This window comes from Suncus etruscus, chromosome 2 (genome assembly GCF_024139225.1).
Source record: "Suncus etruscus isolate mSunEtr1 chromosome 2, mSunEtr1.pri.cur, whole genome shotgun sequence".
Taxonomy (NCBI): Eukaryota; Metazoa; Chordata; class Mammalia; order Eulipotyphla; family Soricidae; genus Suncus; species Suncus etruscus.
The window spans coordinates 159,516,455-159,588,543 of NC_064849.1; the positions used below are offsets into that span (position 1 = coordinate 159,516,455).

At 35.5% G+C, this 72,089-nt stretch overlaps 1 protein-coding gene and 1 pseudogene across 1 annotated transcript; one reads left to right on the forward strand and one right to left on the reverse strand.

Moving 5' to 3' along the window:
• Positions 1–17,132: 17,132 nt before the first annotated feature.
• Positions 17,133–35,763, reverse strand: NUDT12 (nudix hydrolase 12). Its single transcript, XM_049769181.1, is given in 7 exon segments — positions 17,133–17,425; positions 17,428–17,458; positions 25,670–25,869; positions 28,984–29,097; positions 30,262–30,429; positions 32,997–33,586; positions 35,561–35,763. Coding segments are annotated over 7 exon segments (1,488 nt in total). The 3' UTR covers positions 17,133–17,243.
• A 29,511-nt stretch (positions 35,764–65,274) lies between these two features.
• Positions 65,275–65,424, forward strand: LOC126002745 (uncharacterized; annotated as a pseudogene).
• The last annotated feature ends 6,665 nt before the right edge of the window (positions 65,425–72,089 follow it).

Genomic DNA, 72,089 nt, shown 5'->3' on the forward strand with positions numbered 1-72,089 from the left:
AGTGTTCCTATGTTTTCCTATACTTTGCTTGTAAGAGATGACACAGGTGGCAATTATAAAGATTATAGTAGTGGCAGCATTTGTAAAGTAAATGCTTGTCAAGTTGAAAAAGTACATAGACCTTTCTCTGCTTATTTATAATGGTATATACATTAGATTATCTCTAAGAAGTACTGTATTTTTGCTGATTTTTTTTAACCAAGCACTTCTAGTAAGAATATCTTCTTGGGATTGAACTAGCCTCTTGCATGCTTCAAATTTATCATGATGAGCCTGTGCTGAACTGTGTTAGATCAAATTAATTATTTTGATAGAGAAAAGGTATATATATCAAGAAATACCTTAGATTATCCCAGTCTTATATAGAATCACCTAAAATAAGGACCAAAATATAGACTGTACCAAAGCAAAGATCCTCTTGTCCTCTTTTTTGATATGTTCTTATTATATATATGTGGAAAGAAACATATGTTAGACAGATGAAGGAAGAAATACAACTGGTTCTGTTTTTCCCAATTTCTTTTCTTTTGCTTTTTGGGCCACACCCAGTGACGCTTAGGGATTACTACTGGCTATGTGCTCAGAAAACGCTCCTGGTTTGGGGGACCATACGGGGTGCCAGGGGATTGCACCGCTGCTCCAACCCATTTCTTCCCAATTTCTGTCATTTGTTTTTTTATTCCTATAAAATATCTGCGCTTTTATTTACTTGATTACTTTGATTCATTAAATCTTTTGATTTAGATTAGCATAAATATGTAAAACTGTGTATTGAAACAAAATGCATCCAAACAAAACCAAATGACTAATAAATCATATTGCTCTACCAAGACCATCTTCTCATATCAGCAGCAGAGTCTCTCACGAAAAGAGAAAGCCAAACTCTGATAAACTTGAAATCCCTGAAGAATCTGTTTTTCACTTTTAGAATGACTATTAGAGTGCAAGATTCATTAGTCTTTTTTTTATGCAAGGTGATGAATGAACTAAATAACACTTTATGAAGAGAAATCACCCTACTCAACTGCAATTAGAGCTCCAGGAACTCTAATTTGTTTCCAGTTACTAAGTCTAAGAAAGCTGCAATTATGATTTTCCTGTACATGACCTTGACCGGTACAGAGTCTTTCAGAAACTATCCTGGGAAACGCATTTCCATTTCTATACCCAAATGTTTTTTTTTTTCCTTTTATTCATTCCTCTTTGACCAGCTATACAGTTTGTAACAAGAAAGTTGATGATGGCTTCATTTTAATGTGTATATTTCAGATTAAAGTTTATAAGCAAGATATATATTTTTTCTCATTAGGATGAAAAAGAAAAATAATACATATACTTGCACTTAAACATGCCACTAGATATACCTTGTAAAATTTAGCAAAAATAAAATGTTACTAAAAGCTGATTGAATGGATCTCAGGTACTATATATATTTTGACTTGACTTTCCATATGTGTTAATTAAATGAGGAAAGCCTTTGAGTTTTCTGAGGAGAAATATTGTCTAGTTTTTCACTCATTGCAGTGGTGCTCTACTCTTTCATTAACTATGTTAAGAAGAGCTATGCTTTTTGGGGGCCAAAGCTATAGCACAGTGGTAGGGCATTTGCCTTGCATGCAGCTGCCCAGGATGGACCTGGTTCCATCCCTAGCATCCCATATGGTCCCTCGAGCCAGGAGTGATTTCTGAGTGCATAGCCAGGAGTAACCCCTGAGCATCACTGGGTGTGGCCCAAAGGCTATGCTTTTATGAAGACAGTAATTGCTAAATTGCCAGCTCTTGATGGGTTTGAATGACACTTCCTTAATTTTGAAGCATTCTTTAATCACAGTTTGAAATAGTAATTAAAAATCCTTTCTCAATATTCAATAAAATACATAAAATATTTTAAATATACATGACATATGAAACAAAATATGAAAGGCATATTATATAGCTTTAACTATTGTGCTGTATTTTGAATTGTCTCACACAGAAAAGTGCAATTGGACAATGATGAGAAAATAAAATTATATTTAGAATTAATCTAGAAGGTTACTTTAATTATATCATGATTGGATTGAATTGGACAGATGATCAGCATTAACATTCTATCCCATCTCTCATATGCACTGGGAAAGTCTTAAGAAGTAAGAATAATATATGTGTGAGGCCAGAGTACAATGGGTAGGACGTTTGTCTAGCAACAGGCTGACCTAGCATCCAATATGGTAACCCCCAAGGATCATTGAATATGGTCCCCAAACCAGAAATAAACAAAAGCACAACCAAATTAAACCTTAAAATAATATAGATGCATTTTTTATAATAGTGAATATTGTTGCAATTCAAATCACACTTAAAATTTTTACTCAAAATGAAAACAATAAAGCACATGGAAGACAACAGAGATAAAAACAACCCATAATATGATTGTTAAGAGTTGTCTCACCTCAAGAGTGAGAAATGAGTATCAAGATAACTATAATGTTCTGATAATTATTGTATATTAAATTTAAGAAGTTTTATACAGTAAAAGAAAGTAGAAGCAGAACCAAAAGACTGTTTAAATACCTAAAATACTGAATGGGAGAAATATTTGCACATCAGACATCTGATAACAGGTTAATATTCAAGATATATAAAGAATTCATACTACTTAACAACAAAGAACAATGAAAACTTGGGCCAAAGATTTAAATAAACACTTCTTCAAAGAGGATATAAAAAGTTGCAATCATTTATGATCAGAGAAGTGTATATTAAAAGCATAAGTATAACAGTGATTTTCCACTTCCGTGAGAACAGAGTCTACTCAAAGGCACCTATAATAAGTCTTTTAGAAGGTGGGGAGTAAAATGATCACTTGTTCACTGTGGTAACTTGTTTGGAAAATGGTAAGAAGTTTCTTCAAAAAGTTCAAGGGTCAGGGATGAGGTCCAGTGCTAGTGGTATGCCTTTTGAATGTTTAAGAATTGAACTTCCATATGACTTAACAATTTCACTCTTGACATCTACCCCAAAGGGCCCAAAATCACTACTGCAAATGACATTGCACTTCTATTTTCATTGCAGCACTGTTCACAACAGCCAAAAACCAGTGGATATTAGCAATAGAACATAAGTTATCTCCGGAGAAGAAGGGAAAGGATGGAAGCATGATGAGAGGATGCTGAAAACAATTTATACCAGTTATGAGTATGCATAACAAAAATTTATATGTCTACCTATATTTTGATAACTTACATTAATTACTATTTGTGCATCTGAGAGTTTCTTTATAAATATGCCACTATTTCAATCATCAGTATCTTGTATAAAGTTTAAGAATAATGGATAATTAGTTTTCTAATCATTACTCAGTAAAACAAATTTATATGGCAAATGTGTCTATTTTATTTTCTCAAAATGAGAAACTTAACTGGGAGTCAAGAATCATAGATGATTCTGATAATTGAAAATATGGTACAGGAGTTACAGCACTAGCCTTGTACTTCACCAACTCTGGTTTGATTTCTGAGTATCAAACATAGTCTCAAGATCAGCAGGTGCTCAGTCTTGAGCAGAAAGTACTTCCTGAATACTATCAGGTGTGTCAATCCTGCCTCACTTCCCAAAAATGATCCATCACTGCTAGATTCCTGGTGTGTCATTTCAAAGACATTTGAAAAATGATTTTCCCTCTAAAGAGAAGATACCAGGATTATGTCATGAGTCACTTATTGTAATTTCATCACATGGTTACTTGAGAACTTAAATAATTTCACATTCAAAATATTAAAGTGAAGTGCTAAAAACTGAGGAAATATATGTTTAAAAGCATCCAATTAATATTAATTTTAGTTTAGTTTCCAAGAAGAGGATTTGAGGGTACTTATTCAATAACATCATAATCTAATGAAAGAATTAAAGAAATGACTGAAACTCAACTACAATCATATTTGTAATCAAGGTGTTTAAATAAATATATTAATACAAAAAGAAATAGTAATATGAGTTTATATAGTTATCAATGAAGGGGTTCAGAGATAACAAACTGTTATCTCAAACAGATTGTGTATGTAAAAAATAAAAAAATAAATAATATTTAAATTCTGAGAAGAAAAATATTAAAAAATCAAACTATTCTTAGTGAGAGTGAGAAAGTTTATAGCTGACTTCATTCCTATACATTATATATGAGTGGAAATACATATTACCACTTCTAAATAATATTTCAAGATTTTGGTGGAAATATGTATTGATAATCAGTAAATATGTTTTTGGTAATCAAATCTTACAAGGTAGTATTTGAAATCTTACTGAAATAAAATCTGTCACAAAATTAGATATAAGATAATTTAAACAAAATACTTTCCCTATGAAATTGGTCTAAATCACAAAGTAATCAAAATTGTTTATTACAGATAAATTTTAATTTAATTTTTAGATCAAATCACTAATATCAAGCATGTTTCTTCTCAAAAAATAAAATACATTTATATGGATATAATTAATGATGAAAGTATCTACAAACTCATCCATATGAGAAAAGCAGTTATGCGATTAGTAAATTTAATGCTACAATGAAAACAAACAGAATATAGGAGTTTAAAATGAAGACTGCTAGTTTGAAATGAAACGGACCTTCCTTGAATTAATAATAAATTTCAATTATGTTTAGACTCCTAGTTCAACAATTGTATTTTCCTTGCTTACAAAATGAATGTTATTACTTCAAATAACCAAGTTAGTACATGAATTATGACTATTCAAATATGCACATGATGTCTCTCTTTGCATGAATAAAAGAGGACTAAAACACACTGATTATTGTATGTATCCATCCTTTCTATTTTAGCAAAGCAAGGTACAAACAGATGCTTGTTTCTTTTGTGATTAAAAATATGTTGCTAAATTGCCTCCTTATCTTACATATTACATGCAAATAATCTTCTTTGCTATTATACTTTGCCAGGGAACCAAATTAAGACAATCGGGATTAAAGTAGAATTTAAAATTAAAATTTTAATTCAAAGTGGCAAAAATTAAGAAAAAAGAATATGCACTCAGCTCACCTAGGTAAAGCCTTCATAAGTTTCTCCACTCTGATGGAAACAAATGAATAGAGAAAACACTATTTTGAGAGTTAAGACAGGGAAGATTAAACTCTGTTGTCTTGTCCTACTTGGGATATATCTGGTTGCCTAATTCTGAAATATGATTAGCATATTTTATCTAATGCAGTGTCAGAAATACTATTAATAATAGTGTTTATTAATATCTCTCTTTACCATTCACAATAGCCTGTTTACTTTCAGATTGCTTTGGGTGAACAATGATGTAGTCTGCTTTGCTGGCTTAGGAACTTGGTTAGGGCACATGTTAAACAGTGCCTTATTGTTCTACTGAGCTGATAAAGAAATCTAAACAAAAACTCAAATCACCCTAGTTAAGACCTTTTTCAAATGGGGTTGACATATAACTTGCTAAGCATGAACAGGAAACTGCTATGGTAGGAGTGTTAGAGATTATATGTAGTCTCCGATTACAAAGGCTTAGATCGAATCTACTTATTTGCATATCTTGTGTTGACATTGGGGAAGACAGGTCATCTACCAGAGACTAAAAGTGTTCATTGTGAAATTGGGATAAAATACATGGGCACTGATTTATAAATTTTGATATATAATGAAATATAACAGAGAAAACCTATTTTATAAATATTGTTTAGCACCTTTAAACAAATAAAAATTTTACTTTAACTACAAGGTTTATATTGGTCACAATTATTTAGGTAATCCTTAATTAATATTATTAATGTTTAACAAAATCTTCCAATGTGGGTTTTTGTTTTTCTTTGCATGAATATAAGTATATATATGTATATATGTATATATATATATATATATATATATATATAGAGAGAGAGAGAGAGAGAGAGAGAAGAGAGCACAGTGATGAAATTAGGAATTAACCAAGTAAAATGGGCTTTATCTTTTGTTTATTGAGGCAACTTTTTGAAGAGTTTTAGTAAAGAAAAGATAGATAATTTGTTCTTAGAAAACTAATCCTGGCTATAGTATGAATATGGATTGGGAGCAAAAAGGTAGGAAGACTAAACATTTTTGGAAGTTTATATAGCAGGAGAGTAACTGTGGTGGAGGTGCAGATAATACTAGATGTAGGTAGATATGTAGATAGATAGATAGATAGATAGATAGATAGATAGATAGATAGATAGATAGTAGTAGTAGTAGGAGGAGGAGGAATAGGAGTAGGAGTAGTAGATAGTAGGATATGAGAGGGTCTATTGGGAGTGGGGAGAGAGATTTTCAAAATGTTTAAATATTATGCCACACTAGCCCTCCCCATTTTTCTTCTTTCCCTTTCTTTTTCTTGTTTTCTTCTTATTGTTGTTTTGTTGTTTTTTTTCTCGTTGTTGTGTATTATGCCATTGCTGGTTGTTTTTCTGTTTTGTTTTGTTTTCCAACAGAAACAAAGAACTTGAATCCTCTTGTTTTACCTCATAAATTGAGGGGTGAAAAGGTAGATGATACCAGAAGCAAGCAGTTGCTTGAAACTTGAGTGGAAATAAAAAATGATCAGACCTAAATACCAAACTCAAAGTCAATGACAACAGAATCAAGACCCCCAATCTATAACAAGGTATACACAAAGGGGACATGTTACACTAGCATTCCAGAGGACAAAGCAGGGAGGTATCAGATGCATATTTGGAACAGGGTTGGAGGGAGGACAACACTGGTGATGGGAATGGCCCTGATTCACTGACACTATGTACTTTAAATAGAATGTGAAAGACTTGCAGTTCACATTGGTCACATTAAAAATTATAAAGAAAAATTCAAATTTCAAACAAAAAAAGACAGGGCAGGAGAGATAGCATGGAGGTGAGATGTTTGTCTTTCATGCAGAAGGTCATTGGTTCAAATCTCAGCATTCCATATGGTCCCTGGAGCGATTTCTGAGTGTGGAGCCAGGAGTAACCCCTGAGCGCTGCCGGGTGTGACCCAAAATCAAAAAAAAAGAAAAAAAAAGAAAAAAGAAAATGAAAAATAGCAATATCTGGCTTGATATTGGGAAAATTGTATAATTTTTGAAATAAGTATTCAGAAGCAAGAATGTAATTGTTAGAGAAATAATCAAATTTTTACATTTATTTGTAAGGCTCTGAGATATTTAATAAGAATGCCTAATAGAGATATTTCGAATTAGGAATCTAGGAACCAAGAAGGTCCTACAACAAATGTGCAGAGAAATGAAATAAAAGACTCAACCTGGACATGATTCTGATGGAAGGGACTGAAAGAGGAAGCAGAGATTAAGTGTTTTTGCCAAGCATTGGCTCTCATGTAATATTGTGACTTTGAGAAAGTTAAGCCCCCTGAACTGAATATAAAATAGGGATGGCAATAATAATACACACTTCATAAGGTCAAGGATAAAATAAAATAATCACAATATTCTTTATATAAAGTCCTACACATTATTATTAAAATAATTTTTATTATTATTCTGAGATAAGCTACTCTGTAATGATTTTTCCTAAATTTATTCTAAATAGGAATCCCTAATAATTCTTAATTTTATATTTAATAAAAAAAGCAAAAAATACCTCTTTAAATAGTCTAAATATCTGAATAAAGTTACAATATATTAGTTGTGATGTTATATCAAACAAGAAGATGATATAGATGCATTCCTAATGTAAAACAAAATGCAAAATGTTTATTCTTTGTAAAAGTATGCTAAATGACTAAAATAAAAAATAGTAGGACTCTTCTAATAAATTGTTTTATTTTGTTTGTGGCAGACACACTCAATGATGCTTTGGGATTGGGCTTATACAAAGCATGCACTCCAGTTTTGTAAGCATTTCCCAGGCTCAAATATATTATCTTTTTAAAATAATCATCATTAGATAACTCAACAACTCTAGAAACTTTTGAGGTTCAAATAGACACCTTTATTTTTTCTGATCATTAAGAAGTATGTCACAGAAAACAAGGATATAGCACAGCTTCACATCTCTACTTCATTCCCACTGGAACAAACTATATAGGCCCCAAGGGTGGAAGTGGCATCCATTTTTAAGGTGTCTTTTCTCTGGAGTTTCCAATACTCCAAATTGTTTGGCCACTGGAATATCCAAACTTCTCTCTCAAAGTTTTGTTTTGCTTTGTTACCTTTTGGGGCCACACGCAGTGATGCTCAGGGGTTACTCCTGGCTATGCACTCAGAAATCGCTCCTGGCTTGGGGGACCTATGGGACACTGGGGCATCAAACTGCAGTCCGACCTAGGCTAGCGCAAGGCAAACACTTTACTGCTTCCACCACTGCTCCAGCCCCCTATCAAAGTTAAGTACAGAGAGCAAAAGAGGAAAAGCAATTCTTGCCAGCAAAGTTGTAGAATAAATGGCATTTTAAATTGTATTTATCCCCACCAATAAAGATGACTTCAGTTCACTGCTGTTTGAAAACAGTAATAAATATTTATAAGGTGCTCTACTGAGGTGTTCAAAAACATTGCACTACTTTAAAAGACTACAATTTCAGGATATAGTAAAATGGGCAGGATAAGAAGAAAACACACATGAACTTCAGACTACTTTACAGTTCCACTTTGTCTAAAATAGATACAAGTACCATTTTCAAACTCTACATTTTTCGATGCAACTTTTGCATGACTAAAGATGACACCAACTTTTGTTCATTTTGAAGAAAAAAATGTTGAGGGGAGGGACTGGGGTGATGCTCAGGGCTCTGTACTCAGGGATCACTCCTGGTGGGGTCCAGGACATATGTGGTGCCACAGATTGAACCTGGGTCAGTTGCAAAGTAAATGCCTTATCCACTGTATTATCTCTCCAGTCCCTAGATAAATATCCCTAATGTATCCAAGGTGAAACAATGTGTATAAATGGTTATATTCCCCTGAGTCCCAAGAGTGAAGCTATTTTTATGCTGTTGTTTGCCTGTCTATTACCAGACTTTTAGTTTTAAAAGTATTTCCATTAGCATAAAGGTTTATTTTCAAATTTTCTTTTTTTATGGTGGGGTATGCACCCAACTGTCCTCAGAACATGCTCCTAGTTACGAAAGCTCAGGGATAACTCCTGGTGGTAGTTTGTGGGATAGAATCGTGATTGGTTGATTGCAAGAAAAATGTCTTAGCAATCTCTTATCTCTCTTATTCACCTTATGTGTCAGACTCCTGGGCTTATTTTTTTTAAAACTTACAAAATCTGTTTTGAAAGTCTCCATTATTTTAAAGAGCAGAGGTTAGAGCAGAGATTGAGTAAATCCTTAGAGCAGAGGTTGAGTAAACAAATTTCTGTTGTTCAATGACAGACACTGTCCATTTATCAAAGAGAAACAGGATTGTTAAAGGTATCAAAAAGATTAATCAAGAAAAGGCTACTAAATGTCTACAATTATATGTTTTCTTTTTTTTTAGTGGAATTTTTTAAAAATTTTTATTGTGACCAGAGTGCATTTCAAACCTTTCACTGCATCATTTATGGTACATAGTGACAATGAATGAGGGGCATTCCCACCACCGGTGCTGTCCTCCCCCCGCACCTATTTCCAGCATGCATCCCACATCTCCCTCCTCTACCCCCCTGTATGCCAGTGCAACTGGTCTCCACTTTACAGCTTGTTGTAGATTGAGCATCCATTCCACCATCATTGGAGATAAAAAGGATAAGAAAAAGGGGAGAAAAAAATTGCTGACAACTACCAAAAAAAGAAAGGAGAAAAGAAAAATGGAAGAAAAAAGAAAAAATGTACCCAGCAAATAAAAATAAATCTCTAATAACCACAAGTGTGAAAAAGAAAGAGAAAAGTGGAAGAACAAAGAGAAGGAAAATAAAGTCAAAAAACTAACAAATCAAAACAAGAAAAAGTTATGGGTGCTGAAGTGGTAGCGTTTGGCTGTTCCCCCCACTTTTTTTTTTTTTTTTTTGCATAGGCACAGTAAGCATTCGGGGAAGAAAGGGAATTCCCGTGGCCTAAGAGATTCAGGGTTTCTCCATCCTTGAAGCATACCATCATGGGATCAACTCCTGGCTCCATATATACTCATTACCCCATCCCAAAGGCTTTTTTGTGATGCCAGGAAAGTTTCCTCTTGGTTGTGTGTGAGAAAATCAAGCCACTGAAGCTGGCGATCTTGGTCAGGGTCTAGGATAGAGTCTCTAGGTTCTAGAGGTTCCTATCCATCGTTGTTGTGGTGTTCAGTCTTCTGTAACACTTGCTCCCTGTTTTCGTTCAGTCCCTAAGCCAAAGCCTAGGATATTATGGATCCAAAGGTTCTGCTCAGTCTCTGTTGTCCAAGTTGGACCTCTGCAATAAGACATCTTATTGTTGTTGTTGTTGTTGTTTTTTTATGTGTCCTGGACTACAGCCTAGGGTGGGGTTTTCCTTATTAGTCCCAAAGTAGGCTCTGTTCAGTCACAGTTGTCAAAGTCAGTTTTCTGTTGTTGGTGCTCTTATTTTTCACAGTTCAAAGGACGATAGCTCTTCTGATTTCCATTTAGTGTTAGGTGATGTGATAGGACAGCCTGGTCTTAGGTCAAGTTTACCTTTCCTCATTGTCATATCAAAACTGGCACAAATTGGTGCCAGAGTAGTGTGATAAATCTCCCAATGGAGCTTAGTTCCTGGTGGTGTTGCCCGGAGCTGTATCATTTCTACATCGGGGATCTGGGGTTTCAGATTGGACTAACATGACACATGTTCAGGATGGGAGGCACCCTTCTGCTATAAAAAGTGAGTTGTTATCCCTAGAAGATAAGATCTTGTTTCTGTGTCTATGGTTTCCCCCTTTATTTTTACTGTGCCCGTACAAAAACGTATGGTGTCATACTGTGTTGCTGGTGCTATTCTGGGTAAGGATGACAGGCTGCACACACAGTCTCTGTCATCTGGTTTTGTTCTGAGCTTTTATCCCAGTTAAGGCATTTTGTACCAAGCAGCACCAAAAATGGTAAGGATAGAAAAAAAATGTATATATTAAAATAGAAAAAAAATAAATAAAACTGAGTTTAAAAGAAAAGGTATTCGAATAAAACAAGTGGTGGAGGAGGCTACTTGTATATTTAGGAATACACATCTTAACATGTATTGTTATACAGGTATTGAGCTTTCAATAGGCAATATAAGACTCCCAATCAAGTCTTTTGATATATTCTTGTGGGGAGTAAAAGCCAAGGTACTTTTCGATTCACAGGCCTTGCAATTGAGTTTGAGAGATGCTTTGCTGCATTAGAGACCATATAGTGTCTTTGAGCTGGGAGTTTTGCCGAGGCTGAATCCTGTGCACAATTTAGTGGGGGTGAGAAGGGCCATCAAGCATGAGTCAGCAGGTTTGCTGGTTGTAGTTCTTTGCCGATGCATGAGAACGGGACCCAGAGGGTGTCTTTCACTGAGGTGCTGGAAGGTGGTCTGTTGGGGCAGGAGGTCAATCTTGGTGCCTACTGAGTTAGGAACTGAGGGTAAAGAGGGTTAAATTAGGGAAAGATAAAGGATCAGGATTGAAGAATGAGGGGATAGAGGAGACACAGGAGTAGGGGAGAGGCAATACATGACAGGGGATATATACAATACATATATATGAATTGTTTGTGATTTCGGCTTGGAGTCAGTATAGAAAGTCACGTCCATAAAGACTGACTTTAAAGATCTATTTGAGTATTATCATCCAAATCTTTGGTATTCCGTTTCCTTTCCTAGGAACTGTCTAGAATGAAGAACATTTTTAGATAATGCTCAAAAAGTATATTTGTCGTGCAGGCGCATTTGCAAGGCCAGGTCTGGCATCTGAGCTCTGGGGGGATGGGGAAGAGGCAAACTCCTCTCCTATGCTTTTTCATACTGGAGAAGGAGGCTGCAGCTGGACCCAGAAAATCCCACATGCCAGGATCACTGTTCCTCTCTGACAGGTGTGGCTGGGAATCTGGGCAGACAGCTGGCCAATGGCCTCCTGGGCTGACCAACTAGTCCAGGAGATCGAGATCCCCCCATGCCAAACTGGTCTTCAGGGCCAGGCTGGCAACTGGGCTCTGGGGGGAGGGGGGAGGAGGAAAACTCCAATCCCATGCTTTTTCAAACTGGAGAGGAAGGCTGCAGCTAGACCCAGAAGATCCCACATGCCAGAATTACTGCTCCTCTTCTACTGGCATGGCTGGGAATCTGGACAGACAGCTGGCCAAAGGCCCCCAGGACTGACCAGTTAGTCTTGGGGACCGAGAGCCCCGCACGCCAAGCTGGCCTTCAAGGCCAGGTCTGGCACCTGAGCTCTGGGGGGATGGGGAGGAGGCAAACTCCTCCCCTATGCTTTTTCATACTGGAGAGAGAGGCTGCAGCTGGACCCAGAAAATCCCACATGCCAGGATTCCTGCTCCTCTCCTACAGGTATGGCCGGGAAACTGGGCAGACAGCTGGCCAATGGCCTCCTGGGCTGACCACTTAGTCCAGGAGACCGAGATCCCCCCCATGCCAGACTGGTCTTCAGGGCCAGGTTTGGCAACTGGGCTCTGGGGGGAGGGGGGAGGAGGGAAACTCCAATCCCATGCTTTTTCAAATTGGAGAGGAAGGCTGCAGCTAGACCCAGAAAATCCCACATACCAGGATTACAGCTCCTCTTCTACTGGCATGGCTGGGAATCTGGACAGACAGCTGGCCAAAGGTCCCCAGGACTGACCAGTTAGTCTTGGAGACCGAGAGCCCCCCATGCCAAGCTGGCTTTCAAGGCTAGATCTGGCATCTGAGCTCTGGGGGGATGGGGAAGAGGCAAACTCCTCCCCTTTGCTTTTCCCATATTCATACTGGACCCCCTGCAGCGGTGTCTTTTCGTACTAATACAATTCTATGTTTTCATTCCTCAGTGAATATGGAAGGAAGTTTTCTTAGTAGCCCAATTAACTAGTTGAATTCTTTTTCCTTCTGGGTTCTACTGGCTGACACTGTGCTCTGAGCTCAGTGACCACTTGGTGTGATTCTGGCGGTGACCATATGGAGGGATAGAAGTGGAATCTGGTCGATCATGTAAAAGGCAAACAATACCTGCTGTGCTATCTCTCCAGATAACTTTTTTTGGTGTAAGCAAGAAAATATTTTAGGTTGCTTATTACCCTTTTCTTCTTTATGACTGAAATTACTTTTCTTTTCAACCACGTCTTTGTTGGGAAAATAAACAGAATTATTTGAAGCCTTCTGAATATGAGAAGAAATTGCATTCTCTTACATTCTGAATTCTAGTCTGATGGTCCCAAGTCAGGAGGTGCCAGTGTTGGCATTGCCGAAGGGGTGGGAAGAGACTTCATTTTCAGCTTGGGTTTATTTTCAAACCCCTGCTCTCCAGTTCTAACCATGGAGACACTTTTTTGGACTGATAGGGTTGTGCCATTAGGATCACTGTCTGAGACAGACTCTCATCTCACCCGTTATAGTATCAAAGCTTCCAAGAATTTGGTCCAGTCACAGTCTGCTTTCCAAGGTCAAACTCACATTCCCTCCTTTCCAAAACCCTTTGCATGTGCTGCTGATTTGTCAGGAGAGATCCCTGAACATGCTGGGTATGGTACAAAAACAAAATGAAAAAGTTGATTTTGCTTATTCACAAATGTACACTTTCTCTATTCCATAGTTTCATCTGTTTCCCATTGCTTATTTTCACCCAAATCTCTAACTTTTGGGGAGGAAGGTACACCCGGTGGTTATCGGGAATCATGCTGGGCCCTGCACTCAGGATCATTCTTGGTGGTGCTCCATGGACCGTATGGGGTGCTGGGAATCACAACTGGATCAGTTGTGTGTAAAGCAAGTGCTTAAGTCCCTAACTCTATCTTATACTTAATCACTTCCCCAGCTAAATATATGTGGATTTCTAATTCTTTTAAGTTCTTTTACCAAAAGTAACCAAGTGAAAAATTTAAGATTGTTAATATTATACAAAAGAAATAGACACTAGATTAGTAACATAACTTTAAATGAGAATAAAAATTAACTGGGGTCTGAAGCCATAGCATAGTGAGCAGGGTATTTGCCTTGCATGCAAATGACCTGGATTTGATCCCCAGAATCCTATCTGGTCTCCCAAGTCAGCCAGGAGTGATTTCTGAGCATCGAGCCTGGAATAACTCCTAAATACCACCAGGTGTGGCCCAGAAAGCAAAACAGAAAATAAAAATGAACTATTTTCTATATATTTGTGTGCATGTTTCTGCATAAACATGCATAGACAAATAATCCATATATGTGATACATTATGAAAACTAAAATTTTAAAGGTTAAAACCAAATATTTAAGTTTTTCAAGTATGGCAACATTTAAAAGGCTTTTAATATATAACTATATAATACAATATATAAATATAATATAAATGTACAATATTTATATTATGTATAATAGAAATATAATATATTTAATATATAAATTTATAATACATATATATTTATATATAATATATAATTTAATTCTAGTATAGTAACTGAAACTTTTATTTTTTCTTTTATAAAAATATTTTACCAAAGTACAGTAAAAAAAAACAACAAACTAATAAGTAGATAAACATTTTAATATATTGTTACATTTTGTTATTAAAAATACTTAGAATTGAACTTCCATCATCTCTATTTACATACTCTCTGCACCTCTCATTGTTAGAAGTTAAGAGCTTAATAATTAAAAGAAAAATTTACCTAGCTAGCAGTATTTCTGGAGTACTAGATTAAATATTCTAAATGAAACTTGTAACTTCATTTTATTGGCAATTTATATTTTACTTCAATATCCAAATTTTATGGCAACCTGAAATTTTGAATCTTAAAAACTCCAAAGACTGTAAGTGCATTTTAAATAAAAACTGAGCCTCAAATCGTTATACTTCACAATAAACCAAGGCACAAGATATTCTAGATACTTATGTAGTTGAAGTTTGTTTGTTTGTTTGTTTTTGGACCATATCTGGTGATGTTCAGAAGTTATTTCTGGCTATTGTGCTCAGAAATTGCTCCTGGCTTGGGGGACCATATGGGATGCCAGGGGGTTTGAACCATGGTCTGTCCTAGGCTAACAAGGGCAAAGGCAGATGCTTGTGCCACTGCTCTGGTCTCTGTAGTTCAAGTTTTATTTCATATTATAAATCTTTTATTTTCCTCTAAAGTCCTAACATATGTAACCTAAACCTTATATCTAATAATTACTAAGAAATTCACTGTTTATTGGTACTTTTTTTTTCACTTATGGATCACAAGGGATCATTCATTTGTCAGTGCTCAGGGCTTACTTCTGGCTCTATACCCTTGAATCACTCTTTGTTTTCCTTAGGGACCATCTGCAATGCCAGAGATTGAATGTGAATGGCCACATGCAAGGCAAGTGGTCTTCCTGTTGCACTATTGTTCTGGCTCTATTGGTAAAATTTTTATCTAAGAAAATTATTAGGGCCCAGAGTGATGGTACAAGAGATAATAGTTTGCCTTGCACAAAACTGACCCAAATTCAAATCCCTGGCATGAAGAGCCTGCCAGGAGAGATCCCTGAGACTGCTGGGTATGACTCAAAAATAAAAACACAACAACAACAAAGTTTTCTTGTTATATAAATTTTGACATTTTAAAAATTTAATAAAATATTAAAAAAACTAAAGGCATTAATTTTATTGATTTTTTAATTAAGTTAAATTAAATATCATTAAATAAATTAAGTGAATATATTTAATTAATTCCACATACACTTAGTACTTCCTATCAAAATGAATAATGAATATCATTTAATATACTTTTGTAATTAACTTATTTGATAATATTTATGATTAATCATCTTAATAATTTATAAATCACAAAACTTATAACATAGTAATAAATAATACATTATTATATATAATAAAATATAGATTAGTACTTTATAAATTCATAATTTATAAATTTCATCAATTTACCAATCTTTAATAATTTAAAAGAATTGATTTTACCTATTAAAACTTTTTTCTTTTCTAAACAAGAATGACCACTAACTACATATATATATGTATGTATGTATGTATATATATATATATATATATATTCTTTCAGGTTTCTTCAATTTAAAATTTATAATAGTAAGGAATTAATTATATAATGTGTATATTTATAATGATGTATGCTACTATGCATTTATTATTATTACTATTAGATTCTTTTTTGTGGGGGTTACTCTTGGCTCTATTCTTAGAAATTGCACCTGGCAGGCTGGGTTCCATATAGGATACTGGGGATCAAATAGGGTCCATCCTGGGTTGGCCCCTTTGCAAGGCAAATGCCCCTACCACTGTGCTATCCTTCTGGCCCCTATTAGACTCTTTTTACAAACAATTTTAATATAATCATAAAATTTTACATTGCAAAATAGTATATTGTAGTTTCTTATGCTAGAATCTCACTGATATGGTTATGATATAAACATATATATGTATGTCTATGTACAATATATATGGTTATTAGGGTCACACCACCGGTGACACTTGGGTTACTTTCTGGCTTAGTGCTCAGGAAATAGCTCCTGGCTCAGGAGACCAAATGAGATTGTCGGGATCGAACCGCAGACTGTCCTGGGTCAGCAACGTGCAAGGCAAACCGCCCTACCACGGTGCTATCACTCCAGCCTTAGATAAACATAAGGCATTTTAAAGGTATCTTAGACGTGTTCAAAGAGGGTCAAAATCCAGATGTTATCTTTAAGAATTCTTTCAAATATGTTCATGCTACTGGAGAAAGTAAAGGATCCATTTTTGCATGACGAAAACTTTGTTAGAATAGGCAAGGACAATCTGAGTGATTTTAGTCAAAAAGGAGGCATATTTTCACTGAGCTCTCCTCCACTATGGCAAGAAAGCCAAAGAGGCCAGCACATACTCATACAACAATGGAAAGAGAGGACAGTGATATACACAGGGGAAAAGCAGCAAAACTTAGCTATTTTACAACCCAAAGAGCTTAAGGAAAACAAAAAAGTTTTTAGCAAATCAAAATCAAAAATCCATTAAAATTATGTTGCTCTATTTCTCTCAGATATAATTGGAGTTTAATGCTTAAAAGGCATACTGGAATTTAAATCTCTAAAGAGCTACTTCTTTGACATAATTTATCTTATTAGAAATAAAAATTTTGTGAGATTAAAATAGGTTGTGACCAACTGAAACAAATGTACAGAGCATGGGACTCAGCTTGAAGAATGTACGAGTTAATGTGATTTATGGAAAACATGAACTTTATGGTTAAGATAGAAAGGCACACTTAGAAAATACTTTGGAAATCCATTTATAACCTTCTGTGCTGAGATACTCTGAAGAACCACAAAATGTCTTCAATTTAGTCCTTTGATTTAAAGATTGGGTTTCATTCCAATCCAGTGCTTTGATTAACTGATGTGCAATTGCTCGGCTTGGGGGCACAAAGATGCCTGCTGCTTCCCTTTGCAGAACATCACAACCTAAAATACCATAATAAAATGTATTAGGATTTTAAACAGTATTGTACTTAAATACTATTCCTATGTGTAATATGTATTAAAATGTATGCCTTTCATAGTAAATAATAGTAAAGCATTTTAGCTGCACCCCACAGAGTTTAGTGATTCAAGTAAAAAATATTCTAGGAAGGCTCTATTATTTCTCAAAAAAGTAAGACTAAAATGATCCACATTCCACTTCTCGGCATCCATCTCACTTCTCATCCCAAACAAAAAAACCACATCTTGAAAAGATATAAGCTTGCCTATGTTAATGTCAGTGTTTATTACAGTAGTCAGGGTGTGGAAATAACCAACATGTCCAAAAGACAGATGAATGAATTAAATAAAAGCTGTGGGAGATGAAGAGAGAGAAAGGAATTCTCAGTACACTGTTGGTGGAATGCTGTCTAGTCCAGCCTTTATGGAAAACAATGTGGAGATTCCTCAAAAGACTGAAATTGAGCTCCATATGATCCACCTATACCACTCCTAGGAATATACCCTGGGAACACAAAAACACTATACAAAAATGCCTTCTTCAAACCTATATTCACTGCAGCTCTATTTACAATAGCTATAATCTGGAAACAATCAAGATGCCCTTCAACAGATGAATGGCTAAAGAAACTGGTACATATACACAATAGAATATTATGCAGCATTAAGGAGGGATGGTCATGACATTTTCCTATACATGGATAAACATGGAAACTATTATGCTGAGTGAAATAAGTCAAAAGGAGAAAGATAGGCACAGAATAGTCTCATTCATCTATGGATTTTTTTTTTTTTTTTTTTTTTGGTTTTTGGGTCACACCCGGCAGTGCTCAGGGGTTATTCCTGGCTCCAGGCTCAGAAATTGCCCCTGGCAGGCACAGGGGACCATATGGGATGCCGGGATTCGAACCGATGACCTCCTGCATGAAAGGCAAACGCCTTACCTCCATGCTATCTCTCCGGCCCCTCATCTATGGATTTTAAGAAAAACAAAAGATATTAAAATTTTTTAAAAACAGCTATGGAATATAAGCATGATGGAATGTTATGAAGCTGTAAGAAAGAATGAAATCATTCAGTTTGCTGCAACTTGGTCTTAGAGTGTTATCATGGTCAGTGAAATAATTCAGAAAGAGGGCTTTTTTTTGCAAAAGCTGGCTCCCTGTGTGTGACACCAGGCGGGGAAAATCCGCGAAAGTACACCGGCCCAGTGGGGCTCAGCTGTGAAAGACTGTGAGTGTGACCTGTCTATGTCTGTCTACTGTCCTCTTGCGTGAAACTCTTGCGAGTGGGGCAAAAAGAGGCTCAGAGGAGCACGGCCGCTCCGCTTCGCTACGTGGCCGTGCACTCTTTCTAAGGAAAGAACTCCATTGCAACAAGAAGGAAAAATCACACTAAGAACGGCGCTATATCACAGAAGCAAACATTTCTCTCTGGACTGTCTTCTCTGTTACATGCTCGGGCCTAAGATTTGACCCAGTGTGAGGCTTCATCCACGGAGGACTCCCCTCCCTTAGAGGCAAGTCAGCCCATCCAGAAAGGGAGGAGCCAGAGGAGTGTGCTGCCTACATCATATAGACAATGAATACCACTACAACACGTAGAAAAACCCACAATACAAATGTGACAATGGGGAAACAGCGCAGGCCAGCATCAGACATAGAGAATGAAGATGACAATTCTGAGGACCAGACAATGACTGAACAACTAATCAACCTCTCAGATAAGGACTTTAGACTAGCAATATGGAAGGTGCTCAACAGACTCCAAGAAACCATGGATCGAGTTGAACAGAACACTAATAAGAACCAAGAAAATATGAAGGCAGAAATGACAAAACTCCAAACTGAAATAACATGTCAACTAACAGGCCTGAAAAACTCAGTAAACGAAGTGAATGACAAAATGGATAAGCTCTGGGACAGGGTATCAGAAGCTGAGAATAGACTTGGTGCTGTGGAAGATGAGATACATAACAATTCCATACAGCAGGAGAGATTGGACAAAAAACTTAAAGCAAATGAGCAGACAATGGAAAAATTAGTCAAAGAATGGGAACAGACGAAAATAGAAGTCTATGATAAGATCAACAGAAACAACTTAAGAATCATTGGAGTCCCAGAGACCCAGGAAGAAAATTTCCAGGAAGAATCAATGGTCAAGAAAATCATTAAAGAGAAACTTCCAGAGCTAAAGAATATATGTGATCAAATCCTGCATGCCCGAAGAGTACCAACCAAAAGAGACCCCAGAAAAACCACCCCAAGACACATCCTAGTCACAATGACAAATCCCACAGATAGAGACAGAATTCTGAAAACAGCAAGATCAAAAGGGGAAATCATGTTCAAGCAAGCTTCCCTGAGATTTACAGCAGACCTGTCACCAGAAACGCTCAATGCCAGAAAGCAGTGGTGGGATATTGTGACAAGACTGAATGAAATGAATGCTTCACCCAGAATACTATACCCAGCAAAACTCACTTTCCGGTTTGATGGAAGAATACATGGTTTCACAGACAAAAAACAGCTCAGAAACTTCACAGACACAAAACCAGTCTTAAGAGAAAAACTGAAGACCTAATCTAAGACAAGACTACCCAAAAGACACACCAAATTTTGAAATAAAGATGGCGTTAAATCCCAGGACAATTCTTTCTCTCAACGTCAATGGACTAAATGCACCAGTTAAGAGACACAGAGTGGCTAAATGGATCAAAAAACTCAATCCAACCTTCTGCTGCCTACAAGAAACGCACCTGAATAGTCAGAACAAACATAGACTCAAATTAAAAGGCTGGAGAAAAGTTATCCAAGCAAACAACACCCATAAAAAAGCTGGAGTGGCCATACTAATATCAGATAATGCAAACTTTATACTCAGGAAGGTTGTAAGGGACAAAGACGGACATTTTATATTAATCAAGGGGTACGTAGAGCAGGAAGAATTCACTCTCCTAAACATATATGCACCGAATGAGGGGCCAGCAAAATATTTAATACAACTGCTGACAAATCTGAAAAATAATATCAACAACAACACAATAATTGTGGGGGACCTAAACACGGCTTTGTCAACACTGGACAGGTCAACCAGACTGAAACCCAACAGAATATACTAGACCTGAGGAGAGAAATGGAAGAAAGAGGCCTAGTGGATATATATAGGACACTCCATCCCCAGAAACCTGGATACACATTCTTCTCCAATGTACATGGGACATTCTCCAGGATAGACTACATGCTGGCACATAAAACATACCTCCATAAGATCAAGAGGATAGAAATTTTGCAGACTACCTTCGCTGACCACAAGGCTCTGAAATTATTTGTGAACTCCAAAGGGACTCAGAAGAAACACTTTAACACCTGGAAGTTAAACAGCCTCATGCTCAATAACCAGTGGGTCCGAGATGAAATCAAGGAGGAAATAAAAAGGTTCCTGGAAACAAATGACAATAAAGACACAAACTCTCAGAACTTATGGGACACAGCAAAAGCAGTACTGAGAGGAAAATTTATAGCTTTGCAAGCACACATCAGGAAGGAAGAAGGAGCTTACCTGAGTAGCTTAATGACACAGCTAATAGAACTAGAAAATGCTCAACAAAAGGACCCAAGAACAGGAAGACAGAAGGAAATAACAAAGCTGAGAGCAGAAATCAACGAAGTGGAAACTCAAAAAACAATCCGAAAGATCAACGAAAGCAGAAGTTGGTTCTTTGAAAAAATAAACAAGATTGATAGACCACTGGCAAACCTAACAAAGAAAGAGAGAGAGAGAAACTTGATAACTCGTATCAGGAATGAAAAAGGAGAGATCACTACTGATATGACAGAGATTCAAAGGGTAATCAGAAACTACTTTGAAAAACTCTACGCCACTAAAAATGAGAACCTGGAAGAAATGGATAAATTCTTGGACTCTTATAATCTTCCACGGTTGAAGGAAGAGGATGTAGCATATCTAAACACCCCATCACCATTGATGAAATTAAAACAGTAATCAAATGTCTGCCGAAAAACAAAAGCCCAGGTCCAGATGGATTCACTAATGAATTCTATCAAACTTTCCAAGAGGAACTACTGCCAATCTTGGCAAGACTCTTTCATGAAATTGAACAAACAGAAACACTTCCAAATAGCTTTTATGAAGCCAACATCACCTTGATACCTAAACCAGACAGAGACGCTACCAAAAAAGAAAATTACAGACCAATATCACTGATGAATGCAGATGCAAAGATCCTCAACAAAATCCTGGCAAATAGGATTCAATGCCTCATTAAGAAGATCATCCACTACGATCAAGTAGGTTTCATCCCAGGAATGCAAGGCTGGTTTAACATCCGTAAATCTATCAACATAATACACAACATCAATAACAAGAAAAATAAAAACCACATGATCATATCAATAGATGCAGAGAAAGCATTTGATAAGGTCCAACACCCATTCTTGATCAAAACTCTCAGCAAGATGGGAATGGAGGGAACCTTTCTCAATATAGTGAAGGCCATCTACCACAAGCCAGTGGCAAATATTATCCTCAATGGAGAAAAACTGAAAGCCTTCCCTCTAAATTCTGGCACAAGACAAGGCTGTCCTCTCTCACCACTCCTATTCAACATAGCACTGGAAGTACTTGCTATAGCGATTAGGCAAGAAAAGGATATCAAGGGAATCCAGATAGGAAAGGAAGAAGTCAAGCTCTCACTGTTTGCAGATGACATGATACTCTACTTAGAAAACCCTAAAGACTCTATCAAAAAGCTTCTAGAAACAATAGACTCATATAGCAAGGTGGCAGGCTACAAAATTAACACACAAAAATCAATGGCCTTTCTATACACCAACAGTAATAAAGAAGAAATGGACATTAAGAAAACAACCCCATTCACAATAGTACCACACAAACTCAAATATCTTGGAATCAACTTGACTAAATATGTGAAGGACCTATACAAAGAAAACTATAAAACTCTGCTCCAAGAAATAAGAGAGGACACACGGAAATGGAAACACATACCCTGCTCATGGATTGGCAGGATTAACATAATCAAAATGTCAATACTCCCCAAGGCATTATACAGATTTAATGCCATCCCTCTAAAGATACCCATGACATTCTTCAAAGAAGTGGATCAGACACTTTTGAAATTCATTTGGAACAATAAACACCCTCGAATAGCTAAAGCAATCATTGGGAAAAAGAATATGGAGGAATTACTTTTCCCAACTTTAAACTGTACTACAAAGCAACAGTTATCAAAACAGCATGGTATTGGAATAAGGATAGGTCCTCAGATCAGTGGAATAGGCTTGAATACTCAGAAAATGTTCCCCAGAGATACAACCATCTAATTTTTGATAAAGGAGCAGGAAATCCTAAATGGAGCAGGGAAAGCCTCTTCAACAAGTGGTGTTGGCACAATTGGATAGCCACTTGCAAAAAATTAAACTTAGACCCCCAGCTAACATCATGTACAAAGGTAAAATCCAAATGGATTAAAGACCTCGATATCAGCCCCAAAACCATAAGATATATAGAACAGCACATAGGCAAAACACTACAGGACATTACAGGCATCTTCAAGGAGGAAACTGCACTCTCCAAGCAAGTGAAAGCAGAGATTAACAGATGGGAATATATTAAGCTGAGAAGCTTCTGCACCTCAAAGGAAATAGTGCCCAGGATACAAGAGCCACCCACTGAGTGGGAGAAACTATTCACCCAATACCCATCAGATAAGGGGCTAATCTCCAAAATATACAAGGCACTGACAGAACTTTACAAGAAAAAAACATCTAACCCCATCAAAAAATGGGGAGAAGAAATGAACAGACACTTTGACAAAGAAGAAATACGCATGGCCAAAAGACACATGAAAAAATGTTCCACATCACTAATCATCAGGGAGATGCAAATCAAAACAACGATGAGATACCACCTCACACCCCAGAGAATGGCACACATCACAAAGAATGAGAATAAACAGTGTTGGCGGGGATGTGGAGAGAAAGGAACTCTTATCCACTGCTGGTGGGAATGCTGTCTAGTTCAACCTTTATGGAAAGCGATATGGAGATTCCTCCAAAAACTGGAAATCGAGCTCCCATACGATCCAGCTATACCACTCCTAGGAATATACCCTAGGAACACAAAAATACAATACAAAAACCCCTTCCTTACACCTATATTCATTGCAGCTCTATTTACCATAGCAAGACTCTGGAAACAACCAAGATGCCCTTCAACAGATGAATGGCTAAAGAAACTGTGGTACATATACACAATGGAATATTATGCAGCTGTCAGGAGAGATGAAGTCATGAAATTTTCCTATACATGGATGTACATGGAATCTATTATGCTGAGTGAAATAAGTCAGAGAGAGAGAGAAAAACGCAGAATGGTCTCACTCATCTATGGGTTTTAAGAAAAATGAAAGACACCCTTGTAATAATAATTTTCAGACACAAAAGAGAAAAGAGCTGGAAGTTCCAGCTCACCTCAGGAAGCTCACCACAAAGAGTGATGAGTTTAGTTAGAGAAATAACTACATTTTGAACTGTCCTAATATTGAGAATGTATGAGGGAAATGTAGAGCCTGTTTAGGGTACAGGCGGGGTTGGGTGGGGAGGAGGGTGATTTGGGACTTGGGTGATGGGAATGTTGCACTGGTGATGGGTGGTGTTCCTTTTATGACTGAAACCCAAACACAATCATGTATGTAATCAAGGTGTTTAAATAAAAAAAAAAATTAAAAAAAAAATGAGCTATTTATAATAATTTGAAAATAAAAATTATAAAAATCATGAAAAATTAAAAAAAAAAATTCAGAAAGAGGAGGACAAACACCAGATGACCTTGGTATCTGAGGTATACAGGAAAATGAAACAAAGAAAACAGATGGTATATAGTGAGGACAAAACCTTAGTTTTGAATTTCAAAATTGGGTTAATGCTGAATGAGAATGAACAGGAGGAATCAAAATAAGGAACAATGGTGGAGAGTTGCTTTAATTCTGGGGAAGGGCATCTACAACAAAATCCTAAATGTCAATGGCATTATAGTCATATTATTTAAGCTACAACAATAATAAATTCAAATACAAACAAAAAAGAGAAAATAAGATCACAAAGCAGCAAAGTACAGGTTTTATATTTATTTTCAAAGTTAAGTCAACCTTTAGTATGGGTTATCTTTTATAAAATGCAGAAATATTTCTACTTTTTGATGTTGAGTAGAAAATTAATTAAGAGTGTTATCACGTTAAGTGAACCAACTCAGAAGTAGGACAAATACCAGATGATATAATGGATTATAAAATTGAGATCACTAAGATGAAGGTATTACTAATTTTGCTTAGGTAAAGGCATATGGATTTCTGGTTTTCACAACTGTATTATCTCTATTGGTTGTCGTCAGGTCATATGAAATGGAAAATAACTCAGTTTCACTAAATACATTTTAAAAAATTCTTCTTACTATATCTGTTATACTGTTTGATTTCCTTGTCCTATAGTTAAAAAAGAACAAGAAGCTGGAATGATAGTGCAGCAGGTAGAGAGTTTGCCTTTCATGTGGCTGAGCTGGGTTTGATCTGGAGCCAGAGCAATAGCATAGCGGGTAGGGCATTGCCTTACACACAGCTGAGCAGGGTTCAATCCCTGGCATCCCATATGGCATCCCATATGGTCTTCTGAGCCAACTAGAAGTGATTTCTGAGCAGAGACCCAGGAGTAACCCGAGTGCTGCTGGGTGTAGCCCATAAAACAAACAAACAAACAAAAAAAACAAAAAAAAAACCAAGATCTTTTAAAAAATTTAATCATTTTCATATATATGCATATATCCTCTAGAGTGGCTTGTTTTAATGTATCAACTAAAATATAAAATGTTCAAGAATAATATTCCTACTTCTTATCTTTGAAATAATGCTTTTTTTGTTTTATGTCCACCAAGAAGTACATGCTGAAGAAAATAAAATTTGAAGTTAAAAATGATATGGAATTCTCATGACTAACAGTATCCTACAGAATAGGGGCCACACCAACCACATGAGACTCCATGCACGAGGAGGCCAAAACCATTTATTCAACTTGGTGAAAACATGAGTCTTTGCTGCATGCCCAAGCCAATGCAGTCAGAGAACAATCAATGGAAGAAGGAAATTAAATTGAACTTTACCTGTTCTCTAGTGAACCAGCGGGCGTCCTCTATTTCATTCTTGTCAACTTTAATTTCTGTCGACACTGCCACAGCTAAGCAACCAATCATTAAGGAGGAGGGCATTGGCCAGGGCTGACAAGAGACATACTGAACATGGCCAACTTTGACTCCACTTTCCTCTTCTACTTCTCTCCGAACAGCATCTTCTATTGTCTCCCCTAATCAAACGGAGCACAAGAGCAAGTAGCCAATGAACATTCTGGTCTGGACATTCTGTGATCTGAAGTGGGGTGGGTATTAAAACATTTGGAAATAATTTTGGACAGAAACTCAATTCATAGAACCAGAAAGGAGAAGCTAAAATAGATTAGAATTCAAGAAAACATTTTGTAATGATTTTTTTGAAGACATAGAAAATGAAAAATGCCAGGAAGCTTCATTTCTTAAGGGTCTAAATTTGTTGGTTATGTTGAAATGGTATTATCTACAACTGTTCAGCCATGATTATAGACTAAACACAAACTAAAAACATTATATCTCTAATGTCTTATAACTAGTTATAATGATCAATGCATAGTTTTTATAAATAGCTAGATTTTTCACTTTACTGAAATTTTCTCTTTTTACATATGAAGCAGGTAACTTTAAAAAAAAAACTAAAAATAACATAAGACCAAATTTTCAAACCTTATAAAACAGTGTTTTTCTTTCTAAAAAGCTATATTTCTGGGGCTGGAGAGATAGCATGGAGGTAAGGCATTTTCCTTGCATGCATAAGCAGAAGGACGATGGTTCAAATTCCAGCATCTCATATGGTCCCCTGAGCCTGCCAAGAGCGATTTCTGAGCATAGAGCCAGGAGTAACCCCTGCGCGCTGCTGGGTGTGACCCAAAAAAACAAAAGAAATAAAATAAAATAGCTGTATTTCTTTAGCAGACCTGACTTAGCTATAATAAAAGAAACTCATTACAAGTAAACTTTATATTTCTGATTTGTTGGAACTGAGAATTAGAACAAAGGATATAGTTCTAATCTAAGTTTGCCTAGAAATTTGGAAAAGCTTTATATTTAAAGATAGCTATTATTTCAAATAGAATGGCAAGTTTCCTGCATAAAAATTAACATGTCCATTAAAAACTTATAAGACAATATCATGAGACATATCATAGACTGCCTATTTGCAAGATATTAAAATGATCATATCATAACTATTTAGAGATAAATCATTAAGCAAAATAAATAAGTAGAACAAAACTACACAAAAAATATAAACATGCAAACTCAGAAAAATAGAAATCAGGATGCCTAATACACATTTTGGAACTGATGCTCGATTGCCAGAGAAATGAAAATGAAAACAAAAGCAAAGTAAAAATAGACATCAGAATGACAAGTTACAAATTCTGAAAAGTCTTCATTGGTGAAGATGTAGATTAATGGAGCATTCATAAACTACTAAAGGAAACTTAAAGTGGCAGGACATTTTCAGAAAGCAACCAGGGAATGTCCAGAGTGAGCTAAGTTCACACATTCTCTGAACTAGCTTTCTCTTTTCAGGTGCATATGTTCTAGAGAACATTTCTAAAAGTGCACAGGGGGTATTGCACAAATATTAACTACAGTTTGCTTTTAATAGAAAGAACAGTGAAGACAACTATATATTCATCAGCAGAATGGCTTGATAAATTGGGGAACATTCATAATGGAATTCTATTAGCAATTTTAAAAAATGATCTTGAGCAGGACAGGTGTCCCAGTGATTGAGAGCAATGATTCAGAGCCAAATCATATGTCCTTTATCAGGCAGTCCCTGTTTTAGCTTGGAAAAGTTATTCAAGCCTTGTACTTCAGTACCCTATTTGTAAAATGCCTATAATTAATATTACTCACTTATAAGGTTGTATGAAAAACTGACATAATATATGTTAATATCTGTTAATAATAACATAATGTATCTTAATATGTGTTAGATTTCAGAGCAAAGAATACCAGTAGTTGAGCTCATGGCTCCTACCATTCATCAGTGCATATCAATATTGCAAGAGATTAAACATTTACTAATTAAATATAATCAGTTAGGGGACTTGAGCAATAGGAGATCAGGGAAGGCATTTGCCTTGCATGCAGTTAACATGGGTTTGATCTCTTAGTATCCCATATAGTTCCCTGAGCCCACCTCAGTGATCCCTTGGGCACAGAGTCAGGAATAAGCCCTGAGCATCATCAGGTGTAGCCCCAAACATATAATATAATCTTGTTGTTATATAATTATTAAATATATTTAAATAACACTAATAAATTAATAAATAAATGTTATTAAATAACATAATTATTTAAAATACAGAAAAATCATAAAACCTTCCAGGTTTTTAAATGACAACTTAGCAAAGATTATTTTTGAAATTCTGCCTAAAATGTGAAATATGGAAATAAAATTTGCTTATGTGGAGATTACTTGCCAAACAAAATGTTGGAAATTGCCAGTGAAACAGAAATGATTAAATATAACATAATATTTAATATTAGATAATAGTATATATTAATTATATTTTCATTCATCTATCTCACAAACATATATTGAGTTCCTACTACCTATGAAGAATTTCCCTAAGAGTTTAGTATAGTGCAATTAATAAAACAAAGTCTTTGTCCTTATTGAACTTATTTCTTTTAGTAACAGAAAGATAAATGAATACATCCATACATTCACACATTATGTTTGGTGTGGAAAAATATCAAGCAGGACAACGTGGATTGAGGATTTGGAGTTATATGGCTAATGTTATTGGTACAATCAAGGTAGGTCTCTTTGAAAAGGTGAAAAATAAGTCCAGTATAGAGGAGAATGAAGGTACAAATCATATAAATATCTTACGCAAGATCAGTATATTGAATATAGGCTTAATTTTTTTAAACACAAAACTAAAGTCTGACACACAATACAACTGATAAGGTAAAAGCCTTGCAAGAAGCTGACCCAGGTTCTATCTTTGGTACTGCATATAGAACCAGACCACTATTAGTGGTTCCTAAGCACAGAACCATACACAGTTGGGTATGGCCCTCAAAAAACAAACTAACAGTCAAGCAAAACACTTCAGAAAATTATTTTCCTAATAAAAACAAAACATTATTATTTAAAATACACAAAATATCATAAAAACTTCCAGGTATATAAAATGACAACTTAGCAGAGAATGATTTTGATATTCTGCCTGAAATGTCAAATATGGATATAAAATTTGGTTACATGAAGATTACTTGCCAAACAAAAAGTTAGAAATTGTCAGTGAAACAAAAATTATTATAAACAGAAACTCAAAAGAACTTACCAGGTTCAATAAATCCAGCAAGGCAAGTAAACATACCCGGGGGAAATCTTTTCTGCCTGCCTAAAAGACATTTGGTTCCATCTGGATGAATAACTTGCATGATTACTACTGGATCTGTTAAAATAAATCAGATATATAAATGACATGAAAAAATAATTTAAGACCAACTGTGTAAAGTCAAGGTCTAGCAGAGAGATTTCCAAATAAATTTTATTTAATGCCTCCATTTCAGAAAAAAATTAGTGCCCCATAGATATCTGTCTTAAGAAAAGAACACACACATAAAAAAAACCTTGCTCCTCATCTCCCCTTACGACCCTTCCATCCTAGTGTCCATTAAGGATGCTTTGGCCCACTATAGGAAATTGCTCTAGAAGAATAATAAAAATAAGAGCAACTCCTGTAAGAGCAAACTTCAGTTGAATTACAGTATAGTCCTTTCTGTCTGTAGCTTAAAAACGAGTACTTTACAAAAACTGCCTAGAATACAGGCATCAAGTTAAAGGAAAAACAGTTTTGTTTCTTTTTCAACTTAATAGCAACATTATTATTATTATGTATTTGTGGTATGCTAGGCATATTTTTAATTAGAAAATTTTTAGTATTAGAAACATCAAATCATTATGTTGTGACTCTGAATGTCAATTATACTTTGGAGAACCAGAAAGCTAGTACAGGAAGTAAGGCACTTGGTTTTGTGTGTGGCCAGCCCAACTTCAAATCCCCTGGCTTCTCTCTGAGCCTCTTTCCTGGCATGGCTTCAATTCATTCCACCTCCAGCCCCAAATAGTCGGAGCATCTAATCCATAGTAAAATTCTAATTTTTCCATAGCAAATATATTATGTGAATTTCCCTCTCCCTTCCACTTTGGTTCCTGACAGAATGTTTTAAAACGCTAGTTGTTAAATTTAAATTCTTAAATTCTGGTTAAATTTAAATTCTTAAAATGTAAAAATTTCAATGAAAGAACAGTTCAGTTCTCCCAAAGATGCAAGTCTAGTAAATCTGTCTCACCAGACCACGACTGTGAACCATGAATGCATTGCAGAAAGCTCCCATGTACAGTCACATATCACCAGGCCATTTTTCTAATTCCCAGGAATTTTATTTTAGGGGTTCATCTATTCTGTTTTCGCCCGGTTTTTAAGAACCAGCAAATAAGACTTTCACACCCACAGCTGAATCAAAGCATTAATCAGAGAAGAAACAGGCTAACAGACAGCCACAATAACTGTGATGACTGAAATGGGCTCTGATCACATGAAGAAAAGACTTACCAACTCGTGGGTACGAAGTATTGTGAACTCCCTGGAGACTCGGGCAGTCCTTTTTCAGACACTCTCTTTTATAACCACCCTCTTCAATTTTTGTGGCACTGCCACAGGTGGGACAATACTTGTATCGACTGTGCCAGGCAAGAATGGATCTTGCTTGAGCCACAACCCCTTAAAGAGAATTGCACAAGGTATTCATCATGTGGCAAATAAGAAATAAAGAAGTATAATGCCCTTATGCCATTTAGGTTTTAGATGCTGCAGGGTAACCAAGTTTTGTTGTATTAGTTTAAAAAATAAAAGATTGAATTTTACATATAATGAATAAAAATGTATTAATAATAAAAATTGTACTAATAAATATAAATATAAATAATAAATATAACCAATAAATATAAACTGTACTTAACATCCATCTTCTCATGTCACTGCTAAGAATCAGAAATTGCATATACAGTATAATAAAGACAACATTTACATTTACATTTGTGGTCAATTTTATCTATCAAAAAAGTTAAATGGTGTAATCATAGGGTATTTCTGGCTACAGATTTTTGTCACTTCAAGAAATAAATAATTCAGGTAATTAATAGGATATGTCAAATGTCTAAAAAACATGTTCTCACTGGGGCTGTAGGGCGTTTGCCATGCATGCAGCTGATCTAAGACGGACCCGAGTTTGATCCCCAGTATCCCATATGATCCCCTGAGCCAGGAGCAATTTCTGAGCACATAGCATGAGTAAACCCTGAGCGTCACAAGGTATGACCCCCCCCACACACACACAAAAAAAAAACAAACAGAAAAAAAGCATGTTCTCACTAAGTTGCATTGAAGATAAATGTCATTAAAGATGATTTGTTTTATTTTGGGGCCACACGTGGGTGTATTTGTAAGTCCATACCAGGACTCACATCTGGTTCTGTACTCAGGGATCACTCTCACTCCTGGCAGGGACTGAGAACATGTGGGGTGCCAGGGTGTCAGCCAACTGAAAGACAAGTGTCTTCTCCACTGTGTGCTCCAATTCCTCTACTAATTCTTTTTTTAAAATATATTTTATTTAAACACCTTCATTACATACATGATTGTGTTTGGGTTTCAGTCATGTAAAGAACACCACCCATCACCAGTGCAACATTCCCATCACCAATGTCCCAAATCTCCCTTCTCCCCACCCAACCCCCGCCTGTACTCTAGCCAGGCTTTCTACTTCCCTCATACATTCTCATTATTAGATAGTTCAAAATGTAGTTATTTCTCTAACTAAACTCATTCCTGTTTGTGGTGAGCTTCATGAAGTGAGCTATAACTTCCAGCCCTCCTCTCTTTTGTGTCTGAAAATTATTATTGCAAGAATGTCTTTCATTTTTCTTAAAACCCATAGATAGTGAGACTATTCTGTGTCTATCTCTCTCCCTCTGACTTATTTCACTCAGCATAACAGACTCCATGTACACCCATGTATAGGTAAATTTCATGACTTATGTCTCCTGAGAGCTGCATAATATTCCATTGTGTATATGCACCACAGTTTCTTTAACCATTCATCTGTTGAAGGGTATCTTGGTTGTTTCCAGAGTCTTGCTATGGTAAATAGTACTAAAATGAATACAGATGTAAGGAAGGGATTTTTGTACTGTATTTTTGTGTTCCTAGGGTATATTCCTAGGAGTGGTATAGCTGGATCTTATGGGAGATCGATTTCCAGTTTTTGGAGGAATCTCCATATTGCTTTCCATAAGGATTGAACTAGATGGCATTCCCACCAGCAGTGGGTAAGAGTTTCTTTCTCTCCACATTCCCGCCAACACTGCTTGTTCTAATTCTTTGTGATGTGCGCCAATCTCTGGGGTGTGAGGTGGTACCTCATAGTTGTTTTGATTTGCATCTCCCTGATGATTAGTGATGTGGAGCATTTTTTCATGTGTCCTTTGGCCATTTGCATTTCTTCTTTGTCAAAGTGTCTATCCATTTCTACTGATTCTTTTAAGCGAATAAAAGAATTATAAACAACAGCAGAATACTATTTTAAACTGGGAAAATGGAAAATAATCAATAAATTAAAAATAGTAGATTCAAATTTAATGAACCACAGAACATTATTTGCCTAAGAATTTGTTACTACATATTTTATACCGCGGAATCTCTGTTATTTTAGCATACAACAATAATACCAGGGGCCAGAGAGACAGTACTTCAGGTAAGGTGCTTGTCATGCTGGCAGCCAACCTGGGTTCAATTCCCAGCAACTTTTATGGTTCTCTGAGTTCCACTAAAAGTGATACTTAAGTATAGAGCCCAGAGTAATCCCTGGTGGGTACAGTCCCCAAACCAAAACTAAATAAATACATTTAGGATGATGGAGGCATGATTCCAAAGCTCTCTTGCTTGCTTGCTCTTGAGTCTTTCTCAAATCAAACAGTATCTGTCACCATATTCAAGTGCATGTAAGTGCATTTGCATTTATTGAAGAATCTAAAAAAAAAAACAGCATGCACTAAGGTAAATTCTGCAGAAATTAGTCTGCTGATAAAACTGCTCTAACTGCCCAGAATCGTCTCCTAACAGTGAGAATGTAAAGAAGTTTCCAATGGAGATGGCCTAATTTCAATACTTATTGGGAAAAGCCATGTTGTCTATCTAGATGCTTAAGATGCAATCCAATCCAAAAAACAATCCAAAAAACTCCAATCCAAAAGAAATGACCCGGACAAGTAAATACTGCCACTTCTTACCTGCTTCTTTGTCTTTCAGCTGAAGAAGGGCTGGCATTGGAGGATGAAGAAAATAACAATTTTCATGTCTTTGCTTAAATTCTTCAGCAGCAACAGGATCTATACCCAGAGCAAACCAGGCAACCAGCCCATCTTCTTCCTCTCTAGGGACTTCCCCAGCAGAGTTAAATAACTCTCTTTTCATTTCCAGTTCTACCCCAAGGAAAATCAAGGTGATGTTATCTGGATGAAGCAAATAATCCTTTATATCTGCATAGTTTAGCTGGCAAAGTCTGACTTCTGGCTGTTGGAAACTTTCTTTATTGCCACCTAGAGTAACCAAGGGGCTTAAATCTGAGAAAAGGATATAAACTGTAGTTGGATGACTTTGTTTCGATAGCAGCCAGTCAGAATTAGTTCTTTTCTCACTTTTCCGATCCAGTAGAGTCCTGCTGAAATAATTTTCACATCCATCCACATCACTGGTTAGGAACCACGGCTTCTTTCCACCTTTAGCATTAGCCAGTAAGTTAGCTATATGCTTGTAACCCCAAAACTTAGCAATATCTAATGCAGTCTGTTTTGATTTATTGACAATCGATCGGTCACACCTACAGTAAAAGAAAAAATAAAAGAAGACATAAGCATTTTCTTTATTGAGATATTTACAAATGCACATGATACCTTCAACTGAATGTGATATATACTTTTTATCTGGGCAAATAAAGGGAAGGTTAAAAGAAAGTATCACAGACACTAAAAAGTTTTGTAGTATGTATTCAAAATTACAGAACAATTACTTATAAAATATGGGGCCTGGATATATTTTACAATGAATAGGGTGCTTGTCTTGAATGTGTCTGATCCAACGTCGGTCCCCAGCACCCCACATGGTTCCCTGAGTGACCAGGAATACCAGGAATAACCTCTTAGTTCAAGTCAAGAGTAGGCCCAGAGTATAACTGAATATAACTCAAAAAAAAAAAAAAAACCAAAACAATAGCAATAAAAGTTCTATTATAAAATAAAAAAGATTTATGAGATATCAAGAAGATATTAAGATAGTATTAAAGAGTTCTTTAATAAGTCAGAGCACTTAGATTTTTTTGTTTTTGTTTTTTGGGCCACACCCGTTTGATGCTCAAGGGTTACTCCTGGCTAAGCGCTCAGAAATTGCCCCTGGCTTGGGGGGACCATTTGAGACGCCTGGGAATCGAACCACGGTCCTTTCTTGACTAGCGCTTGCAAGGCAGACACCTTACCTCTAGTGCAACCTCGCCGGCCCCAGAGCAATTAGATTTATATTTCTTATTCTGGAGTGAAAATATTAGAATAGCTCTTGAATTGATTTTGCTATAAGAAGGGTTGATGCCTCAGAAAATGTTTTTGGCATACTATAATTATAACCTGAAACATACATGTTTGCATTACCATAAACTTTTACCTTATTAATAATATTTATAGGGGCTGCAGAGATAGCACAGCAGATAGGGCATTTGCATTTCATGCAGTCAACCGGGGTTCATCCCTGGCATCCTATATGGTCCCCTGAGCCTTCCAGGTGTAATTTCTGAGCACAGAGTTTAGGAGTAACCCCTGAGCACCACCATGTGTGGCCCAAAAACCAAAAGAAAAAATATATTTATAATTTTGTCTATTTACTGAAAGCAACTAGAAGCAAATAGCGGTAGGAATGTGGTGTAAAAGAAACTGTCACTCACTGTTGGTAGGAGTTCATCTGTTTCAGCCTATACAAAAATGGGGTGGAGAGATCTCAAGAAAGCTTGCATAAGACCAGAGATTTTGATTCCTGGTATCTACCTCCCAAATGATATATGCATGCCTATGCTCACTGCAGCATTGGTACAATAGTCAGGATAAGGGAAAATTTCCAATGACAGCCAAACAGGAGAAGTTGTGTTTTATATATATACAAATATATATATTTATATTATATATTGTATATTTATATAAATATATTTATATATACATATATATACATATTTATATATAAAGTATTATGCAATTACAGAAAAGAAAAAATCTTGCTCTTCATTTAATCTTGGACGTAATGACAAGGTATCATGCTAAGTGAAATAGTAGGGTAGAAAGGTTAGAAAGGTTAGAACAAATAGCAGATAATCTCAGTTTATAGAATTCATAGAAACAAAATAAATGAATAGACAGTATCAAATGACAACAAACCCTGGTACTTGGGATACATATGTGAGAATACCAAGATAAAGAGGGGTGGGTAGGAGGGAATGAAAAAGTGAGTTTATACTGAAATAACGTAAGAACATTGGTGACGGATATTGGACACTTGTATTGGAAAGATGAGGTAATCATGTGTATCAAAATCGAACATGCGAACACCACTGCAAAATTATAATTATCATACCAGCCAAATATACTAATAAAATTTTCAAAAGCAAATGAATATTGCTACATTTTTATCTAATAAAACTGGTCAGCAAGTTTCTTATAAGTCTGATGAAAAGTACAATTACAAAAAACTTTCAAAGGGAATCTTTAACTCATAAATGAAATTGCACACCCTTGTAGGAGGAAGTGGAAAATTTTACCCTTTCTCAAGAAGAAACTGAACAACATCTGGATGCCCATTCCTTGCAGCATACATTAAAGCAGTCCAACCATTTTCAGATGTTTCATTGAGAACAGATGGGGAATGACTGAAGATCACTGTTAACCTGGCAACATCTCCTTCAGCAGCTGAAGAATGAAACTGCGAAATTATTTCTTGCTTTGAACTTTTTACAGAAGACATTTTTCCTTTAAAAAATAAAAAAAAATAGTTTTTTAACTATTTTATTTTAAAAAATAAAAAAAAATTGTTTTGTATATCACTGATGGAACATTTCATTAGTATGATATAATTACAGTGATAGTTAAGATCTAACAGTATTCTCTTCAAAAGTGAGTAGCCAATTGTCATGATAGCACATACTTAAGATTTGAAAGATGACTCAATAGGAGGTTCTATAAAATCATGCATGATCAGCCTTGGTCACAGAAATTGGGAGGTCACAACTGTGGCAGAATAGGGCATGTGACAGACAAATAAAAGAGGAAGGAATATTTCAGGTAGACCAAAAGAACATAAGGGAAATGAAGGATGCAACACTGATTATCAGCAGATGTGGAGGATCCTCTTTCCTCGAACAGGGGAACCTTTAAGACATAAAGAGCCACTTCATTTCTGAAGGAAAAACAATTCTGGGAGCCACAACTGAAAGGAAAAAAAAAATCTTGGAGCTACAAGATTTAAAACAAATATAGCACTACATACATTGTTTCCTCCTCCTCTTCCTCCTCCTCCTCCTCCTCCTTCTTCTTCTTTTTTTTTTTTTTTTTTTTTTTTTTTTGTGGATTTTGGGTCACACCCGGCAGTGCTCAGGGGTTATTCCTGGCTTCAGGCTCAGAAATTGCTCCAGGCAGGTATGGGGGACCATATGGGACGCCGGGATTCGAACCGATGACCTCCTGCATGAAAGGCAAATGCCTTACCTCCATGCTATTTCTCCGGCCCCTGTTTCTTTTTTTAAATTTGTTTTATAATTTTTATTTTGATCATAGTGGCTTACATGCTATATACAGTTCGCTGTTGCTCTGAAGAAAAAAACAACTTTTTCACTTAACAATATATATTTGTACAAATTAATAGCCAATTAAAATATTTAAGTAATAATGTTCCCTGGCCCCCTGCTATCGGCCCTGATGTCAGAGTCATGGCAAAACTTCAAAAATGCTGCAGATTGTCCATCCCTGCTCTAGTAGTATTACAAAAAGCCCTCCGTCCTCGGGGTGATTTTGCTTCTATTAGTGTATTAAAGCTGTCTACCATACATGAAAACAATTTATTACCTTACCATGAACAATTCATTCAATTACTCAACATGAAAATATAGTCTTACTTTGCACAGTTCATTCAATAATCTATACAGAACTGCTTTATAATGTGAGATTAGGTAAATTCTCCACCCACATAATACATATGAAATATTATTTTTTGAGAACTACAAGATTACACTTATCATAAATCAGGTGATCAGAGACTTTAGATTTATTATTAAACTTTATAATGGGCACTCTCTTCTTGAGTAAAAATCCACTAACTTTGGACTGTTTTGTTATCTTTTATCTCAGTATGAAGAGTGCACCAAGGATATTGTACAATAACTCAAAGAAAGGTGTCTAACTTTGGATTTAATGTGGTAGGAAAAAAATATTAGAAGTAGGTAATTAGTTTTCTATGAACTTCTAAAGGTACATCTTTTCAGGTCTGATTTTTTTTCTAAAAAATTATATTAAGATTTGGGTTCAGAGAGATATTACAGGGTTAAAGTACTTGTGTTGCATGGTTGAACTATAACCATATTAAATATGGCTCCTCAAGCACAAAATCAGGAGAAAACCCTGAGCATTATCAGGTGTGATCCCCAAACAAACCAAAACCAAAAAGAAAATATTTGAGTTTCTAATAGGTCTCCAATATTTCTAAGTAATATCTAGGCTCAAAGAAAGGATTTTAATTTTATTTACTTATTATTTATTTATTTTTTGTGCCACACCCGGTGATGCTCAGGGGTTACTCCTGGCTATGCGCTCAGAAATCGCTCCTGCCAGGATCAAACCGAGATCTGTCCTAGGCTAGTGGGGGCAAGGCAGACGCCTTACAGCTTGTGCCACTGCTCGGGCCCAAAAGAAGGATTTTATGCCTATATTTTTCTTTTTGTAATTGTCTGTTTCTGACACTGAATTTGGCTGATCAATTTTTATGGGTAGAGCATGAACACAGTTTATGCCTCTTGTGTCTTTCTGCTCTCTATAAACATAGTAAGCATATAAATAAAATCACAGGAATAAAAAGGTGTGTAAACACCTAAAGTAGAAGACTTGCCTGAATTTTTGAAAGAATGTCTTCTGTTCGTTTGTTTGTTTGGGGGGGCCACACCTGGTGAAGCTCAGGGTTTACTCCTGGCTATCCCCTCAGAAATCGCTCCTAGCTCTGGGACCATATGCGACACAGGGTGGGGTGGGGTGTAGAGCCATCTGGGACACGGTGGGGGGGTGGTCCTGGGTCAGCAGCATGCAAACACCCTACCGCTGGACCATCGTTCTTCCCCTCTTCTGTATATATTTTAAAAGCTTTATTTCTTCTACTTACCTAGAAATTAACTTCGTATTTTTGTAAGATTTTAAAATGCCTTTAAAACATGAGTAAAACAAAGTACATACAGTTTTTCAAAAGTTACTTTGAAGCTTTGCTGTAATCGCTCTTTTTTTTTTTTTCTGGCTGTCTGCTCAGAAATAGCTCCTGGCAGGCACGGGGGACCATATGGGACACCGGGATTCGAACCAACCACCTTTGGTCCTGGATCGGCTGCTTGCAAGGCAAACGCCGCTGTGTTATCTCTCCGGGCCCTGTAATCACTCTTTAAGAATAACCTTTCCCTTTATTTTCTATTCTTTCACATCAGGTTACACTAGTTTTCCAGCTAGCTTAAAACATTTTTTTTTTAAATCTCAGGCTGGCAGTCTTTTTTTTTTTTTTTTTTTTTTTTTAAACTCTCAAACTGGCAGATATGATCCCTCTTGGTTCCTCCCTGTTGATTGCAAAACCATCCTCCAAAACTGCAACCCACTCCTACGGCCAGCTAGACAGTAGTGGACAATGTTTTAAGTTCCGTATTATTCAGCAGAATAGCCACCAAATAGAACCACTACTCATTTCAAAGAAGTCTGAAATCCTGAGTTAGGTAGGACCTGGTCTAATTGTCATGTCTCCCTGGCAGGAGTAGATGGCATGAGAAGATGAGTTCAGTTAGCTAAATCCTGCCTCAACTTTCCAAGAACTCCATGGATTGTTGGGAGATCATTTTAGAGAGCGTAAAATCCTCTGCTTGGATCAAACTCATTTTTAATGAACTCTAAAGGGGACGGGGTGTAGGGTCAGAGAGAGAAAAACAGAGAGACAAAGAGAGAGATAGTGAGAGACAGAGAGAAAGCTAGCTTCCATCAAAAAGCTTGTCATGGAAGTCAGATATCTGTCTATTTGAGCTCCTGGAGCATGCAAGATAGCAAGTGAGCCAAAGGTCAAACGTGCAAACTCTGCAAATCGTCAAATGCCTTGGTTGGGTTGTTTGCTTCCTGGCATTTCTTGGGCAATCTTTTTTTTTTATTATTTAATTTCCCCCCCTTCCCTTTCATGATAAATCACTCCAGAAAGCAGACCTACTTTCCTGGACCCCTCCTCTAAGACTAAGCAGCAGCTGCAGTTGCAGTCCCCACTGGGACAGGGCGCAGGGAGCCCGGGCAAAGTTGCAAGCCTGCAGTCGGGTCCCCAGAGCGCAGGGCCTGTCCGGACAGCGCCAGCCTGGAGAAGCCCCGTAAACAGGTCGCCGCCGCCGCCAGGAACCCACCCAGCGGGGACCCACCCAGAGGCAGGAGAGAGGAGGCTACACAGACCCAAACCCCAAATCTTACCGGCGCCGACCCACTCTCCCGACTTCCGGCCTAGCTGCTGTCCTCTCCTCGCGCGGCATCACGGGACTTGTAGTCCAGAGTTCCTGGGCCGCGCGCCCACTTGGAGACAGACGGTCGTGGGAGCAGAGTTCAGAAGGTTTGTTTTCAAAAAGAAAGAGAAAGAAAAATAAATAAATATATAGATAAATAAATAATAAAGAAAGAAGAAAGAAAGAAAGAAAGAAAGATAGAAAGAAAGAAAGAAATAAAAAAGCAAAAGAAAGAAAGAAAAAGAGATAAAAAGAAAGAAAGAAAGAAAGAATGAAAGAAAGAAAGAAAGAAAGAAAGAAAGAGAAAGAGAAAGAAAGAAAGAAAGAAAGAAGGAAGGAAGAAAGAAAGAAAGAAAGAAAGAAAGAAAGAAAGAAAGAAAAAGAGAAAGAAAGAAAGAAAAAGAAAGAAAAAGAAAGAAAGACAGAAAGAAGAAAGAAGGAAGGAAGGAAGGAAGAAAGAAATAAGAAAGAAGGAAGGAAGGAAGGAAAAAGGAAGGAAGAGGAAGAAAGGAAGAGAAAGAAAGAAAAAGGAAGGAAGGAAGAAAGAAAGAAAGAAAGAAAGAAAGAAAGAAAGAAAGAAAGAAAGAAAGAAAGAAAAAGAGTAGGAAAGAAAGAAGAAAGAATGGAAAAGAAAAAAGAAAGAAGAAACTAAGAAATAAAGAAGGAAGTAAGAAAGAAAAAAGAGAAAGATGAAAGGTAGGAAAGAAGAAGAAAGAAGAAAGAAAAAGTAAAAGAAGAAAAGAAAGAAAGAAAGAAGAAAGAAAAAAGAGAAAAGAACAGTAATTCAGCCTTATCTCTATCTTCTCCGGACCAACCAGGATATGAAGCTTACCACTAAGAGTGGTGAGTGAAGTTAGAAAAATAACTACACCAACAGCTGTCATGTCAATGGTAGTGAGTGAGATAATAGAATGCTTGTCTCAAATACAGGCAGGGGAAAGGGGGAGGATGGAGATGGGGATAATTGGTGGTGGGAATGTTGCACTGGTTACGGGGAATGTTCTTTTTATGACTGAAACCCAATTACATGCTTGTAATCATGGTGCTTAAATAAAGATATTATTAAAAAAAAAAAAAAAAGAAAAAGAAAAAAGAAAAAAACTCTAGGGAAACTGTTGACGGCTCTCCAGCATCCAGGACTCACTGCTTGTACATTCTGGTTTCCTGACACAGGAGACCTAGTAAAGGCCTTGGGGGACTCTTTTGGAGGAAACAGTTTTGAGTTTTCTGGTCATGTAATGCGTATTGCCTGTCCAATCTTAACCCTTAGCCTTGAAATTAGATCAGTACCCTGGAGTGTTGGTTCTCTCCCATAATCTTATACACTTGCAGTACACCTTTAAGTTGTTGGCCTCCGAACTTCTCACTCCTAAGAAATGGCACCATGTAGTAAGGCTACAACAGTTAATATTGTTCTATTTCATGCAAAGCACTGCAACTTGTGCCTGGATGCTGATCAGTAAGGGCATGAACATGCAAAGCAACTAACTCCTGCCTGGGCCTTGATCTGTAAGTGGGTGAATATGCAAGGCACTTAAGACAGTACTCAATCTAGCTTGCACTCACAACGATGATCATTTGTTCTGTTCTTTCTGGTTTTATTTCCTGTACTTTTACCCCCACCAAAGCCATAGAAGTTAGTAAATAGAAAACCACAAAACTAGGTACCAAACCAATGTGATCTTTTCTTTGCTAAATCCCCTTCCTGACAGACTGTTGATTTTTGTCTGACTTTAGCGCCTTGAAAGACTTCTCACACTACAAAAATTTCAGTTGCATCAGTGCTATCCCTTTGCTTTCTGCGTCTTCAGAGAAGTCTTTATTTTTAGTGATCTCACAAGAGATCACAAAGAGTGCTCTTGTTCATTCATTTGGCATACCCCATCTTTGTATTTAAATCTATTAAATTGATTAATATAATAAATGTTCATATGTTAATCATTTAGGGTAAACTGTTTAATATAGTTTCCTCCTAATCCTTTGGTTCTTTTAATGTAATTCCAGTATCTACTATTTATTAATAAATAACATGAGCTTTTGCTATGATATATGTCTTAAATGTAAAATGGCTTTAAAATGTAATGTATCTAAATATCACTAGTACATCTAAAAACCCAAGTTTTAAGTTTTAAGTTTTAGCTGTAGTTTAATGATAACCAGCATTCAATTTTATGTCTCTCAGGCTTTACTTATGTTCCGTAGTTGATTTGTTTATGTGAGTACCTACAAAGTCTCCCCTATGACATTTGATTTTTCAAGCAATAAATTGCTCTTAAATTCTCCTTTCTCATAGTTCATTTGTTGAGAATAATTATTTCTCTGTAGAATTTGGATTTTTTAACATGATCTTTTTCTCTATAATTCCTGACTTCAAGCTATACTATAAGATTATTTATGCAAAGATGGACCTCAGTTTGTTCTTTATTTATATTTTATTCTTTTTTTTTTAGGGGTATGTTTGCACCACATCCAAAGATACTTTGAGCCTATTCCTAGCTCTGTGCTGAAGAAACATATGTGTTGCCAGGAATTTGAACCAGAATAACTGCATGTATGTAATAACAAGCACCACTTCTGCACTTCTCTCTGTCCTTTTTCTTGTTTCTTCCTCCCACTTTTTTCACTTTCTTTCTCTTTCTTTCTCTTTCTTTCTTTCTTTTTTTTTCTTTTTCTTCTTTCTTTCTTTCTTTTCTTCTTTCTTTTTTTTCTTTCTTCTTTCTTATCTTTCTTTCTTTTTTCTTTCTTTCTTCTTTCTTTTTCTTTCTTTTCTTTTCTTTCTTTCTTCTCTTCTCTTTTCTTTTCTTTTTCTTCTTTCTTTTTCTTTCTTTCTTCTTTCTTCTTTCTTCCTTCCTTCTTCCTCCTTCTTTCCTTCCTTCCTTCCTTCCTTCCTTCCTCCTTCCCTCCCTCCCTCTCTTTCTTCCTCTATTTCTTTCTTCTTCTCTTCTTTCTTTTTTCTTCTTTCTTTCTTTCTTTTCTTTCTTTCTTTCTTTCTTTCTTTCTTTCTCTCTTTCTTCTTTCTTTCTCTTTCTTTCTTTCGTCCTTTCTTTTTTCCTTTCTTCCTTCCTTCTTTCTTTCTTTCTTTCTTTCTTTCTTTCTTTCTTCCTTCTTTCCGTCCTTCCTTCCTTCCTTTCTTTCTTTCTTTCTTTCTTTCTTTTTCTTTTCTTAGAACCAAAAGGCTTAACAGGGTTTACTTTTTACTTTCTACTACAATACAATAATAAACAAACACTGGTTGTTTCTTTTATTAACATAATACAATTGGATTTTGAATTTGTGTTTATTATAAACGCCATATATTTTCCTATTTACTTTTGTGCTAAGGATTTTAGCAACTGTCAGAGATGTTGCAACTATACTCTTTTTCTGATCTACATCATTGAAAATGTATGGCTCTTTGGGATTAGGAAAAGATAAACACAAGATTGAAGTTTTGGGGTGTGTGAAAACCTATTTTTGGGAAAAGCAGAACCACTATGTTCTGTAGATTCTGATCAAAACAATACTGAATGCTGTATAACACTTTCTGTAATCTGGTATAGAAAGAGTAAGAGAAATGTATAAATTTTCTCTTTATTTACTAGTTTTCAGAAAAATAATTTGGTATTTATTACATTATCGAGCATATTTATGATTTCATGGTTTTGAAAATTTTTATATACTTCAAGACATTGAAGATATTAGTAATTTTTCATATTATTTGTTTATTTGCTCAATAGAAATTCAATTGGTAATTCTTGAAAACACATGACTTGGTCACTCTAGTTTTATAGTTTTATTCCTTTTATGCATAACAAAATGCTTTAAATTCATCTTGTAAATTCTCTGCACTGACCTGGAATTAGTACTTTCTTTAAGGAAACTTGTGTCTTTTTAGTAAAAAAAAAAATGTCATTTAAATATTACAGTCTTTTTATTTTGGGTCATCACTGCTAATGGGTTATTAACTACTTCTCTATCTAAAATCCTCATAGGGAAATTGAACAGGATCATATTTTATCCTATATTAGTTACATTCCAATGGCTATAATAGTATCAATAACAATATTGTAGTGTTTTAATTTTTATTAATTTCCTTTCAGAAACTTAAATATTCCTCAGTATTTACCAAAATGATTCCTAGTATTAGCAGCTTATGATAAACCCAATGGAAATTTTTAGTCATATTTATTCAGGAATATCCTATATAAATCGTCTTTCTGTATTATGTCGGTCTCAGCTAATAACTGAAATGAATGGATAGATAAAGATTCAACCTCTCTCACCTTTATACCACACTGCATCTGTAGTAGACATTTAACAAATGCCCAAACTGTTATTACCTTCTAGTCTCTCTTTTTCTCTCACCTCACTTGTTTCCTCCTAAGGAAAAAAAAAAAAACAATTGCACATTAATCTATATCTTACAAGTTACTTCTGAACAAACTATGACAAGTATTTTGTTCTTTTAATTTATGATCTCTGTTAAGGAACAGAATATAGTTTGGATGACTCACCATCAATAAATAAATTTATCACCACCCTTTGGAGCATATTATTTTCTGTTTTGTATATAAGAAACAATGTTACTGCCAATCAGCATGTGGAATTTGGCTGTTTGCCAGTGAGTCAAATAATTTCTGATTCTATTTCAAAACTGTTCTGTTTACTCTTTAACATCTAATGCCATCATTTTACAATATGTCTGATATTGTGACCAACTCAATTGCCACACAATCTTCATGGTGTATTTTTTAGTTTCTGTTACTTTGCAAAATTATTACTGTTTACCATGTTTGAAGCCCTGAGAAATTAATATTATGTATTACAAATAAAATTTCCCAACAAAAATGTATATGACAAATTTATTCTGAGAATTTTTGTAAAAGTTGTTACTTATGTTTTCTTCAACCAGAAATTTTATTTACTGGGAAATGTAGAAATAAAAGAATATGCAGGTAATTTTATTTGATAACTTCATATTATAATTTAGAAAGTTACTTTATTCTTATCATACATTTCTTTTGAATATTTTGTTTTGTTTTTGGTTTTTGAATCACACTGGGCAGCACTCAGGGGCTACTCCTGGCTCAATGCTCAGAAATCACTCCTGCAGGCTCAGGGGGACTATGGGATGCTGGGATAGAACCACTGTCCTGCATGCAAGGCAAATGCCCTACCTCCATGCTATCTCTTTGGCCCCTCTTTTGAATATTTATTTTAATCACCACTTCACATATTTTGACCCTTTAACTATTTCTTAAGTGATGTCTTAGTTTTCTGACAGTAATAGAACTTTTTTTTTACACAGAATGTACTTAATAAAACTTGTTCAATGTTATCTGATAAGTATCACTTTTAACAGTATCTTAAAATACTTTAAAATACATTATTTTAAGATACTGTGTTAAAAATAGTGTTTTAAAACTAGTTGGAAGTAAATTTACTAGAAGTGAGGGTAGTTTGAAATCTCCATAAGTTCCTTGATTTAAGATAATTTTACCTGTAACTATAAATAGGACTTTTTCTAATTTACATGCATCATATACATATTACATATTCTTGAATATATTAAACTTGTCCTGGACCTTGAACCTGCTCTTTCCTCCTTTTAAAATACGTTTTCCTAATGTGGCTGTTTTTCACCATTATGTATGCCAGCACATAACAGGCTTATTGTTATTTTTAAAGTTTTAATATAGTTTTTTCAGGTTTCCCAGACTTCTTTCTTTTTCTCTTCTTTCCTTTCTCTTCTTTTCCAAAAGAAATGTTCCCAGATTACCACCATCTGTTCTCTGCAACTGGGTTAGAGGTTCAGTGCATGGTCCCTTAGATGTTCAGGCATCACTAAGTGCTAGGTATTACCTAGTCAATCTCAGTAGTATTTCGAGACATCCTGGGCTATAACGGTGATGTTCTGGGGAATATGTGATGCCATTGAATTGCCCCTGGGACAGATGAATGTCTACACATGTTTCCTAACCATTTTCTACTCTCCTAACCTTACCTAGCTTTATCTGATTTCTTTTGTTTTGGGGCAACACCAGGTTGTACTTACTGCTCATATGCTCTGGGCTCACTCCTGGTAGTGTTCTGGGGCCCTTATGAGGTACTGGGTCAAATCTTGGTTGGATAACTATAAGACAATCTTCCAGCCCACTGTGCTATCTCTTTGTGGCCACTGGTACACCCTTGTCTATTTTTAATGTAGCTAATATTGACATACATAAACCCTAATAGAAAGGAAATTGTCTTTGAGAGTCCTTCCTGTTTAGGAGTACAAAGAGTCTTGAGACTAAAAGCTTTTAATGCCTCTGTCTAATATGTTTTAGACACTTAACATACACTTAATGCTTTTCCTGATTTAACCATTGTGAATTCAAGATTTTTTTCTTTAAGCTTTAAAAAGTACAGGAAGTTTGGAGTAGCACAGTGAATGGAGTATGAATACAGCTGACTCTGGCTCAAGCACTTGCACCACATATGATATCCTGAGCACCAGCTAAAGTGATCCTATAGCACAGAGTCAGGAGTAATAAACTCTGAGCACAGCCAGGTGTGTCTACAAAACTAAAGCAAACAAAGAGAAAGCATGGATATACATTCAATATATCCTGTGTTTAAATATGTTGAGTTCTTTAAAACTGTACTATTTTCTTAGATATTTTAATTACCTTTCTCTTGAAATTTTTGTGTTAGTCAGTTGTCATTTATTTTAAAGAGGATTTCCTTAATTATATGTATTACTGGCTTTTTTGGGGGATCACACTGAGCACTGTTCAGGGCTTATTCCTTGCTTTGTGTTCATGGAGCATTCTAGGCATCACTCAGGGGAATTATGTGCTGAGGATCAAACATATGTCAGTTGTATTTGAGGCATTGCCTTAACCACTGTGTTATCATTGTGGCCCCAATTCTCACAACTTATTTTATTTTATTTTAATTTTTTATAATTTTTTCTATTCCCTTTTTTCTTTATTTAAACATCTTCATTACAAATATGATTGTGATTAGGTTTCAGTCTTGTAAAAAGCACCCCGCTTCGCCAGTGCAACATTCCCACCACCAATGCCCCAAATCTCCCTCCAACTCACCCCACCCCCACCTATACTCCAGACAGGCTTTTCAGTTCCCTCATTCATTCACATGGTTATGGTAGTTCTCAGTGTAGTGATTTCTATAGCTGCATTCATGACTCTTTGTGATGAGCTTCATGAAGTGAGCTGGAAGTTCCAGCCCTCCTCTCATTGTCTCTGAGGATTGTTGCAAAAATGATTTTTATTTTTCTTAAAACCCATAGATGAGTGAGACTATACTGCATCTCTCTCTCTCCCTCTGACTTATTTCACTCAGCATGATAGATTCCATGTATGTCCATGTATAGGAAAATTTCATGACTTTGTCTCTCCTGACGGTTGCATAATATTCCATTTTGTATATGTACCACGGTTTCTTTAGCAATTCATCTGTTGAACGGCATCTTGGTTGTTTCCAGAGCCTGGCTATTGTGAACAGTGCTGCAATAAATGTAGGTGTGAGGAAGGGGTTTTTGTATTGTATTCTTGTGTTCCTAGGGTATATCCCTAGGAGTGGAATAGCTGGGTCGAATGGGAGCTCAATTTCCAGTTTTTGGAGGAATCTCCATATCGCTTTCCATAGAGGTTAGACTAGACTACATTCCCACCAGCAGTGGATTAGAGTTCCTTTCTCTCCACATCCCCACTAGCACTGATTGTTCTCATACTTTGTGATGTGTGCCAATCTCTGTGGTATGAGATGGTATCTCATTTTTGTTTTGATTGCATCTCCCTGATGATCAGTGATGAGGAGCATTTTTTCATGTGCCTTTTGGCCATTTGTATTTCTTTTTTTTTATCAAAGTTTCTGTTCATTTCTTCTCCCCATTTTTTTTATGGGATTAGATGTTTTTTCTTTTTTTTCCTTTTTTTTTTCCCTTTTTTTTCAGGAAGCATTAACTTTATTAAACAGAACTACTTCCCTTTTATTTTTATTTTTTAACCACTAACTAACTAAAACTTATTGCATTACCAACTATGAGTTTTTTTTTTCCTTTTTTTCCCTTTACCTCCCAGAATACAGCCTGAATGATCTTTTAAAATTCAGTTGTATATCCCTAGGAGTGGAATAGCTGGGTTGAATGGGAGCTCAATTTCCAGATTTTCTTGTAAAGTTCTGTCAGTGCTCTATATATTTTGGATATTAGCCCCTTATCTGCTGGGTATTGGGTGAATAGTTTCTCCCACACGGTGGGTGGCTCTTGTATCCTGGGCACTATTTCTTTTGAGGTGCAGTAGCTTCTAAGCTTAATGTATTCCCATCTGTTTATCTCTGCTTCCACTTGTTTGGAAAGTGTAGTTTCCTCCTTGAAGATGCCCTTAATCTCAATGTCATGGAGTGTTTTACCGATGTGTTGTTCTATATGCCTTATGGTATCAGGTCTTTTAATTCATTTGGATTTTACCTTCTTACATGATGTTAACTGGGGTCTATGTTTACTTTTTTGCAAGTGGCTAACCAGTTCTGCCAGCACTACTTGTTGAAGAGGTTTTCCCTGCTTCACTTAGGATTTCTTGCTCTTTTGTCAAAGATTAGGTTATTGTATGTCTGGGAAACATTGTCTGAGAACTCAAGCCTATTCCATTGATCTGAGGGTTTGTCTTTAAACCTATACCATGCTGTTTTGATAACTATTGCTTTGTAGTACAGTTTAAAGTTGGGGAAAGTAATGCCTCCCATTTTTTCTTTTCCCTAGGAGTGCTTTAACTATTCGAGGATATTTATTGTTCCAGATGAACTTCATAAGTGTTTGATCCACTTCTTTGAAGAATGTCATGGGTATCTTTAGAGGGATTGAATTAAATCTATACAATTCTTTGGGGAGTATTGCCATTTTAATGATGTTAATCCTGCCAATCCATGAGCAGGGTATGTATTTCCATTTCCGTGTGTCCTTTCTTATTTTTTGGAGTAGGGCTTTATAGTTTTCTTTGTATAGGTCCTTCATGTCTCTGGTCAAGTTGACTCCAAGATATTTGAGTTTGTGTGGCACTAATATGAATGGCATTGCCTTCTTGACGTCATTCTCTTCCCTATCATTATTGGTGTATAAAAAGGCCATTGATTTCTGTGTGTTAATTTTGTAGCCTGCCACATTGCAATATGAGTCTATTGTTTCTAGAAGCTTTTTGGTAGAGTCTTTAGGGTTTTCTAAGTAGAGTATTATGTCATCTGCAAACAGTGAGAGCTTGACTTCTTCCTTTCCTATTCTGATCCCCTTGATATCTTTTTCTTGCCTGATCACTATAGCAAGCACTTCCAGTAATATGTTGAAGAGAAGTGGTGAGAGCGGACAGCCTTGTCTTGTAACCAGATTTAGAGGGAAGGTTTTTAGTTTTTCTCCATTGAGGATAATATTTGCCATTGGCTTGTTGTAGATGGCTTTAACTAGATTGAGGAAGGGTCCTTTCTTTCCCATCTTACTGAGAGTTTTGATAAAGAATGGGTGTTGGACCTTATCAAATGCTTTTTCTGCATCTATCTGTATGATCATGTGATTTTTATTTTTCTTCTTGTTGATGTTGTGTATGATGTTGATAGATTTACTAATGTTAAACCATGCTTGCATTCCTAGGATAAAACCTACTTGGTCATAGTGTATGATCTTCTTGATGACGGATTGGATCCTATTTGCCAGGATTTTTTGAAGATCTTTGCATCAGCATTAATCAGGGATATTGGTCTGTATTTTCTTTTGTGACAGCATCTCTGTCTGGTTTTGGTACAAGGAGATGTTGGCTTCATAAAAGCTGTTTGGGAGTGTTCCCGTTTTTTTTTTTTTTTTTTTCTCAATTTCATGGGAGTGCCTGGCTAGCATTGGTAGTAGCTCCTCTTGAAAGGTTTGAAAGAATTCATTAGTAAATCCATCTGGGCCTGGGCTTTTTTTTTGGGGGGTAGATGTTTGATTACAGTTTCAATTTCCTCAGTATTGATGGGGGTGTTTAGATATGCTATATTCTTCTTACTTTACTGTAGAAGGTTATAAGTGTCCAAGAATTTTTTCATTTCTTCTAGGTTCTCATGTTTAGTAGCATAAAGTTTCTCAAAGTAGACTCTGATTAGCCTTTGGATCTCTGCAATATCTGTTGTGATCTCCCCCTTTTCATTTCTAATACGGGTTATCATGTTTCTCTCTCTCTCTTTGTGAGTTTTGCCAATGGTCTATCAATCTTGTTCATTTTTTCAAAGAACCAACTTCTGCTTTCGTTGATCTTTTGGATTGTTTTTTGAGTTTCCACTTCGTTGATTTTTGCTCTCAGCTTTATTGTTTTCCTCTGTCTCCTTATTTTTGGGTCCTTTTCTTGGTCATTTTCTAATTCTATGAGCTGCATCATTAAGCTATTCATGTAGGCCCCTTTTTCCTTCCTGATGTGTGCTTGCAAAGCTATAAATTTCCCCTCAGGACCGCTTTTGCTGTGTCTCATAGATTCTGGCAATTTTTCTTTATTATCATTTGTTTCCAGTAAAGTTTTGATTTCCTCTTTCATTTCATCTCGGACCCACTGGTTGTTCTGTAGCAGGGTGTTTAATTTCCAATTGTTAAAGTTTTTCTTCTGTGTGGCTTTGTAGTTCACGTTTAATTTCAGAGCCTTGTAGTCAGCAAAGGTTGCCTGCTGATTTCTATCCTCTTGATTTTATGAAGGTATGTTTGATGTGTCAGCATGTAGTTTATTCTAGAGAATGACCCATGTACATTGGAGAAGAATGTGTATACAGGTTTTTTTTGGGTGGAGTGTCCTATATATATTTACTAGTCCTTTTTTTCCATTACTCTTTTCAGGGCTAGTATGTTTTTGTTGGGTTTCAGTCTGGTTGACCTATCAAGTGTTGACAGGACCATGTTGATGTCTCCCACAATTATTGTGTTATTATTGATGTCTTCTTTCAGAATTGTTAGTAATTGTACTAAATAATTGGCTGGTCTCTCATTGGGTGCATATATGTTTAATAGTCTGATTTCTTCCTGTTGCATATATCCCTTGATTAGTACAATGTGTCTATCTTTGACCCTTACAACTTTTCTGAGTTGGTGTCATCAGATATTAATGTGGCTACCCCAGCTTTTTTAAGAGTGCTGTTTGCTTGCATGATTTTCCTCCAGCCTTTGATTTTGAGTCTATGTTTGTTCTGACTATTCAGGTGTGTTTCTTGTAGGCAGCAGAAGGTTGGATTCATCTTTTTGACCCATTTTGTCACTATGTGTCTTTTAGTTGGTGAATTTAGTCCATTGACATTGAGGGGGATGATTGTCATAGGATTCAATATCATCTTTGTAGATAATTTTGCTGTGTTTGTTGGTCTCTCTTGTCTTAAAGTAGAACTTTCAGTTTTTCCCTTAAGGCTGGAATTTAATCAGTGAAGTTTCTGAGCTGTTGTTTATCCATGAAGCTATGTATTCCTCCTTCAAACTTGAACATGAGTCAGGCTGGGTGCAGTATTCTCGGTGAGGCATTCATTTCATTCAGTCTTGTCACAATATCCCACCACTGTCTTCTGGACTTGAGAGTTTCTTGTGACATGTCTACTGTAAGTCTTAGGGATGCTCCTTTGAATGTAATTTCCTTTTTTGATCTTGCTGCTTTCAGTATTCTATCTCTATCTGTGAGGTTTGTCATCATAAGGAAGATGTGTCTTGGGGTGTTTTTCTTTGGATCTCTTTTATCTGGTACTCTTCGAGCATGCAGGATTTGATTGCATGTAGTCTTTAACTCTGGGAGTATCTCTTTGATGATGTCTTTGACAGTTTATTCTTCCTGGAGATCTCCTTCCTAGGTTTCTGGGACTCCAGTGATTCTTATGTTGTTTCTGTTGAGTTTATCAAAAACTTCTATTTTTATCTGTTCGCATGCCTTTAGTACTTTTTCCATTGCCTGATCATTTGTCTTAAGGTTCTTTTCCAATTTCTACTACTGTGTTGAATATTTCTGCATCTCATCTTCCAGCAGGCCAATTCTGTCCTCAGCTGCTGTTACCACCTGCTGGTGAGGCCATCCACTGAGGTTTTCAGTTGAGCTACCATGTTTTTTAGATCTGTTATTTCAGTTTGGAGTTTTCTGATTTCTGTCTTTGTATTCGTTCAGATCGATCTATGCTTTCTTTGATTTCTACAAAATCTTCCTTATTTCTATTCTAAACTCCTTATCCGAGAGATTAATCAGATGGTTGAATTTTTTAGGTCATCCGGCTATTGTTCTCATTCTTTGTGCATGGTGTTTGCCTGTGAGTTTTCCACATTGTCAAGCTTGTAGTGTGATTTTTTTCTGCGTGTTATGGTGGGGTTCATTGGTTAGAAAGTGTGCTTGGCGGCAAAGCAAAGCAGAGCGGCGGTGCTCTTCTGGAGCCTCTTGGAGAGCTATTTTCTGGGCTCTATTAGGCCCACTCCCAAGAGGTTCAAGAGACAGGAGAGTGGAAAAACATGCACAGGCAACACTTACAAACAGGAGACCTGCCTTTCTACAGAATACTGCAGGTAGCCGGTTTTCATGGTCGGACACAGTTCCTTGGTGTTTCAGCCCTTGTATGAGCCTCTGGGAAAGCTTTTTCTGGGCCTTTTTTGGCCCACTCCCAAGAGGTTCAGGAGACAGGACAGTGGAAAAATATGCACAGGCAACACTTACAGTTTCTCACAGTCAGGAACCACTGGGTGGGCGTAGATATTCCCATCCTGACATCACAAACAGGGGGCACACATCTTATTTTTTTACTTATTATTATTATTATTTTGGTTTTTGGGCCACACCCAGTGACGCTCAGGGGTTACTCCTGGCTATGTGCTCAAAAATTACTCCTGGTTCAGAGGACCATATGAGACACTGGGAATCAAACCCACATCTGTCCTGTGTCAGCACCATGAAAGGCAAATACCCTACCACTATGCTTTCACTCTGGCCCTTCTTTATTTTTTTTTTCTAGTGGAAAATAAAATACTATGTTGCAAGTCAGTCCCTGAAGAGGTTGACTGATAGAGGGATGGAGGATGAGGCCTTTCTCTTCCAGCTCGGAGCACGCGTCTGCCACCCTGTCTAGCCGACAGTTCTGAGGTGCAATGGCGGGTAAACAGCTCGCAGTCAGGCTTGTGGAAATATTAGCTTTATTCGGTGGACAAGACTGAAGTCCAAAGACTCAGCCTCAGTTCCAGCAAAAAAGCCCCGGCCTTCCACAGACCCTTGTTTTTATCCCCAAGAATCAGGTACCACCCAATGGTGGATTCAGATACCAACCAATGGTGGAAGCAGAATCAGGTACTACCTTAGGGTGGGGGCAGAATGCCAGGTCACACTCTAGGGTAGGGCACAATCACCAATCAGGGTAGGGTGAGTAACATAGTAATCCCCTAAAATATTTACATACACAACACTACTACATGAGAAAGTTGTCATTTATCTCATTTGTTGCATTTCCAGAACCTGGAATTTCAATTGACAAGATTAGGTGAATCTTTAGTCATGGTGCATAATGCTTTTTTAAAATATTATATAAAAATATTTTATATTTCTCTATATGCAAGGATATAAGAATCTCTTAAATAACATTAAGTAGCAATAGATCTGAATTTCTGCAGTTGTGTTTATTTGTGTGCACCTGGACTCTAACTCTGAAACTATTATCTGTTTCTTTCAAGGAGTTTATTACCTGATGTAGTAAATTGATGATAAATAGTGATTAATTCTGTGATAGGAAAGAGACCATAGTAAGAGTACATTTTTTACACCCAATATAGACTTACAGAGTAGAATTAGGAAAAGGTGGAGACTTCCTTATGTTTATGCATGGTATTATATTATTTTTTTTCCTTTCAGATCTTCTGGGACAAGGATATAAGCCATGTTTCCTATAACTAGACATGAACTTGTTATTAGTTCTTACTAATGCATTATGAAAGGAAAAACCTTCTGGATTAAAGCATTTAAAAGCTAGTAAGTTCATTGCCCTAAATTTTTTTTATTACTCTGTAATGGCAATCAGGATTCTAGCATGTTCAGCAGCAGATGTTCACATGGAGATGGGACCAGCATTTAGCATTGGAAAAGGCAGAGAGCCATGGAGAGCTGCCACACTTGGTCTTGGACTTTGTACTTGCCAGAAATGAACATTGGTGGACTGATCCCCTATGATTTCAGGGTTAGGTTGCTGTCTTGCTACCAGGAGTCTACTTGGAGCAATAGAAGAAAATATGAGCAGGTCATCTTGAACCTGAGTGCTGAAAAGCCAAGAGCAATGAAAAGACACAAAGCTGCATCTCTTTCATTTCTTCTTTCCAGGTTCTACCAGATTTCCTCAAATAGAAAAAAGTACAAGTTCTGATAAAAGCATGTTTTCACTTCTGATTCTAAAGAGGTGATAGAATTTAGCAAGTGTCAGATTTGTCAGCGGTCTCCATCTCAGCTGACTGACTGAAAGCCTAGCTCTGATTTTGCAAATACACGGCCCTTACTGGAAATAACACATCGTAATAACTGTGTACAGAAATGGCTGGAATGAAAGACTTTACCTTCTGTGATGGGTCCATCCAGAAATAACTTTCATCTCTAAATCTGTTCATTGATGATTTTTGTTTCTTATGCATACATACTAAGCCACTTTGGTTGCATTTCATGGTAATTTCATCTAGTCTATGATTTTCAAAAGCAATTTTAGAGTTCTCACTCTTGGAAGTCTATGAACCTGACTGTATTTTCTTTCACACAGATATCAGTTTAGTTGCTGTCTTTTATAAAACATTCCTAAGCAGCAGTTTATTCTTATTTACAAATCATCTCTCCCTTTTTGCTACAGGAATGGTTGTTTTATGAAGTAAGTACCATGGATGGTCTGAATAGAGGTACATTTGAAAGCACTATTCTCTTTGTACTCAAGTTAATTGATACCATAATGTAATCATTGAACCACTGATCTCATTTTGTGCGTAAGTCACTTAAACCTGATTTTGTTGTTGTTTGTTTGCTTCTGTTTCAGAATGTGAGGCGAGGAGAAATTTAAAACAGATTCATAGCATTGAAAAATGTCCTCAGAACTGATTGCAGCCTGCCATCCATTCGATTTCTGTATTCAGTTTCAGTTTATTTTTTGAAGCAGTGAGATGAAAAAAAAATCTGAATTTAATATTCTGCAACAAGTTTTTCCATCATCTTGCAGAAGCCCAGAGGAACACTATTCTCTGTATGTTTTTTTTTCTTTCTTTTTTTTTTTTTAGTTTTAGTCTTCAGTTTTTCCTTAGGATATTTTTGACCCCAGAAGACACACTTTCCTTTAGATTTGCCTTGCGCTGTGATCATGGGTCTGACCTCTAGCCTGGAAAGAAGAGGAGTTATGCGTCTCAGGAGTGATGCCTCAGGCACTTTGCAAGTTGGCTGGCAGGGATCATTTCCCAGACTGGAAAGCTTTGACCTTCTACTGAGAATGAATGTCTGCTGTGCACGTAAATTCCTCCAGTCATGATTGAGAGCTTTAGGTTTGTTACCTGCTCTATGAATCAAGAGTCCATTCTCTCCCAACAAAGGACAGATAATTTAGTGCTATATTTAAAGCCACATGTGATGTGCTCACATGCCAGCTAATTTACTGTTGTAGGTGAATATATTCTGATTTTGAGTTCCACATAGGGTTATTTCCAGAGTAAAACTGGAATTTGGATTGAAAAACAAAGGACTAGCTATGATCAGAGGGCACCTTACTTGTTATTTTATGAAAAATAAATAAATAAAATGACCCCTAACATGGTCTGTCAGGTCCCCTCAACCCTGTCTGATTTCAGTATCTTAAAGAGGATTTCTCTTGCCTCAAAAAACTAGCCTCATGCTAACATTTTTGGAGTAAGACATGATGACTGTGTGCTAATGTTGATTGCTAGTCTCAGAAAACATTTAAAATAGCAATAAAACAGTGTGATTTAAAAAATACATATTTAAATCTGTAGGCTGAGGCCGGCATTTTGTTTTTGTTCTCTGAACGTAGATGCCAAACTTGAATAGATTTTTACAATTTTGAAGTTAACAGGAATATTCTACCTTTCCCTTTTAATTCTAGATAGGATGTCTTTAAGATAATAATTGAGTTTTAATATTATATGTGATGATTTTAGAACTAATTATTTAAAATATGTATTTTAAGCTATTGTAAAAATCCTTGAGAAAATACCCCTCCCCCCTTTTGCTATTATATTGTCAAGTCAAATCCAATATAAATCTGACAGACTGAAATTTGGAAAGCTAAGAGTAATTTAAGAAAGAAGCTTATGCCACTGAAGGCCATGTGAAACACTTAGATAACAAGGATAAGGAACTATTACAAAATGCCACTAGGGATCTTTCATTTAATCCGTTTTGTCTTAGTTTAAAAGTTATACTCCTTTTCTCCTATGGGTGAAAACATTTCCAATTTAAATCACTTAGAGCTTTTCTAGCTGTAGGATCATCAACATGAAACTTTTTTCTAGGAGCAAGTACTTTGATCTGAAATAAAATTTGAATAGTAATTCATTTATTTAAAAATAGTGAGTTCTTAAAATGCAGATGGAGAATAGTACTTAAAGGAATAACAATCAAATTCCATTATCAAATATTTTACTTTTCCGAAGTTTAAATTGAATGAAGATTAGTTCTGTAAAATGTTTCTAATGTTTTTAAATGCATCTGCTTAAACACCAGTAGCTAAGTTTAGGTTATATCTCCTCATTCTCTTTTGCTTAGTTTCGGATGTTTTTTTGTTTGCTTTTGTTTTTTGATTTGGGTCACACCTGGCGGCGGCGCTTAAGGGTCACTCTGCTCTCAAAGTCTGCTCTCAGAAGTCGTTCCTGTCAGGCTCTGGGGACCATATGGGATGTTGGGAATTGAACCAGAGTCAGTCCGGGTTTGGCTGCATGCAAGGCAAACACCTTACTGCTTCAGGCCTCAGTTTCTAATTCTACTTTTTTAGCAAAGAAAATGTGTGATAATTTTGAACGAAAATTTATTAAAAGTTCCTAGCCTATAAAATCCTGTAATATGGTGAGGTTAATAAACAATTCTCTTCGTTGTATCAACAGTGTGATGACATGGAATAATCAGGTACTAAACATCTTAGCCTTACCATTTACACTCTCATTTGCCTACTCTCTTTTTCTTCTCTTATGTAGTCTAAGATCAAGATTTTTGCTTAGCTTATTGTGAGAAACAACAGAATGAAATAGCAAGAAGGTACTGACCCTATTTTCGAATATTTATCCTAGTCATAAATCAAGAATGTAATTTTATCTTTGAGTTAGAATGATCTAAAATAGGATAATAATCTGTGGTAATTTGCTTCACAAGAAGATTGTTGATGATGTTCTTTTATTTATAAATTATTACATCTAAAATGATAAATGATCATTATGGATTTGTGTAGTACCAGATAAAAATTGTAAGTCGATCTGACTTCTGGCCTATCCTCCATTTTCCTTACAAGCATTTTCTATCCCATTCCTTGGCATTTCTTTTTTTTGGGGGTGGGGGAATCACACCCAAGCAGTGCTCAGGGGTTACTCCTGGCTCCACGCTCAGAAATTGCTCCAGGCAGGCTCAGGGGACCATATGGGATGTCGGGATTTGAACCAATGACCCTCTGTATGCAAAGGCAAACTCCTTACCTCCGTGCTATCTCTCCGGCTCGCTCTTTGGCATTTCTACTGTGATACCATCCTTGCCTAACACTAGGATCGATGCAGGTTCAAAAACTAATCATTGCCTTACACTTGAATGTGTTTTATTTAACACATGGCTGGACGTGGGTCTTAAATTGTGGTTTTGTATCTGAATGTGGGGGCTGCAAATATTTTGCAAGAATAAAGGTTTTTGAACACACTAAGACCAAAATTCTGATTAAATATTCACTATATAATGAAACAGAGGTGTTTCAGTTAGCATTTTTTTGGCTTGATGTATTTCTTTAGCAAAATTGTGTCATGAGTGGAAAAAGTTTCAAGGACTCCAATGTAAGATTTTTTTCATTGGCATTACCTCTGTGACTTCAAAATTGCTTTACTTATTCCCATCTTAGGTTCTCATTTACCTCCCAGAATACAGCCTGAATGAACTTTTAAAATTCAGTTGCTCATTTTGCTGAAAATTTCTTTTATTACTATGTATCACCTTCCCCAAAATATAAAATTTGACATTCCTTTTTTCCCTTTCTTAAATGTCACCAATAAAAATTTGCAAGCTATATTCCTAGTCTATATTATTTATAAAATTTACATATGTACAAGGTTTAAGGTATTAAAAACATGTTGTATTTTATTTAATATGCAGAAATTAAAAATGTAAGAGTAATAGTAAAATGGATTCTAACATTTTCTACTTATATTCTTGTTTATACCTAAGGCCTCCTTGTTTGTAGGTACCCAACTACAGAGAACTATCACTCCCTTCTATGCTTCCTATTTTAAACCTACAACAAATATTTACAAAGTTTAGGGTATGACATTCTTTTAATTTTTTTTCTTGTTTGCCATGACTATCCCACTTCATACTGTCTACTGTACTCTTTCTTTTTTTTTTTTTTTTTTTGGTTTTTTGGGTCACACCCGGCAGTGTTCAGGATTATTCCCTGGCTCCAGGCTCAGAAATTTGCTCCTGGCAAGCACGGGGGACCATATGGGGCGCCGGGATTTGAACCAATGACCTCCTGCATGAAAGGCAAACGCCTTACCTCCATGCTATCTCTCCGGCCCCTACTGTACTCTTTCTTAAATATTTTTCTTTGTATTAAAAACTAGATTTGCAAGGTAACACAATTCTGTCTTGTTGTCTGTCCCCACACACTCTAAATAAGCATTCTAATATTTTATTTCAATTACGTTGCTTTGTTTTGGGGCTATAACTCACTGTGCTCTGGGTTACTCCTGGCTCTGCATGTAAGAATAACACTTTTTTTTGGGGGTGGGGGGTGGGTCACACCAGGCTGCTCCCAGATGTTACTCCTGGCTCTGTGCTCAGAAATCGCTCCTGTCAGGCTTGGGGACAATATTGGATGCCAAGGATGAAACCCGAGATCCGTTATGTCCTGGGTTAGCTTGCGTACAAGGCAAACATCATGCTTGCTATATTATCTCACCAGCCCTATTTCAATTTTTGAAGGGAAATTCCAAGCAGTGTTCAGGGACCCCGGAGGACACCTTCAGAAATTTCTGATAAATTGAATGGTTCAATGCTAGGGATCAAAGATATAGTGGTTCTTGGGCCTACAATGTTGGTTGACCATTGAAGTTTTCCCAGAAGGGCTTGGGACCTTCAGGGCCATTCCTTATGATGCTCATATAATTCCAGGTATTAGACTAGTGTCAGTTTACACAAAACATGCACCTCAACCCTGAACTATATCTCTGGCCCTCTTTCTCAGATTTTTAGATTAGTTTGTTTTGATATTCATTTTTTTATTATTTTGTCTATCACTGGAAAGAGCAGGAGTTCTTTGGGAGAAGAAACTCTTTTTATTAATTTTAGAGTTGTATCTGTAGAACAACTCTAATCTCAGCATGTGTTATATTTTCAGTAGAAGCTAAGTGGATTTAGTAAAGAAGGACAGATGGAAGTAAGGAAGCAAGCAAGGAAAGAAGGTGGAAGAGGAGAGAAAGAGAGGCATGCTCAAGATAAAGCAGTCTGCTTCTGGGAGAAACACACTTTTCATCCTTGTTTCTATAGTTACTTTATAGTCAACTGGTAAATATTCAGGGAAAGTGATTTTTCATTAAAATTTTTAAATTTTGGCACTGTTGTTTTACAAACTTTATTAATGAGATTTCATATATGAACTATTCCAGCGCCCATCTCTTCCCCTCCCCTTTTTCCCCTTTCCTCTACTATTTGTTCTAGGGTCCCTCACCCACTGTCATTACATCAATAGTAAGCTTCCTACCAAAGATAGTTTTTGTTATCTTTGGGCATTTTTTTATTCCCTTATTTTGTTTCTTTATAACCCATATAAGAGACACATTATTTTGTGTCTATTTCTTTCCTTCTGACTGATTTCTTCAGCACAATATTTCCCAAAGCCATCTACGTGATAGCAAATTTAATGATTACATATTTTCTTATGGCTGAGTAGTAGTCCACTGTTTATACGTACCACAGTTTCTTATCTAGTCATCTGACCTTGGGCACTTTAGTTGTTTCCAGATTTTGGCTATTGTAAATGTTATTTTAATAAACATAGAAATTCAGATGTCTTTTCTGAATTTAGTCTTTGAATCTTTGGGTTAGATGCCCAGAAGTGGAAATGCTGGCTCATAAGGAAGCTCAATTTCTAGTTTTTGAGAAATTCTATTTCTTATATATCAATGTAAAATATAAATTGCTATATAAATGATATTTGTTTTCTTCTGTGTCCTAAACACTCACCTGGTAACCTTTTACTGTTGTGACTTACTTTTTTCTTCTTTAGAAAAAAATAGATTGTTTTCTGTAATGCATAGGACTAGCCCAGTATGGAAAATTAAGTTGCTTTTGAAATGACTGTGAGGAAAGAGTGAGTCCTAGGATGCAGGTTATGGATAAGGATAATGTATTTTGATGATATTCAAATTCATTCAGCAAAGACTAAATAAGTCAGAGCAGATTTGCTGGTTCATCAGTTGTGCTCCTTCTGCATCCTTATTAGTAAACTGTAACACATTTTATAAAAAGAGCTCTCATTTTCCCACGGGGCACAGCTCTAGGTTAAGCCTAAAAAGCAACTTTCATTATAGATCGCTCATTGAAAGTGGAGTGAAGCAATTATGGTATATCTCTGAAGAGGTATATTGGCCAAACACTCTATTCTGGAATAGTACATTATGCTGGATTAGTTATTTAATACTTTAGCTATTATTGAAACTTGGAAATGCATGTAGATGCCCTCTTGGGCTTATTGTTATTGTTAGCAAAGTAACATATATTCTGAAAAAAAAATAATGTGATATTACCAAGACTCTTTAAAAGCTAGAATGTAGTAATTTCTCAATTGCAGTTTTAGTGTTATACAGTTTATAGAAGCAAGGAAAGTTGTTTTGACAATTTACAGAAAGTGATATTTATCTTTTTTGACAGTCTGCAGAAATCATTATTCCCTGACACATTGATATAGCCAAATTTCTATTCTGTTGATAGCTTGTCTTTGAACAAATTTAGATGTAAAAATTAGAAAGACATTTTTATATTTAATCTCTGAATCTTCTCATTTAAAAGTTGAAATAAAATTCTTAAAGATCCATATTTTCATAGTAGACTATTCATGAAATACTGACTCATTTAAAAATTAGTTATTCTAAGCAGTTCTATAATCTCCATGGAAATGGTCTACTCTTTTCTCCTGAAAGTAATCGATTTTTTGTCACCTTTCTATGATACAGGAGCAAGGATATTTTCTTTTTTACTCCCTTTAAATTTAAAAGCTCTGACTTATTTGAATATGTCAAATTTAAGTCATTTAAATTTAATTGAATCTCGTGGTTCTTTCATGAAAAGTTGAATATAATTCAAATTTAAATATATTTTTCTAGTTAGTAAATGATTTCTTAAAATTATGACTTAAAATGTCCTTATCAAATGACATATCTTTATGAATGTAATGGCTTACAAGAAATTTTTATTAGCATTCATATCTCAGTCATTTCTTTCACTAAATATTTTAGAGTTGTTATACATCTACACAGGTAGAATTGCATGAGCATTTTTTGGCATTTCTACTTTCATATTAATTATCAAAATATGGTATGATATAAGTACATTTGGGATGTCTATTTCAAGAGTACTGTGATGATGGGCTTGAGTGATAGCACAATAAGTAGGGTGTTTTTCTTACATGGTGTCTACCTGGGTTGGATCCCCAGCACCCCATATGGTCTACCGAGCCTGCAGGAGTAATTTCTAGCGCAGAGCCAGGAGGAACCTGAGCATTGCCAGAAATGGCTCCCAAACAAACACACAAACCCCAAAACAAACAAAATAGAGAGTTACTGTGATTTATCAAAGATCTGTTCTAGATCCAGTAACTGTTAACTGTTATATTTATAAACATTAAAGTTGTCACTGCACTTTGTTTGGGATCCTGGATTTTCCAACTTTACCTTTCTATTATCTAGATAGAACAAATTCAGCTGATAACAGATGAACAAATTCTCAGCTCCATGCATGACATAGAAATGAGAGTTTCAAAGTTGAATTATCAATAATAGTTAATAAAATTGCACTAATGAAAAAAAGAATTTAAGTTGAAAAGCATGTGAATTCTGTCTATAGTAGTTAATGTAGTCATGTGATTTCGTATTTAAAAAAATTATTCAAATACTGTGGTTACAAGGTTGTTCATAATACAGGTATTTTTTTTCTACAGATAAAATTATTCTTGATACAGTCATACAATATACAACAACCTTCACTATTTCTTGACACCAATATCTCCAGTTTCCCTCCTATTCACCTTCCTCTGCCTGCTTTTGTAGCAGTAGCAGGCATTTTACTTTTCTCTCTCCCCCCTCTCTTTTCCTCTTTCTCCCTTTCTCCCTCTTTCACCCTCTCTCTCCCTCTCTCCCTCCTTCCTCCCTCTCTCCCTCTCTCTCTTTTCCTCCCTTCCTCCCTCTCTCCCTCTCTTCCTCTCTTACCCTCTCTCTCCCTCTCTTCTTCCTTCCCTCTCTTCCTCTCTCTCCCTTCCTACCTTCCTCTCTCCCTCTCTCTCCTCCCCCCTTCCTCCCTCCCTCTCTCTTTTCTCCTTTTTTTGACACTGTTAAAATTTTTTTTTCCATTATTATAAATGAAAGGGTGCCATGCATGTTACTTTGTCTTCCTTTCAGCACCCTGTTCTTCTAATACAGATCATGAGTAGTTTATTTTAAAAAACATATTGAGGGCCAGGGTGACATTAAAGTGGGAGGTCTGCCTTGTACTGGGCAGACCTAGGTCTGATTCCTCGAAACCCATATGGTCCCTCCAGCATTACCAGGAATGATCCTTGAGTATAGTTAGTAGTAAGCACTGAGCTTTGCTGGCTGTGTCCACAAACAAACATACATACAAACAAACAAACAAAAATCCCAATAGTACATGTCATAGGGTGTTTGCTTTGCATGTATGAGGCTTACCAGAATTCAATCACTGTCATCCTGGAGATAGCCAGGAGTGATTCCTGAGTGCAGAGCCAGGCATAACCCCTAAACTGCCGGGTGTGGTCCCTAAATCAAAAACAAACAAAACAACCACCCAAAACATATTTACTTGATATAAAAAAATGAAAATCATAGTTGGGTTTTAGAAAGTGCTGTTTTTGTTTGGGGCTATATCTAGCAGTGCTCAGGGCTTAGCATATGAATCTGTTTTCCAGAATAATGCTTGGCTGTGCTTGGGGAACTATTATGTGGTGCTTATGATTAGATTTGGATGCTTTGCAAAGCATTCCTTAACACCCTGTACTATCTTTCTGGCTTTTTTTTTCCTCTGGCATATCTATAGTTTATTTATTCCCCAAATTATTTATACTTTCCTTGTATTGATATATTTGCTTTTAAGTAGAGTTTTTAATACTACTTGTACAACCTGACTGTTATTTATGAGCTGCAACTTTGGGCCATTACTTACTCTATGGCTCAATTTTTAAACTGACTAATGAACTAGTTATTATCCACTTCCCCATAGATTTATTGTAAAGAATGAAATGAGGACCAGCCTCTTCTTCCTCAAAGGATTAAATGAGTAAATACGTGTAAATTTTGAAAAATAATGACCTTTATATTTTAGACATATTGGAAACCTTTCTTAATTTATTCATCATTAGACCCATTAAATATAATATGAAATCGAGAATGTTGATAAAAATGCCCATGTAGGTGAATTGTATAAGAAGATGATCTTGTTATTGTAATTATGAGGTTATATAAAAAGTTTAACTCCAACACTACTTGGTTTATCAGCAATTTGATTTTTATGCTAAGACTTATAGAAACTATATGTTTCCATCTGATTATTCTATTGTGATAACATAACTTATTTTGAAAGTTAAGAGAAGTTTATAGTGTATTTTTGCTCTATGTGATAGGTATGGATTATTATCCTTATTTTTTTAAATGCTTACTTATTTCAGGTGTTCAATTATTTCTCTAAAGTTATAAAAACTATTCTTAGTGACAGAATATAAGAATTTATCTTATATTTATCTAAGATACATCTGATAAGTATTTCCAGTTGTCTAAACACTATTAAATTTAGCATTGTTTTATCAAAAGATCATAACATACAATTTATGTCTGTATCACGAAGTCCATTGCTGTTGGAAAATAAACAAGGATGGGATTAGCAATTGCTTTTGCATGCAGTATCGAGTAAAAGCTAAACTCCTGGAATTAAATCATATTGCTTTCACAACAGAAGGATTGTAAAATTTGTTTAGAATTTTGCGCCACCTGTTACATTTTTTTTTGAAATTTTTGTTATAATCAAAAATTTTTAACAGCAATGCTAAATTTAGATTATTTTTTGAAATATACTTTTAAAGAATGTCTTTTTGATAAATCTGTGAGCACTTCTTAGAGAAATGGTAGACTCAATAATTCTCTCTTTTGACAAGTGTTACATATGGGTTAAAGTCTTTCAATTATCAAGAGTGGGAGGGGACCCATGTAATAACATAGAGAGCTTGAAACACTGGTAGGAGAATTGATACATTATCTCTGAAACTGTAAACTGACTTTAATATTATTAAAAAGGATGATCACCTTAATAAAAGTCAATTAAGTAAAAATGGGTAGAATAGTTTGTAACTAAAAGGGGTATTTAAAGTAAAAGACTAAACAGGTTAAATAAATCCTAGAATTAAAATATCTATTTCTTACTCATTGATTTTACTCATAGTGAAATTTTAATAGAGATATGCCCCAGTTAACTTTTGCCAGATGATACTGTGGCAAAATCTATATCAAAGTATTAGTGATTTAGATTAATATAGATTATTTTCTGTGGCATTTTTTTGTGGCGGTTGACAGAACACATCCTCACATTATTATAGTTTTAACATTGCTGTTCTTTATTGTGTATTTAGAAAGAAAAAATGTTTGGGAAAACTACAAGATGGATTGAGAATTTCTATTTAGTTGTGGGACAAGTTTTTCTAGGGTATTTTTAGATCAGCTAAAGCAAGGGAAATATCCACACATGTGACTGTGGTAGTGGAATTATACTGATTTCTTAAGAGAGGGAAATTTATGAGAAGTGAACATCATGATTAAATTAATAAAAACATCATTGGCAAACCCTCTTAATTCCTAGGATTGGAATCTACTTAAAATAAATATTATAATTTTACATTGGTTATTTCTAAAATTGTATTTATAACAGTAGGTATATAGATCTTTTATCTTCTAATATTGGACTGGGGTTCTGATTTTTTTCTTGTGCTGGCATTTTTTTCTTTGAATGTTCCATACAAACTACATTGCTAGATTAAAGGCTTTGGTTTTAAAAAATAGAATCCCTCAGCACATCAGTGTGTTTACAATGACTTGCGGTCCAATGGAGAAGGAAGTGTTTCATGAATCCAATGGTTAGGATATGCTGTTGGACTAGGAAAAGACTGACATTGTTCTCTCTCTCTTTTGTGTTTTCTTTTTTTTTTCCATTTGGGGTACATATATTTCTACTTTTCTCCTCGAAGATGGACTTTTTGCTTTCCATTATTCGAGTATATTTTTATCTTTCACCATTTTGTTACATCTTTTCTGACTCCAAATAAACTTCCAAAGGATAAAGGCTGGCAGAATAAAATGCATAGGTAATCAAATTAATTAAAAAAATTTTTAGGAGGAGGTACAGTAAATGCACCCGATATATACCTCAACACAGGCCCTTTGCCTGGTCTGTATTGTGAACTGGGGGACAAAAAAATTTTTTTTTGCTGGGGATTACATCTGAAAGTTTTTAGAGGATACTCCCAGAATCTGTGCTCAGGGTTGTTTAGGAATTTCACCTGGGCCACCTGCATACAAAGCCTGTCTCAACTTGTAGAGCTCTTAGATCTTTAAGAAAAATTAAAAAAAATTATGAATGGAAGTGGAATGAGGAGAGATCCAAGGAGAGAAAGATGAAGAGACAATGCAACATCTATTCGTACAAATGTTAGATTTCTTGTTAAAACAAGCTGTTTTAGTGTATTTTTTGATTTTTTTATGAAACTATTCACAAGACTATTTTTCAAAGAAGTTCTGTTATTTATTTATTTTTTACTGTTGAAAGACAGAAATGGAAGTACTCACTGAGAAAGCTTTTAAAAGCCTGTCATCTAAGTGGTCAATTTTGAAACAGTTAAATTAGACAGGAAAATAAAATTGTGTGTACTCATGTTCGTTTTTGCACTTTGCTCCTGCCTTACCCAAGACACACTATTATGTCATCACTTCAGTTAAGAATAAGACAAAGGTTGCTGTAAATCATGTTTCTCTAGAATGAGGGACAAAAGAAAGTCTCATGGTCTTTAGAAAGGGTGTTTTAATCTTTATCAGACATAGGATACATTTACTTTTGTCTAGATAATTGTACTAATCTATTAAATTCTGTAATGTTTAGCTGTACTAATTAGTAGATTTAAAAAGTCAGTGTACTTAGTTTTTCTCTCACATTTTTATGATTTTTAAATAAGATTTTCTAAAGTTTATTATTATTTCTGAAACTTCTCTAAAAATTCCAACTTTATAATCTAAGAGAAATAAAAGGATAGATGTCATTTTTGCTCTATCTTTCTTTCTTTTTTTAAATTCTGTCTTCCTTTGGGGTCACATCCCAGCAATGCTCAGAAGTTATTCTGGTTATGTGCTCAGGTTCAATTCTGGTGGACTCTAGGGACCATATGAGATTCCAAGGTATAGAACTCAGCCAGCCATGTGCAAGGCAAAAAACACTACCCTGCTTTACTATCTCTCCACCCTGTTTTTCATATGTATTTCAACTGGATTCACACATATGCTTTGTTTCTATCTTCTCTTTCTAGATATTTATTTCTGTCTTCTTTTATACATTAAGTGACTTCCTTAGACAGAAAAGGTAGTCATCAAGTTATTTCTGGTAGAAGGTTTTAAGGTTTTTTTTTTTTAATTTATCTCTTTCTCTCTCTTTGACCATAATTATTGTTCTTGTGAAAAATAAACACATGTGCATACTCAAAAAGATTCAGGGAACTCTTAAGTTACCTATTATGCTACTTATTGTTAATAACAGCCTTTTTTTAACACTTATATTGGACTTTGTCTATTGCGAGAAAAAGCACCATACACAAATTATCTTAAATCCAAGTCTATGTTTGCTTACAAGGCCAATTTGTTCATTCTATTCTATTTTATATTGGTTTGTATCTGCTAAGAAAGTAATTTAAAGTCAACAGCAGGTGGCAGTGATAGCAAAGGTTGTGATTTTTGCTATTTTAACAGCTGAGAGGAATTTGCCTTTTAAATTCATAGAAATTTGAAATATTTTCATTTAAGGTCCTACATTGTCAATTACATTTATTTAAGGTTATTTAACAAACAGTTGAAAACTGTAATATAAATGCATTTATAAAATAACTGATAAAGGAAACATTTCAGCTCTGACAAATAATTAAGGAAGAGTCAGTTTGAATTTTCTGCTGTGGATTTTTCTAGAGATAGAATGTTTGGAATATTAACAATGAAAAGATTGGACAGTTTGAATGCCATTAAAATTTTTAGGATAAATGTCATAACAATGCAATTGATTTCTATTGATAAAAATGGTTATTTTGATATTTTTGACCACACTTTTGCAGTTAAATATCAAGAATGCCCTCATAGAGCTAACATAATCTACTTCAAAAGGATAACAACAAATTGTAGAAAGCTTAAATTATTGGACATTTGTATAAATAATTTAAGAACTCTTTAATTATAATTTGATTGAGAGCCTGTAATTTTGTTGCCTTATTTCTCTTTTATAGAACAGAAACCTGGACAGAATTACTTTTGGATTCTTTGAGAATTTGTTATTTCACATTTTTTGTGGCATTTTGACAGAAACAATGACTTTTGAGATGAGCACATTGTTGCCTGTTTCTTGAATTTTAGTAGATTGCTATATATAATTTTGAGTAATGCAGTTTGCTTATGTTAGCAATGTTTGTAAGTCTGTGTCATCTAGGCATTAGTTAACATCAGATTAATTTATATTATTAATGTAACATAACATTAAGGTCTGCTAAAACTAAAATCATAATAAGATGGAGATGTAATGTAGCTTTATTGGATCATTACTCAGATGTTGAAACTGAGGGCCAAGAGTGAAGACTTAATGGTATGGAAAGATCTTGTTATACTGGCTCTTGCTTCTCAGCAGACTCCAATGACTAAGCAAATTAATATCTTATGTTCTCTAGTCTCAAATTGTTATTTCAAAAGACTGGGCATATGTCATTAACCTGATCCACTAATTTATTATGAAAAATGTTACTTTAGCAAATATTCTATCTCCTTTAACAAGTAAATATTTCAATTACCTTAATTAACTGAATAGTTGATGCCATGCCCCCATTTGTTGGCTGTGTGATTAAAATTAGATGAATCTTTCTAACCCCCATTTTCAGCGCAGTTAGAGATTTCCTATGTGGAAATAGCTAATATATTTAAATGTTAAGACTTCTGTTAATAAAAAAGAAAATATTTAATTTACATTAAAATAAAAAAATGAAAATTACCAGGAGATTTAAGTCTTACTTCACTTCTTAGATGTAATTGTTGATTCTCCAAAGAGCAGTACCAAACCTTAAAATTTCCTCCCAGTTATCTAGATCAAGAAAATGAGAAGGGATCAATATATTCATTGTATCTGGGGTAGCTTATTTTGAAAAATGGCCTAATCTCAACCTTTTTTTTTTTTACATTTGCAACTTAGTTATAATCAATATCATAGTCATTTTCTCAGCAAACTCTAATGTATGATGTAGCTTGCTTTTAAAGGTTTGGTAAATAACTGCTGCTAGAAAAATCTCTGCTTAAGTGATAGAAATTTAAAAGTAGATCTTATTAAGTTTTGTCTGTACTGATCTGTGTTTTAAATTATAGCACCTCTCACTCCAAATTAATATAGTGAATTGATTTGTAAATGTTTTAGGTAGGACATGCTTTACATTTTTTTGCCTATTGAATGTGTAATGAAGTTAAAGAAATTTTTTCTGCATAATTAAGTCTGTTCTTGGCTAGTCACAATATTTTTACAGGGTTTAAAAGGCAAAAATGCATGATAAGACACAATTATACCCATCTCATTATCTTATCTTATAGATATTAAAACCTTTTAATTCTTTTTGGGTAAGAAATAGGATATACATCTTAAAGCCCTGAAACCTAGGTCTCATTTTATAGAATATTTTCACTCCTGAAAAGTTTTTACTTTACAATATCTATATTGAATATCCATATTGCCTGAATACAAAATATTATTAATCTATACTCATGATTATTTTTATATCATGCTATAAGGGGAAGTATAAGAATAAGAGAGTGTTGAATTTTGAGAACTCTGGAAATACTTTGGCATAAAAATAAATGAAAAGAGCTGGAGGGGAAGATCAACTAGCATTTATTGAGCAAAGAGTACAGTGCTATGTGAGAGGTTAGTCATTGTGTAAGGATCTTTCAATTTTGTAACAATCCTGAAAGGTGTTTTATCTCTCATTTACATATAAAGAAACTGAAAAAATGAAATGATTTAGCATAAGATTAAAGCAAGATCTTGCTAATGATATTTATATTCCAAAAAGCCTTATGACATGCTGACACTTACTAATATTTAGATATTGGCGATACATATAAAAATAAGTCAAGTCTATACCTGTTTCTTAAGAAATCCATGTAGGGGATTAGTACAGTGGGTAGGGCAACTACCTTGCACACTGCTGACCTTAGCACCACATATATTCCACTAACCTTCACTCAGGCATAGTCCCCTGAGTATAGAGCCAGAAATAAGCCCCTGAGCACCACTGAAATTTTCCCTGTAACAAACAAGACTAAAAAGGAAATCCATACAGCAATCTATTGGGAGAGAAATATTCTGTTATGTTAATTTCCAATAATGTACTATAGTAAGGGAGGGATTATTTTCTGATATAGCAGGCAACATTTTTGATCCCTGAAATAATAAAATGTATAGTGCTGAAGAAATGAAAAGTAGTAGTGCCATATGGTTGATGTATTAAGCCCAACATTTTATACTAAGTAATTTAGGAGCCCAAGTTGCTCTGACCTCTAACAGTCTTCATTACTGGTTGCTTATATGGTTGTTGGTACTATTGAACTTAATTGTTTAAAATATTTGAATTCATAATTAAATTATTTGTCTTTTCTAGAATATTTTAAACAGTTTTAGGTTAGGATATATGTGAACATGAATATTTATTATGCATGGCAACAAAATATAGTCACTCTGTTGTTTGTTTGTTCAGGCCATACTTGGTGATTCTCAGGGTTTATTCCAGTCTCTGTGCTTAGGGATCATTTCGGCACTGCTCAAGGGACTGGATACAGTGCCGAGGATGGAACCTGGGTAGACCACATGGAAAAGCACATGTCTTACTCTCTGTACTATCCTCTTGACACCTATATTCCATTTCACAAAAATTATTCATCCACAATGAAATGCACTCCAGTTGTCAATAAATATGGCTACAATATATTACAGGCAAGAGAAAGACTTGGTAGTATTTACTTTGCATACTGACTTTTTTGTGCTATGCTTAGAAACAAGGTATTTTAGACAATACACATGGTTGTTTTATAGGAGAGATGATCTGAAGGGTTTATATATATTTTTGTTTGTTTGCTTGTTTGTTTTTGAGGCCACCACCCAGCAATGCTCAGGGGTTACTCCTGGCTATGTCTCAGAAATAGCCCCTGGCTTGGGAGGACCATATGGGAGCAACGGGATCAAACCGCAGTTCGTCTTAGGCTAGTGCTTGTAAGGCACTAGTGCCACCTCTAGTGCCACCACTCCGGCCCCAAGAATTTATATTCTTAAAAGTCTAATTGTAGTTAAAATTATTTTTAGAAATGGCAGTAGCCCTTCCTGTTGTGAAGTATAAATGTGTTGTATTATAAATGCCACACAGATTGTGCTACTAGTCAGAGACAAGCAGGTCCTCCCTTGCAGATGATTCTTTTATTCACTTTTAGCATAACATTTGCAGGTGGGCTGACACTTTATTTATTTTTTTAACTTTATTATTTATTGCTGCTGTTCTTTATAGACTATCGTGCTAAATTAGAAGTCATTTTTATGCATTGTATAAACAAGTCCAAACATATTCTGATTGATTTCATCATGCCAGTAAGTTTAAATTCTTCTTAGTTTGCTCATATGTCAGACATGATTAAAAATTATAGAGTGTTTCCTAATTATTATTCTAATAACTCCAACCCTATAACTTGTTTTCTCACAGTAAAAAGATGTGTGAGCTTTAATTAATATGTGGAATTATGATATCACAGATTTAAGGTGTAAAGTATGTAAAATGCTATTATTCTAATAAAAATTAAAAAATTTCAAGACAAAACCTTTGAATAGCCTTGAATAAATTTTGCTGCTCACAAGGCAAATCCTCCAATGGCCATAAGATGGTGCAAACGACATTGTAAGAAGTGAATAAATTCAATTCCTAGTATCAGAAGTGATGGAGAGAGGCATATCTCTTAACACTTTAGAAAATGTTCAAAGCTTTCAGAGCATTTAGTATGACCTGGCTATATATTCATGTGAATATAAACCAACGTAGAAGGCGTACATTAGAAAGATTTTCTGAATGAACAAGTTGTTATTACATAGATTCTTCAGAAGCTTAAGTAGAATAAATTCTCTAATATGGTGTTAAGGGGAATATGATTATAGTTGTACTATTGAAATAACTAAACTAATAATTATTAAGTAAAAATTATCATTTTAGAGATAGATAAAACCTCCGTTTTACACTTGATCTGTAAAAATTTATGATTGGGGAAAATAAAATAATACTTAGAATAAGAAGCTTTGGAAAACTGACAAATACAGCTAAAAATATAAAACAAAGATTTTGGAAAGATAATACAATGGGTAAGGAATTCAGTAACAGGAATATGTCACGAGCATAACTTGTGTTTTGCCCCCCCTCAAAAAAAAACACAAAGAAAGAAGAAAATGGATAACCCACAAAATTTATATTTTGATTATCTCTCAAAATTGCTTTTTATTTTTTGATAATGTAAGGGGAGGCACTAATGTTATATTTTGTCCTAATTTGGGTTTTTAAGACATACTCAATCTAAAAATAAAACTAACATTCAGTGTTAATAATAAGTTTATCAGAAGAAACATTAGGTGTATTTAGTAGAATAGTTATTTTAATAAATTGCATATTCCTAAATTGATCATTTATGATAACCAAATATTTTTTAAATATTTGATTTTGCTAGAGTTATGATAAAATTAGAAGAAATTAAAGATTCTCTAATTTGTTGTTGAGGAAATAAAATGATTTTGTGGGCATTTATTAGGGTGTCTGAAAGAACTGTTTT